Genomic DNA, 72,089 nt, shown 5'->3' on the forward strand with positions numbered 1-72,089 from the left:
GAATGGGAAACAAGAGACTCTAAGTTGTTGCCTTACAAACAACTCATAACAAAATTGTCACAAAAATTTGATGAAATCTCATTTGATTATTTGCTAAGAGAAAATAATCAAGTAGCAGATGCATTGGCCACATTAGTAGTGATGTTCAATTTAGAACTCAATGAGGATGTCCGTCCGATTAAAGTTGGGAGGAGAGATGTCCCAGCTTCTTGTATGAGTATTGAGGAAGAACCCGGTGGTAACCCCTGGTTTCATTACATCAAGCAATATATCAAGAGTAAAGAATATCCACCAAATGCTTCAGAAAATGATAAGCACGCCTTCCACAAATTGGCAATGATGTTTTTTCCAAAATGGAGAGATACTATACAAGAAGAAACATGACATGGTTCTCCTAAGGTGTGTCGAAAGAAGATATGCCAATAGAATTATGGAAGAAATTCATGAAGGAGTTTGTGGCACTCATGCAAATGGGCACAGGATGGCTAGACAAATTTTAAGAGCTAGCTATTACTAGCTGACTATAGAGACTGATTGTATTAAATATGCAATAAAATGTCACAAATATCAAATTTACTTTAACAAGACTCATGCTCCAGCTTCTCATTTGCATACTTTGACAGCTCATTGGCTTTTCTCTATGTGGGGCATGGATGTGATAGGACCTATCGAACCTAAAGCATCAAATGGGCACCGATCCATTTTGGTAGCCATAGATTATTTTACTAAGTGGAAAGAAGCAGCTTCTTACTGAGATGTGACAAAAGGAGTTGTAGTTAAATTCATCAAGAAATAAATTATTTTTCGTTACGGTCTTCCTGAAAGCATATTTTCCGATAATGCAAGGAATTTTAACAATAAATTGATGAGTGAGCTCTATGAGCAGTTTAAGATCAAACATCTCAACTCAACCCCTTATCGACCTAAGATGAATGGTGCAGTGGAAGCCGCCAACAAAAACATAAAAAAATAATTGAAAAGATGACTGTAACTTACAGAGACTGGCATGAAATGCTTCTGTTTGCCTTACATGGTTACCGCACCTCAGTCCGTACTTCAACTGGGGCAACGCCATTTTCATTAGTTTATGGTATGGAAGCTGTTCTCCCTGTTGAAGTAGAAATTTCATCATTAAGAGTTATCATGGAAGCTAAGTTACAAGAGGCTGAGTAGGTCTAAAGGCGTTATGAGCAGCTAAATTTTGTAAAAGAAAAGAGGTTGACGACATTATGTAGAGGACAACTTTATCAAAGAAGAATGATGAAAGTCTATGACAAAAAGGTGCGCCCAAGAAGGTTTAGAGAGGGAGATTTAGTTCTAAAAAGAATTCTCCCATTACAGAAACATCATCGAGGCAAATGGACCCCGAATTATGAATGACCTTTTGTGGTGAAAAAGGCTTTATCTGGAGGAGCATTAGTTATGGCCAACATGGATGGCAGTGAATTTTTAAATCCAGTCAACTCAGATCATGTTTGAAAATATTATGCATAGTTTCTGATGTATTTCGAAAAATTTCACTTTGATCTCAGTATTATGCTTGAAAGGCAGTTTTGTGTATCCATTCTCTATTATAGCTTACAAATTTGAACCACATCTTTTAGACGTGTGTCCCTTGTCATAATTGGAAATCTCATTTATAAAGTCTGGTCTTCATTCGTCTCTTTCTATATACGAAGGACGGTAGCTTTTATATTCACCTCTCCAAGGCTATGTGTTACTCGAAATCAAACATAAGGGCACATGAAGCCTAAACATAGGGACATTTGTTCTCTGAAACATTGGTTCAAATATGACATTACAATGTTATCAGGGGCAAAGTCGTCGTCTCATTTGTTCTGGGTACTCTCGATCCAGTTAAAAGGATTTTTGAAGGAAAGCAAAATGCGGTGATTGGGCTATCTGAACAATCCCAAGTTTTTATAAAAGCAAGTGATTTCACTTTATTTTGGCATCCAAGAAAAATTTTCTTGTTATCATCATGCGTCAAACTCACATTTCATGCATCGTTTCATGCAACATTTCATGCATTTTCATTGAAAAAGTCTCAAAGCCCTATAGTAGAGAATTTCACGACGGTTCACTCTTGCTCAAGCAAGCTTGTTTAGTTTTCTGTTGGTTAAATCGAACCCGATCAAAGATCGTGGTCGAAGCCTGTCTAAAGCTAGGTCTGTTGCCTTTTAGTTTTCTATTGGTTAAATCAAACTCGATCAAAGATCATGGTCGAAGCTTGTGTCAAGCCAGGTCCGTTGCCTTTTAGTTTTCTGTTGGTTAAACGAACCCGATCAAAGATCGTGGTCGAAGCCTGTGTCAAGCAAGGTCCGTTGCCTTTTAGTTTTCTGTTGGTTAAATCGAACTCGATCAAAGATCGTGGTCGAAGCCTGTGTCAAGCTAGGTCTGTTGCCTTTTAGTTTTCTGATGGTTAAATCGAACCCGATAGATCGTGGTCAAAGCTTGTGTCAAGCCAGGTCCATTGCCTTTTAGTTTTCAATTGGTTAAATCGAACCCGATAGATCGTGGTCGAAGTCTGTGTCAGTCCAGGTCCATTGCCTTTTAGTTTTTTGTTGGTTAAATCAAACCCGATAGATTGTGGTCGAAGCCTGTGTCAAGCCAGGTCCGTTGCCTTTTAGTTTTCTGTTGGTTAAATAGAACCTGATAGATCGTGGTCGAAGCCTATGTCAAGTCAGGTCCGTTGTCTTTTAGTTTTCTGTTGGTTAAATCGATCCCGATCAAAGATCATGGTCGAAGTCGGTGTCAAGCCACGTCTGCTACCGTTTCTTTGTTTGGTTAAATCAAACCCGATCAAGGATCATGGTCAAGTCTGTCAAGTAAGGTTTGTCATTCTAGCCTTCTTAAAATCTCGCCTTCCCAATACTCTGTCTTTTACCTTTGTCTACCCTTTTAGTTCTGCAAGGATACACAAAGTGGGGCAAGCTGTAGACACCGTATTTGGTCCGGCTCTCTTTTATTATTATTTATTTTTTTATTATTCAGTGTTATTTAATTGTTTCGTTAAAATTAACATAAGGTTTTAAAGTAATTGTTTTGGTTAAAAAAAGTAACATTAGTTTTAAGGTAAAGTTTTAATCTAATCAAATCATAAATTTTGTTTTAAAAGAATTTGGTTAATTAAAAACAAATATATATAAAAAAGAAAAAGGATTTGATGTCCAACGATTTTGTTTTAAATATTTGATTTTATTATTAAAAAGATAAAAGATAAAAATTGATTTGATTTTTTAATTAAAAGGATTGATTCTGTTCTTTCTCGTTAAAGCCATAAAAGCCACATATAACGTGGCATCAGTGGGGTTTTCTCCTTCCCCTCTTTTCTCAACCCTCCTTCGTGGCATCAGTGGGTTCCTCTCCTTCCCCTCTTTTCTCAACCCTCCCTTGTGTTACTGTTGGAGCTCTGTGCATTTAACAGAGGGGGCAAACAGGCAAAGGGGGAAGACTTTTTTTTTCATGTTTCATTCTCTCTCTTCATTCTCAAACTCTTATACTCCTTTTTCTTTTACTTTTATTTTTCTTTCCTTTTTCTATGTACCATTCATCTTCTTCTCCTTCTTCATTTTCACTTCCAACCCCCACTCACAACCCCACATTCCTGGCGGCACACTCAGGTCTCCCGGTGTTAGCAGAAGGGAGAAAGTCAACGAGGTAAAGTTTTTTTTATTTGAAGAAAGCTTTTTTTTTTAAATAAAAAATAACGTTTTGATTGAAAAAAAAAACCAATCTTTTCCTTTACTTTTTAAAAATGGAAAATCTTAAATGTGGTTATTTAAGTTTTGGTAAATGATATGAAGTTTAAATTAATCTTAAATGCTTGTTTAAAAAAGGGAAATCATTTAATGAGAGTTTTTAATCATACTTGGAAAATCTGTTTGAGTTTTAAAAGTTTTTTTTTTAGGTAAAAAGAAACCTAGGCTTTTAGAAAAAGGGGAATCAATATGAAAGTTTATTTATTTTAGAGATAAATAAAAAATGTCTTAAAAGGAAAGACAAAGTTTGGAAGCTCCAATGACGGAAATTTGGACTTTCCAATATCCTCGATGTGATAATTTGTTTTTCTAATGGTCTTTGCACCACTCATGCTTGTTGGTTCATATTTGATCGTAAAATATGAACCAATAAATTTGGGACATTAAAAATCAAAACACAAAAATATTTTTTTTTTGCACCAAATATAATAGGATAACTTTCGACAAAATATGGTACCGTTTTCAAACGAGTGTCGTAGGGTACTAACACCTTCCTTACGCTCAACCGACTCCCGAACAAAAATTATGTTTTCGTAGACCAAGTTTTTTTATATAGGTGACCAATCACATCTTGCAGATGATTGGTGGCGACTCTAAACCCTAATCTCGAAAGAGACCTGTTAGGGGATGACGTCGGCCGCTTCGCTTCGCGATGACGTTGTGACAACAACCATTATCAAAGTCCCTTTAATCTTTGAATTCAATTCATCTTTAAGTGGAGATATTTGATTCATTTGAAAGTCTATGGGAATGACATGTTTTCTTTTGAATTTGATAGGAAAAACACCCAAAAAACACTTTGAGAGATTTGGGTGAAACTCCATGAGGGTTCCAACTCTTTTGCATTAGATTTCAATTACTTAATTAGATGCTTGAGCTTTTATAAATTATATTCAGTTAATGTTTATATAACGTTGTGGCGTTTTGAACTTCTCTTGCTGTCGCTTTTTTCCTGTGTAGCGTCATGGTGCTGTCGTGACCGTTTTCTTATAAAATTAGGTTTTTCAGCCGCCTTGGAGGAACTTTTATAGACTTTTGGGAGAGACACATGAGATAACTCGAAAGTAGAAAGAAAGTCAGCATCAATGAGCTGAGAGAAGGAATTCAAGGCTCGTAATCATGGAAAATTGCTCCGGGACAATCAATCGACACATGAACATTAGTTTTTCTCCTTTCTCTAGATTTTTCTTGTTTTGTAATGGATATTTCTTCAGTATTTTATTGTTTTAACATTGAATATGAGTAGTTAACTTCCTTTGTCTTAGGGATTCATGTGGTCATTGAATTCTATGCTTCATGGCTTTAATCTACTGGCTATAGATTGATTGATATTATACTTGAAATCCTACGCTTGGGAAAGGTTGTTTAGAAGTATAATTGAGATGCATAATTAAAGGGGTTGTAAAATCGAGAAAGTTAGAAGTCCTTTAGACGTCATTAAAATACTTGTTCAATAAAGTTTTTACTTGTTATAGAAACAAGATAGGGATATTGGTTTCTTCATTAGTTAGGAGAATTAACTTGCATTCGGAGAAGGCAATTGAGATTTGAAAGTTCTTTGCCTATAGAATTAATAGTGATGTACTCATTCTTAGGTAATTAAATTTTTGGTTCATAGATTAAATGGGTGAAATAAATTTCCTAGGAGCTTTCTTCCCATCGATTTTATCATTAGTTTAGTGCATGTTTATATGCTTTGATTCTATTCTCCCTTTTGATTTTGGTTCTCTAAGTAAAATTCAGTGATTGTATCTGTGGTACTTGAGTGAGCTAGAAACCGAATCCAGAGTACAATATCAATATTCACTAACTAACTATATAACTATATTAAAACTTCACTCATACACTTGCAGTAAGCAATTTTGCTAAATATGATAGAGGTCTTTTTGCTATCCAACAATTATCACAAATATGACTTGAGTTGCTGACCATTTACTTTTAACACATCGCCCTTTGTATCCTCTAATTCAATAACACCAAAGGAAAGAACTTTTGAAATTTTAAAAGGCTCGTACTACCGGAATTTTAATTTTTCTAGGAAACAACCTAAGTCTAAAATTAAATAGTAAAGCCAAATCTCCTTCCTTAAAACACTTAGGCCGAATACATCTGTCATGCCATTGTTTAGTTTTCTCTTTAAAAATGTTGGTGTTTTCGTATGAAAAATCTTGATGTTCCTCCAATTCAACTAATTGGAGGAGTTTCCTCGCTTCACCTGTAGATAATATAATTAATTTGTTTAGCAAAAACAATGACTATAGTTCCTATTAAATAAGACCTAAATTTATCAAATGCAAACAAAATAGTTAAGATTTCTTTTTCACTTGTAATATAATTAATTTGTGCTAAAGACAAGGTCTCACTAGCATAGCACATTGAGTGCAAAAATTTATCTCTTCTTTGACCGAGCATTACTCCTAGTACATAATCACTAACATCACACATAAGTACAAATACTAAATCCCAGTTACGTTAAAAAATTTATCTCTCATAATAGACATATTAGGGAATATCTTAGGACTTTGAACTTGCTTAGACATAAGTCAAGTGAAAAGCGTAGTCGTTGGTTCCTAAAGTAAAATGCATATCGTCCTTAGCATATCCTTGATTCTTTGTTGGCTAACTTGAAGTAATTCGGGCTAGGTTTTATCATTATAAGTCCAAATTCCAAATCCAATACCATTATTTGTGACCACTTCCCATTTTACAAAAATCACTCATTTCAACATTCACTATTCTTTAAAACTTTAGAGTTTGGAAATTATTTAGAAGTCCTTGAGGATCGATACTTGGATACTCCATCCATTTTATATTACTCTGACAGGTGTGCGCTTGCATCTATATAATTGTTACCACGCTTAGTGCGTGCGTTCAGCAAAACGCCAGTCAATACCATCAGTTGAGAATTAAGGACGCCGACATACCGATGACAACCTTCAGGACCAGGTATGGGCATTTTGAGTTTACTATAATGTCTTTTGGACTCACTAATGCCTCTGCAAATTCCTGGACCTCATGAATCGGGTTTTTTAAGGAATTTTTAGACCTGTTTGTGATTGTGTTTATCGACGACATTTTGATTTACTCCAAGATAGTAGAGCAGCACAAAGGGCATCTATGAAAGGTCCGACCGCCTTGAAGGGAAACAGTCTGTATGCAAAGTTCTTGAAATGCGAGTTTTGGTTGGATAAGGTGGCCTTCCTTGACCACATAGTCAGTAGGGAGGGTATTGTCGTGGACCCAGCCAAAGTAGAGGCAGTCAGTAGTTGGCCAAAGCCTAGCACAGTGATCGAAATCCGTAGTTTTCTCGTATTAGCTGGCTATTATAGAAGGTTCGTCCAAGATTTTTCCCGTTTAGTGGTGCCTTTGACGCAGTTGACCTATAAGAATGCCACTTCGCTTGGAGTGACGGGTGTGAGAAAAGTTTCCAATAACTAAAGGAACGGTTGGTCATGCCCCCGGTGCTAATGATACCTGATGGGACAGGAGGTTTAGTGGTGTACAGTGACGCTTCACGGAGAGGGTTGTGTTGCATTCTGATGCAGCATGGGAAAGTCATTGTCTATACCTCACGACAGTTAAAGGTGCACGAGTTTAACTACCCCACCCATGATTTGGTGCTTGCTGCGGTGGTGTTTGCCATGATGATATGGAGGCATTACCTTTATGGAGAAAGAATCCAGATCTTCACTGACCACCAAAGTTTGAAATATTTCTTCACTAAAAAAGAACTTAACCTAAGGTAGAGAAGATGGTTAGAATTGGTAAAGGATTATGACTGTGAGATCAATTACCATCCGGGTAAGGCGAACATGGTGGCCGATGCACTTAGCAGAAGAGTAACGAGCGTAGCACCCCCGCCAGTGCTTCTGTAATGCCCCGCATTCTCTGACTCGTTTATTTTAAGAGATAAATAGTGTCTTTGGATTTTTCCCTAGGTTGATAACTTTAATTCTTGGATTTTATAATTTTGAAATTCTAATTTTTGGCTAAATTAGAATTAAGTTTAATTTAATTGGATTAAGATAATTTAAGTTCTCGACCTGTGTAGGAGATTTTTAGTTAAATCTTAAATTCACGGTTTTTAGGATTTTTTTTCCTAAATTCTACTTTTTCTTTGGATTATTATTCTTGGGTTTAGAGTTTGAGTTAACTACTTTATTTCGGGTTGTTGTGGGTTTCATTTGATTTCTAAGATATGATTATTGGGCTTATTGTTTTGGGCGATTGTGTTTTTTAGTTGGGCCTCCTTTAATAATAAGGGTTTGGGCTTTTAGTTTTAAAACAAAATGAAGAAAAATGGATTAAAACAAAAAGGTTGTAAAGAAAAAAAAAATAATAGAAAACCCTAAGAACACCTTTTTCTCCTTCCCTTCCTCCCTTTCTTTGTGCTGCAGCCGACCCCTCCCCCCTTCCCCTCTTCTTGTTCAGATCTGGCAGCCACCACACCACACCTCTCCTCCCTCCGCCGACTCCACGATCAGCAACGAGACGACAATTCCAGCATCCGGCGATTTCGTGGCGGCGCGGTATCTCAAGAAGCAGCAGCGGCGTCAGGCGTCCATTTGTAGTAGGACTACCTGCTTTTTGGTGAGGATTTTGGGCAGCAACGGCGGCGGTTTGGGTGCGACATGAGCGGCGATTCGTGGTGAGATTTCCAGAGGTCTTGTGGCCTTTCGTGACAAACTTCCACAGACTCGTGGCGTTCTCCCTTCCAGTGCGACTGTGCGACATCCAACAGCGACGATGTTTTCGTGTTTCAATGTCCCACGGTGCCGTTCCTCCCTCCAAAACCAGATCCACGGCAGCCTGCAGCGAACAGCTCTGATATGTAGCGTTTGCTCTTTTCCGGCGACGTTGGACAGTTACCCACACATGATCGGAGCTTGATCCAGGATACCCACTCTTTTCGGCATTGGTTCGGCGTTGACCCACCTCTAATTGAACTCAAATCAATGTTACCCATAACTGTTTAACATCGGTTCAGCAAACCTAAGGCCATTCGAAGTCGAATTTTGGATCCAGAACATCCTCGACGTCGACCCACTCCTTACCGAAGAGGTTTTATGGAACCCTTCGACGAGCTTAGTAGCGCTTTGGGACTTTGGTTGTAAGTAGTACCAGGGCTGTGTGTGTACGTTGTGCTGTGTTATTGGAATGGTTTATTGTTACATTCTAATATGAATCATGTGTCATTTATATTTATAATTGTGGATCATAGTTGGAGAAATTCTGATAGATACGGTTGGCTTTGCATCTTGCTGTGTTCCAATATATTATGTAAATGTGTTGAGTCATGATCGTTGGATGTAGTTCGTGGTTTGTGATTAAAAATGGTTGGAAGTGGTTATGTTGAGTGCTCGAATGCATGTTCTGAATCTAGATGTATGTGCTAGCTTTATGATTACTGGAACATGGCAATTGTTGAGTTAGGAGACATTTACTTTCTAGTTTGAGAACTCTGAATTTATTTCTCTCCTTGTACGAATGAAAAGCATATTAAAAATGGTGTTGCGAATAGAAGTGTAAATAACTTGTCAATGCGCTGTAGAGATTAGTTGTGGTTTATCTGAAGTAATAGGACAGACTGGTTCTTTTGTTTGTTGTGAGTTGTCTGAAGTGGTAGACATGACTAATGATTTCGTTACTAGGAGACCTTATGGAATGTGGATTGAAAGTCACGGGATAGAATCTTAGCAGGAGGTTGAGAGCTGAATGTGTGGTTATCCTGAAACAGAAAGTGAATGGAGAAATACATAGCCTTGGTGGCAAATGGCCGGGGGGTACGTCACTACTGGGTGTCGAGGCTCCGAATGCAAAAGGTCGAGGGTCGATAGGCCAATCATGGTAGAGATGAGTGTTGAGGCTCTAGGTACAAAAGGTCGGGGGTCAGCATGATGAGTCTATTTGATGATGAGTATTGGGTCTTGACGTGGTGGCGGTCAAGGACCAATACGCTAAGTAGTCATCGAGACCTTAGGGATAAATGTCAAGGATCGATGCATAGTTCGAAACCTTGGGATAAATGTCAAGGTTGAACACCAAGCTTCTGTTTAGGAGTGTCGGGACCTTGGGGATAAATAGCAAGGGTCGATACAATTCGAAGAGTTAGATTTGGAGCACTAACATGGTGTGATGTATTAAAAGTCATAGTTGAAGGCCTTGGGGATAAATGACAAGGTCGAAAGCCAAGCTTCTGTAAGGACTAACATAGTGGGATGGGTAGAAGTAGCTTGAAGGAGCTAGAGACCGGTGGGTCTTGAGGACGAAGTTACGAGAGTCTTTATATTTTGGATGCTTCTAATTGTTATGACCTAGCGATGCATGATTCCCAGTTATCGCATTTTGATGATTGCTGTGATTACGAGCATGTTGATTTGTGTATAGTTAGAGAGGGCTACTAGCGGGCATTTGTGGTTGGGGTTACGTGGATTGTAATGTGTGAATTAAAAAGTGTTATGATGTATTGATGCATGGATGCCAGGGTAATGTTTCGTAATGAATATCGTGTGCTGAGCATGTTGCTTATCTGTGGTTAGAGAGGACTACTTACGGAGTATTCTTAATACTCACACCCCCCCCCCCTAAAATTATTGTTTTCAAGTGAAGATCAGGTTCATGGTGATGGTGCGGTGGAGACTCGAAAAGAAAGACCATAACTAGGTTACATTTAGTTTTAACTTGTCTAAAATAGGTCTTTAGGAGTCTTGATGGTTTCATTTATTTATTATGTTTTGAGTATCGATTTGTGTAAAGTTCAGGGGTTGGTATAATGTTTTAGATGTCTTTTCTTTCAAGTATGGACTCCTGTAAAGATTTTGTCATTGGTTTCATTAGAAGCTTAGGGAGTATGTTTAATGTTGTTGGATTCACTAACTTTTTAAGATTGAAGCATGGATTAATTGTTTTGGTTTTGGTGTTATTATTAGAGTGGCGTGGTGGAAGAGATAGTCAACCCTATTCCAGCCCACGCAATGCGAGAATAGTCAACAGAGACGTGGCAATGCGAGAATATGCCGCCACGGCTTTTCAGAACTTTGATTCAGGGATAGTCAACCCTATTCCAGCCCACGCAAACTTTGAGCTTAAACCAATGATGTTCCAAATGTTGCTGACAATTGGACATTTTGGAGGGCAGGAACATGAGGATCCACATGATCATCTGAAATCATTCATTCAAATTGCAAATGCATTTCGATTACCTGGTATAACAGACGATGCTCTTAGACTAACACTTTTTCCATTTTCTTTGAAGGACCAAGCTAGAGCATGGCTCAATGCATTTCCACCGGGATCCATCACCACATGGGGGTCGTTAGTGGAGAAGTTCTTAACAAAATTCTTCCCACCTACTCGCCACGCTGATATCAGAGAGGAGATCATCTTCTTTAGACAGTATGATCGTGAACCTGTTCACGAGGCGTGGGAGAGATTTAAAGAACTAATCAGGAAATGTCCGAACCATGGCTTGCCGGCATGCATCCAGATAGAACATTTCATTAGAGGTTTAGATCATCCTACTAAGATGATGCTAAACAATGCTGCCAACAGAGCCTTTACAAAGAAGACATTCAACGAGATCGTCGACATCCTGAATGACTTAGCTTCACACAACGAACTGTGGTGTTCGCAAAGATCTAGGGCAGCACCAAAGAAGCAAGATCCAGCTGGAGTTTTGGCTCTGGACATTGCGACCTCGATGCAAAAAGAGATGGTTACAATGAACCAGAGGCTAAAAGAGATGGCATTGGGAATAAAAAATCCATTAGCCACGCCGATACAACCTGTGCAGTCGGATTATTGCACTTCTGCCCCTGTTTGCCAAGTCAACGATCTCATTTGTTCATTTTGCAGTGAAAACCATATTTATGATAATTGTCCACATAACCCTGCTTCCGTTTTTTATGTAGGACATGGGAACAATAGGAACTTTAACCCATATTCGAACACCTACAACCCAGGTTGGAGGCACCACCCTAATTTCTCATGGGGACGTCAAGGAGGTTCGAGCGGTTTTAATCAAAGGCAGAGCCAGCAGAACAAGCAGCCCTATGTTCCACCTACACAGCAATACATCCCGCCACCGCAACAGCAGTACAATCAGAGAACACAGACTCCACCAGTTCCAAATAACAACTCAAATCTTGAGAGTATGATGAAGGAGTACATGGCCCGAACCGACGCAGTGATACAATCCCAAGCGGCATCAATGAGGAATTTCGAGACCCAATTGGGACAGCTCGCCAATGAATTGAAGAATAGACCACGAGGTTCTTTTCCAGGCCATACTGAATTACCAAGACGAGAAGGGAAAGAACAGTGCAAAGCTGTCACCCTTAGGAGTGGACTGGCATATGATGGACCAACAATGCCAACAACAGATGTACAGATTCCGTCCACTGAACCAACTGTAAAGATACCAGAAAATCCAACAACACTAGGAAAAGAAAATATTAGAAAAGGTAATGAGGACACCCCGAGTGTTCCTCCACAGGTACAACCTTCTTTTACCCCTGCTCCCCCGTTTCCACAAAGATTAATTAAGAAAAATAATGATTCCCAGTTTAGAAAATTTTTAGATATTTTAAAACAATTGCATATAAATATACCATTAGTGGATGCTCTAGATATAGTTTGAAAGATAGGAGAGCATGAACTGGTAGCCATGACAAAATGTAGTAGTGAAGCTGTAGGCAGCCCGCTACCCATGAAATGTAACGATCCTGGCAGTTTTACCATTCCATGTTCCATAGGAGGAAAAAACTTAGGTAGGGCATTATGTGATCTAGGCGCTAGCATTAATCTTATGCCATTATCAATTTTCAAATCTTTAGGCATAGGAGAAGCTAGACCTACTACGGTTACCCTCCAACTAGCAGATAGATCTATCATAAGACTTGAGGGAAAGATAGAAGATGTTTTAGTCGAGGTGGACAAATTCATTTTCCCTGCAGACTTTATCATTCTAGATTGCGAGGCAGACTTAGACGTTCCCATTATTTTGGGAAGACCATTTCTAGCCACTGGGGATATAGTTTTTAATGTGAGGAAGGGAGAAATTACAATGAGGGTAAATAATGAAGAAGTTAAATTTAACGTTCTAGACGCCATGAAATTACCAGGAGACTTTGAAGAGTGCTCTGCTATAACTAGCTTGAATCCTGTTATGTTTGATGAGTTTTATGACTTATTAGTTACAGAGATTGAAGAAGAGCTTGATAAGATAGCAGAAGGATCGGAAGATGTGACCAATCCTGTTGAAAAAATACAAAAAGAAGAATGCAAGTCGTTACTTCAGTCTATAGTGGAACCACCCACGTTGGAGCAGAAGCCATTGCCGTCGCATTTGAAATATGCGTATCTAGGGGATAACGACACTTTACCAGTTATTATAGCCTCCAATTTATCACCTACTAATGAATATTCTTTATTACAGATTTTGGAGAAACACAAAAAGGCCATTGGATGGACGATAGCAGATATCCGAGGGATAAGCCCGGCCTTTTGCATGCACAAAATTTTATTGGAAGAAGATGCTAAGAACTCTATTGAGAGTCAAAGGCGGTTGAACCCGAAGATGAAAGAGGTTGTAAGGAAATAAATTCTTAAATGGCTTGACGCCGGTGTTATATACCCAATATCCGACAGCAGCTGGGTAAGCCCAGTACAGTGTGTACCAAAGAAAGGGGGTATAACCGTGGTGGCCAACGAGGAGAATGAGCTCATCTCAACCCGAACTGTGAGCGGGTGGAGAGTTTGCATTGACTATCGCAAACTCAACAAGGTAACAAAGAAAGACCATTTTTCTCTCCCGTTTATTGACCAGATGCTTGACCGTCTGGTAGGTAAGGATTTTTATTGTTTTTTAGATGGATATTCGGGTTATAATCAAATTAATATTGCTCCAGAAGACTAGGAGAAGACAACATTTACGTGTCCGTATGGTACGTTCGCTTTCAGGCGAATGCCCTTTGGACTATGCAATGCACCCGCGACTTTTCAGAGGTGTATGATGGCCATCTTCTCTGACATGGTAGAAAATATTCTAGAAGTTTTTATGGATGACTTTTCTGTTTTTGGAAATTCTTTTGACGCATGTTTATTTAATTTGAAGAGAGTCTTGGAAAGATGTGAACAAACAAACCTAGTCCTAAATTGGGAGAAGTGCCATTTCATGCTGCAAGAGGGTATTGTTTTAGGTCACAAAATTTCCAAGCAAGGAATAGAGGTAGACCACGCTAAGATAGACATCATTTCAAAGCTACCTCCTCCTACAAATGTCAAAGGGATTAGAAGTTTTTTAGGGCATGGGGGATTTTACCGCCGCTTATAAAAGACTTTGCTAAAATTTCTAAACCCTTGTGTCAATTGTTAGAACATGATAGATCATTTGTTATTTATGATGACTGTTTAAAATCATTTGAAATGTTGAAAGTTGCTTTAAGTTCAGCCCCTATAATTATCGAACCTAATTGGGATTTACCTTTCGAGCTCATGTGTGATGCCAGTGATTATGCAATAGGAGCTATGTTAGGACAACGTAAAAACAAGATCTTGCATCCTGTGTATTATGCTAGTAAGACTCTGACCGGTGCACAACTCAATTACACTACTACTGAAAAGGAACTGTTAGCAGTTGTGTTCGCCTTTGATAAGTTTAGGTCTTACTTGATAGGCACAAAAGTCATTGTTTTTACTGACCATTCTGCTTCAGAATATTTATTTGCTAAAAAAGATGCGAAACCACGTTTGATACGGTGGATTTTGTTACTTCAAGAGTTTGATATTGAAGTTAGGGACAGGAAGGGTACTGAAAACCAAGTTGCTGATCACCTGTCTAGATTGGAATCCCCGCTCTATGATGATGAAACTGTTATACGTGAACAGTTTATTGACAAGCAACTCTTGCGAGTTGATTCAGTTCTGTGGTATGCCGATATAGCAAATTATTTGGTAAGTCGAATAGTTCCTTATGAGTTCAACAAGCAACAGGTAAAGAAATTTCTAAATGAAGTTCGATTTTATCGTTGGGATGAGCCTTTTTTATATAAGCTAGGACCTGATAATATCTTACGCAGGTGTGTAGCAGAAGAAGAGCACGAGGCGATATTAGACGCTTGTCATATGTCTCCATATGGAGGACATTTTGCAGGACACAAAACCGCAGCCAAAGTTTTGCAAAGTGGGTTCTTTTGGCCCACTCTGTTCAAAGATGCACATAAGTTTGCCCAGGTTTGTGATAAATGCCAACGGACAGGTAAGATATCTAAACGCCACGAAATGCCTCAAACTCCGATCCTGGAGATTGAAATATTTGATGTGTGGGGTATAGATTTGATGGGTCCATTTCCATCTTCTAATGGTAAGCTTTATATATTGTTAGCAGTAGATTATGTTTCGAAATGGATAGAAGCCATTGCAACTGCTACTAATGATTCTAAAGTTGTCATTCGTTGTCTGCAAAAGCACATTTTTACGCGTTATGGAACCCCGCGTTGTCTGATAAGTGATGGGGGGGCTCATTTTGTGAATAGGTCTATGCAAATGTTGCTGGCTAAATACAATGTGCGTCATAGGGTTACAACAGCATATCATCCTCAGTCGAATGGGTTAGCCGAAATATCTAATAGGGAGATAAAAAACATTTTAGAAAAAACTGTAAATCTTAACCGTAGGGATTGGTCTTTTAAGCTTGATGATTCACTTTGGGCATAAAGGACATCATTTAAGACTCCCCTCGGCATGTCCCCCTATAGGCTAGTTTTTGGAAAAGCGTGTCATTTGCCTCTTGAGCTAGAATATAAAGCATTTTGGGCTACTAAGAAATTAAATTTTGATTTGTCGGCTGCAGGTGAAGCGAGGAAGTTACAATTGTTGGAATTAGAAGAACACAGGCACTTTTCTTATGAGAATGCTAAGTTGTTTAAGGAAAAAACTAAACAGTGGCATGATAGGCGTCTTCGGCCGAACAATCTTCAAGAAGGTGATCTGGTTCTCTTATTCAATTCTAGGTTGAAACTTTTTCCTGGGAAACTTAAGTCTAGATGGTCTGGTCCCTTTAAAGTTTTTAAAGTCTACCCATATGGGGCAGTGGATCTAGTTGACTCTAAGCGAAGTATTTTTAAAGTAAATGGGCAGAGACTTAAGCCGTATTTTGGAGAACCAGTGGATAGAGGAAAAACCTCTATTCAACTTTCAGGTCAATAAATGTTCGCGAAAAATGTTTTTCCTTCTTATCCGTTTTTGAAAGAACAAAAGTAAAGGAAGGAAGTCTTTGTATCTTGTATTTTCTTTTTGTTTAATTATAAAAAGTTTTTCTTATTAAGAGAATGTTTTTGAAAACATTGAAAAACAAAAAGAAAAAAAAAACGTTGAAAAAACTTTTTTTTTTTTACGCAGGCGCCTGGCGCCTGCCCTTTGCGAAAATAAATCACGCAGGCGCCTGGCGCCTGCCCTGTTTTTCCAGCAGTTCGAATTTCGTTTTCCTTCGTGATTTGGGTTTCATTTTTCGACTTTTATGGGTTTTATTTCAGGTCAAACATTAATCCTTTGTGATTTAAGTTTCAAATCTCTCCTTAAACTCAAAAATACTTCAATTCGTGTTTCCCTAATCCTATTTGGAATTCAATCTTATTTTTTCCTTTTAGGTTTAGGAAACCTAGTTGAATTTAAATCTCAATCCCTTTCCATTTAGGATTTAGTTTGGGGAAAGCTTTAAATAGACCCATTGCCTAAGCTTTACAATTCCACGAAAACCCACACAACTCTCTTCTTCCCCTTGTTTTTTCGGCAAAACTCACTCCCTTCATCACCCTTGTTTTCGATTTTCAGCCACCACCAAAAAGAAGAAGAAATTTCCAGCATTTGCTTACATCTATGGCTTCTTCTTCTCAACATACTTCACTTCCTACCTCTTCTACTCAAGCTCCAAATGCCACAAGCATTCATTTTCCACCATTGGAGAACTTCCAACACCACATGGTTTCAGATTCTAGGCTAGCTGCTGTTAGGGGAGGAAACCCGCTTCAAACATTTGAATGTCCTCCATCCCAAGCTCCTACACAACATCCTATAATGAGCCCACATGGTTATGTTAATTTTCAGCAACTACCCACCTTTAATATACCTCAAAACAGTGAGTTTAGGGCTGAAAATCCTCAACAACTTCCTCCAATGATCAATCCGGGTATGTACCAACCGTTTATGTTTAACCCGGTTCCTTCTTATCATTTTCCCTTGTCCCAAATGCAAATTCCAGCTAGTGTTCATCCTTATGGAATGCCAAACCCATCTACTCTATTTCCTAGCCTTCCACCTTATTATGGAATGGGTCATTGGGTACCTCCAACCAATTATGGGATGATTTCACCTAGGGTTCCCCCACCACCTCAACTTCCATTCCTAAAAAGAGGACCTCAAGCACCACAATTGAACCCTAACATATTGAGTACCTTCAACATGGGACAACTAAAACCCTTAGAGCCTCCTAGGATGCCAACCTCAACCAATATGCCAATGGATGCAGGAGATGAGCATGGAGGAGAGCAAGAGAAGAGCCATAGCCATAGGCTAAAGCCCGGGGTTTCGATAGGGCAAAAGAGGAAGGGCAAGGAGGTGATGACAGACCCATAAATTGAGGAAGATGGGAGTAGTAGGCGTCTGACGCCTAAGGATTCGTCTATGGAGAACAGGGACGAGGAGCAGTTTTATTCATCTCCATTGATTATTACACCGGAAGATGGTAATGATGATTTTCTACTGGTTTCACGAGGCCATTGTTCAAATATGCCAGAAACAGAGGATACCGAGAACGACGTGGTGAGAACAGATACTCATGAACCTTCCCCATTGGATACACCTACAGAATGAGCGTTTTGTAGTCACCAAGAGTTGCCTACTGGGGCAACTGGATCTATTCCGTTGGCAACGGATGAGTATGTCACACCGATGGCCACTCTACCAGGGGTAAGGGATGCTCACACTATTCCTTCTAATACAGTTAACCCGCTTGGGTGTGATACAGGTAGATCCAAGGTTGGGGAGAATAGTACTCAAGAACCTACCAGCGAAGAAGATCCTGAGGACACGCAGACGATAAGGGAAATGTTTCAATACAAGAGGCGGGAGAAAAAGAGTTCAAAACGTCGTGCAGTTCAGGCTAAGAAGCCGACAATGCCCATGAATGAACCTAAAACGAGAGCTGCGGAAGCTAAAGCAGCTGAAGCTAAGAAGAAGGTAGTGGCACCTGGGCCAGTTGATACAATTGAACTGGACTTGTCTGAGGGAGAGGAGGTCGAGACGAAATGGAACGCGGCAAATTTAGCCACTCGAACTTCATTAATGAAATCCCGTAAGATTATGACAGAATTGGGATTCGACCTCAATCTAGGAGATGTGCCTGATGATTGGAGGGAGACCGCTAGAGACAAAGAATGGAGATCACTCATTCAGCCCATACAATGTGAGGCTTTGGAGTTAGTCAGAGAGTTCTATGCTGCTATCCATCCCCAGTCACATATATCCATAGTGCGCGGGAAGGAAATACGGTTTGATGCCACTCAGATCAATTACACCTTCAACATTAAGAATATCAGAGATGCTGTGGGCAATAAGATTTTAGTGACTCCGACTCTGGAACAGCTTGATGAGGCTCCGGAATGTGTTGGGAAGCCCTCTGCCACTTAGGATTTTACTACTCATGCCAAGGTACGACTAAAACCCGAGGATGTTTCCCTAGCTGCTGCAGGATGGTTATACATAGTCAAAAACAGAATTCTGCCAACGGAGCATGATGAGCATGTCACTCAGGATAGGGCACTGCTGGTTTATGCCATGCTAAAGGGCATAGATGTGAATTATGGAGAATTGATCAATACCAGTATCCATGGGTGTGCCCACCAGACACGTGGTAAGCTTTATCACCCACGTTTGGTCACTTCTTTATGCTTGCGACAAGGTGTACAGCTCCCTGAGGATCAAATTAAGAGAGATGCCCCAATTGTGGAAGAGAAGAATATTCAGCGTATTATCGCCCATGCGTTACAAAGAAGGGAATGTACTGGGATGTCTCCTACATCGGAGATCCGTCGTCTTCGAGAGGAGAACCAACAGCTGCGAGATCAGGTTCGAGAAGTCGTGCAACATATCTACAACTTGAGGGCTTTATTGGATTTTGCGGTTTTACCTTCATGGCCTCCAGTGCTAGCTGCTATCCTTGGTCATCCATCTTCCAGTACCGACACTGATCCTAGTCCACAACCTCCGACTTCATGAAGGGGAGGTTCCTTCTTTGCTATTTTTTGTGTATTACTCTTTTGGTTAATGACGTAGTTTGCATATTCTAGCATTACTACGCATGTTTTTTTATGTTTCGAGCTCAGTTGAAGCATGTATAAATTAGTATCGTTTATCTTCTGATCACTTAAAGTATGCCTTCACTTAGCCTTAGTTTAGCTTTTCACATGCCAACTTTGAAGCATTTGTGTTGTGCATGTGATTTCATGTCGATGATGATTATAAGAGATTGTTGAGTTTTTTTGTTCTATGTCTGACTAAGCTTTGAGCTATTTCCTTCGTTTATGTGATAAACTCATTTTCCTTTATGTCTTTTTGATCTTTACAGACTTTAAGCTTTTTCTTTGCCCCTATATAGGAAGTCCTTGTCCTTTTTACTGTTAAGCCTTTTTCATCCGATGCAAAAGTCTTTTCCCAGTGAGGACACTGTCTCTCTTATGTTTGGGGGGGACAGTCGTTATTTCAGAAAGATAAGGTGTTATTTATATTTGAAAAATCATGCTATTTTCTTTTGAAAAAGAGTCAGTTGGAAAAACAAATGCTATTACAAAAAGAAAGTGTTGAAAAGAAAAAAAAAAACACAAAACAAAAAAAAAACAAAAAAAAACTGCAAAAGAGTAAAAAGAGTCTTGTTGAGAGAAAATAAGAGTGAGGAAAAGACTTGTGTTAGAAAGAAAAGAGTGGTAAAAACAATGAGAGTTAAAGAAAATGTATTTATGATTTCCGAGTCCTACTGTAGACACCCATTTAGTTTTAGGTTGGGTGTTGACTTTGAAAATAGCAGTAAGGATGGTGATAAGTGACTTCGTGTTTTTCATTGTCGTCGTCTTATGACCTAGCTGTTAGTTTCAAAGTCTTTCTACGAGTAGCTGTGGTTGAAACCGATGTTAGTGTGTGGAAACCTCAGGGGCTAGTAGCCGGTCTTTCAGATGTAAAAGTCTTAATGTAAGAAGGGAGTGTGCAGATTCCTTAGGGGTATTTGAAAACGTTTTCTGTTTTTGAAAGGAAAAAAGGATTTTGAAAGAGAAGGTTTTTATCATTTCAAACTTGGTTTATAGTGACTAAGTTTACAAAGGCAATAGAATGGTACGCTCTGACATCTTTTCCTTGAGACAATTTATGATTGAACATCTCGGTTGCTTTTGCTTTTCCTTGTCCATGTGTTAGAAAGCTGATTAAAGTTGCTAAGTTTTGCTTGAGGACAAGCAAAAAGTTAAGTTTGGGGGTGTGATTACGCTTGTTTACATGCGTAAAAAGAAGGTTTTAGATGCTGTTTTTACAATGTTTCAGCTTTGTTTCGGATTTTTCTCGGTCGTTTGAGTTCCAATTCATGCAAAATTCATATATTATGGTTTGTGGTTGGCTTATATTGTATTTATGACATTTTAGGACCATTTGGGAGTGCAAATTAATCAAAAGAAGCAAAAAGACGAAAAAAGCTTCATGGGAGGCGCCAGGCGCCTGCGTGCCTGCAGAAAAACAGTTTTTCTTCCAACTTTGCCCTTAATGAAACACGTATTCCAATGCGTTTTGGTGGTTCCAACCGATGCAGATGTGTAGAAGAAGTGTTCCACTATCAGTTTGAGCACGATTTGGTCAGTCAAAAGAGTTGGAAATGGGTGATTCACCATCGTTTTAGGACCTACCTAACCAATTCTGCACAGCTATAAATTCCAGCAACTTCTCCACCAAAATCATCAAGCCTTGCTTCCTTCTCTTGATCATTTTTAGTGTTTCTTTGTTGCTTTCTAAGTACTTTTGAGTTGCTTTCATTAGTTGCTTTTGGTTTTTAAATCCCGAGTACTTTACATTCTTTTATTGAGCTCTGTTTTGTTTCCATTTGTACTTAGTTATTTACTACTTATTCAAATATATAAAAATGTAGCACTTTGCTTATCTTCCCTTTGCCTTTACTTTATTTTTAGTTAAGAGAGTTGTGTTTTTGGAAGAAAGAGCACGTGACACTCTCCCTTGCTTGAAAGAGAAGGGCGAAGCTCTCAATCCAGATAAAAACTCTCCGTTAGTTAACTTTTGTTTTTCACACATGCATTCCACATTCAACCATTTTACTTGCTGTATTTTCTTCAATATGTCTTTCTAAATTCCCGTCTCTAGCCCGGTTATGGATAGTTAGCCTTTTATTTCTAATAAGGGTTGCTAAGAAGTAGTGTTTTTGCTTTCCATTCATTGCTCAACATGTTTTCCCAAAAAGTTAGGGTTTAGAGAAGGCCACTGTACGTCTTAACAAGTCAATACTGAAAAGGTTGCTTATTTGCATTGTTGAGTGGTTAAACCGAGGAGAGGAGCGCCTTAGACATAAGGGTTCCGCTTAAGTAGCCTAGACATAGGACCTTAACCCGAGGTTGCGACTATTTCCATCCTAAAACTAAGATATCTCTCATAATAGACATATTAGGGAATATCTTAGGACTTTGAACTTGCTTAGACATAAGTCAAGTGAAAAGCGTAGTCGTTGGTTCCTAAAGTAAAATGCATATCGTCCTTAGCATATCCTTGATTCTTTGTTGGCTAACTTGAAGTAATTCGGGCTAGGTTTTATCATTATAAGTCCAAATTCCAAATCCAAAACCATTATTTGTGACCACTTCCCATTTTACAAGAATCACTCATTTCAACATTCACTATTCTTTAAAACTTTAGAGTTTGGAAATTATTTAGAAGTCCTTGAGGATCGATACTTGGATACTCCATCCATTTTATATTACTCTGACAGGTGTGCGCTTGCATCTATATAATTGTTACCACGCTTAGTGCGTGCGTTCAGCAAAACGCCAGTCAATACCATCAGTTGAGAATTAAGGACGCCGACATACCGATGACAACCTTCAGGACCAGGTATGGGCATTTTGAGTTTACTATAATGTCTTTTGGACTCACTAATGCCTCTGCAAATTCCTGGACCTCATGAATCGGGTTTTTTAAGGAATTTTTAGACCTGTTTGTGATTGTGTTTATCGACGACATTTTGATTTACTCCAAGATAGTAGAGCAGCACAAAGGGCATCTATGAAAGGTCCGACCGCCTTGAAGGGAAACAGTCTGTATGCAAAGTTCTTGAAATGCGAGTTTTGGTTGGATAAGGTGGCCTTCCTTGACCACATAGTCAGTAGGGAGGGTATTGTCGTGGACCCAGCCAAAGTAGAGGCAGTCAGTAGTTGGCCAAAGCCTAGCACAATGATCGAAATCCGTAGTTTTCTCGTATTAGCTGGCTATTATAGAAGGTTCGTCCAAGATTTTTCCCGTTTAGTGGTGCCTTTGACGCAGTTGACCTATAAGAATGCCACTTCGCTTGGAGTGACGGGTGTGAGAAAAGTTTCCAATAACTGAAGGAACGGTTGGTCACGCCCCCGGTGCTAATGATACCTGATGGGACAGGAGGTTTAGTGGTGTACAGTGACGCTTCACGGAGAGGGTTGTGTTGCATTCTGATGCAGCATGGGAAAGTCATTGTCTATACCTCACGACAGTTAAAGGTGCACGAGTTTAACTACCCCACCCATGATTTGGTGCTTGCTGCGGTGGTGTTTGCCATGATGATATGGAGGCATTACCTTTATGGAGAAAGAATCCAGATCTTCACTGACCACCAAAGTTTGAAATATTTATTCACTCAAAAAGAACTTAACCTAAGGTAGAGAAGATGGTTAGAATTGGTAAAGGATTATGACTGTGAGATCAATTACCATCCGGGTAAGGCGAACATGGTGGCCGATGCACTTAGCAGAAGAGTAACGAGCGTAGCACCCCCGCCAGTGCTTCTGTAATGCCCCGCATTCTCTGACTCGTTTATTTTAAGAGATAAATAGTGTCTTTGGATTTTTCCCTAGGCTGATAACTTTAATTCTTGGATTTTATATTTTGAAATTCTAATTTTTGGCTAAATTAGAATTAAGTTTAATTTAATTGGATTAAGATAATTTAAGTTCTCGACCTGTGTAGGAGATTTTTAGTTAAATCTTAAATTCACGGTTTTTAGGATTTTTTTTCCTAAATTCTACTTTTTCTTTGGATTATTATTCTTGGGTTTAGAGTTTGAGTTAACTACTTTATTTCGGGTTGTTGTGGGTTTCATTTGATTTCTAAGATATGATTATTGGGCTTATTGTTTTGGGTGATTGTGTTTTTAGTTGGGACTCCTTTAATAATAAGGGTTTGGGCTTTTAGTTTTAAAACAAAATGAAGAAAAATGGATTAAAACAAAAAGGTTGTAAAGAAAAAAAAAAATAATAAAACCCTAAGAACACCTTTTTCTCCTTCCCTTCCTCCCTTTCTTTGTGCTGCAGCCGACCCCTCCCCCCTTCCCCTCTTCTTGTTCAGATCTGGCAGCCACCACACCACACCTCTCCTCCCTCCGCCGACTCCACGATCAGCAACGAGACGACAATTCCAGCATCCGGCGATTTCGTGGCGGCGCGGTATCTCAAGAAGCAGCAGCGGCGTCAGGCGTCCATTTGTAGTAGGACTACCTGCTTTTTGGTGAGGATTTTGGGCAGCAACGGCGGCGGTTTGGGTGCGACATGAGCGGCGATTCGTGGTGAGATTTCCAGAGGTCTTGTGGCCTTTCGTGACAAACTTCCACAGACTCGTGGCGTTCTCCCTTCCAGTGCGACTGTGCGACATCCAACAGCGACGATGTTTTCGTGTTTCAATGTCCCACGGTGCCGTTCCTCCCTCCAAAACCAGATCCACGGCAGCCTGCAGCGAACAGCTCTGATATGTAGCGTTTGCTCTTTTCCGGCGACGTTGGACAGTTACCCACACATGATCGGAGCTTGATCCAGGATACCCACTCTTTTCGGCATTGGTTCGGCGTTGACCCACCTCTAATTGAACTCAAATCAATGTTACCCATAACTGTTTAACATCGGTTCAGCAAACCTAAGGCCATTCGAAGTCGAATTTTGGATCCAGAACATCCTCGACGTCGACCCACTCCTTACCGAAGAGGTTTTATGGAACCCTTCGACGAGCTTAGTAGCGCTTTGGGACTTTGGTTGTAAGTAGTACCAGGGCTGTGTGTGTACGTTGTGCTGTGTTATTGGAATGGTTTATTGTTACATTCTAATATGAATCATGTGTCATTTATATTTATAATTGTGGATCATAGTTGGAGAAATTCTGATAGATACGGTTGGCTTTGCATCTTGCTGTGTTCCAATATATTATGTAAATGTGTTGAGTCATGATCGTTGGATGTAGTTCGTGGTTTGTGATTAAAAATGGTTGGAAGTGGTTATGTTGAGTGCTCGAATGCATGTTCTGAATCTAGATGTATGTGCTAGCTTTATGATTACTGGAACATGGCAATTGTTGAGTTAGGAGACATTTACTTTCTAGTTTGAGAACTCTGAATTTATTTCTCTCCTTGTACGAATGAAAAGCATATTAAAAATGGTGTTGCGAATAGAAGTGTAAATAACTTGTCAATGCGCTGTAGAGATTAGTTGTGGTTTATCTGAAGTAATAGGACAGACTGGTTCTTTTGTTTGTTGTGAGTTGTCTGAAGTGGTAGACATGACTAATGATTTCGTTACTAGGAGACCTTATGGAATGTGGATTGAAAGTCACGGGATAGAATCTTAGCAGGAGGTTGAGAGCTGAATGTGTGGTTATCCTGAAACAGAAAGTGAATGGAGAAATACATAGCCTTGGTGGCAAATGGCCGGGGGTGGTACGTCACTACTGGGTGTCGAGGCTCCGAATGCAAAAGGTCGAGGGTCGATAGGCCAATCATGGTAGAGATGAGTGTTGAGGCTCTAGGTACAAAAGGTCGGGGGTCAGCATGATGAGTCTATTTGATGATGAGTATTGGGTCTTGACGTGGTGGCGGTCAAGGACCAATACGCTAAGTAGTCATCGAGACCTTAGGGATAAATGTCAAGGATCGATGCATAGTTCGAAACCTTGGGATAAATGTCAAGGTTGAACACCAAGCTTCTGTTTAGGAGTGTCGGGACCTTGGGGATAAATAGCAAGGGTCGATACAATTCGAAGAGTTAGATTTGGAGCACTAACATGGTGTGATGTATTAAAAGTCATAGTTGAAGGCCTTGGGGATAAATGACAAGGTCGAAAGCCAAGCTTCTGTAAGGACTAACATAGTGGGATGGGTAGAAGTAGCTTGAAGGAGCTAGAGACCGGTGGGTCTTGAGGACGAAGTTACGAGAGTCTTTATATTTTGGATGCTTCTAATTGTTATGACCTAGCGATGCATGATTCCCAGTTATCGCATTTTGATGATTGCTGTGATTACGAGCATGTTGATTTGTGTATAGTTAGAGAGGGCTACTAGCGGGCATTTGTGGTTGGGGTTACGTGGATTGTAATGTGTGAATTAAAAAGTGTTATGATGTATTGATGCATGGATGCCAGGGTAATGTTTCGTAATGAATATCGTGTGCTGAGCATGTTGCTTATGTGTGGTTAGAGAGGACTACTTACGGAGTATTCTTAATACTCACACCCCCCCCCCCCCTAAAATTATTGTTTTCAGGTGAAGATCAGGTTCATGGTGATGGTGCGGTGGAGACTCGAAAAGAAAGACCATAACTAGGTTACATTTAGTTTTAACTTGTCTAAAATAGGTCTTTAGGAGTCTTGATGGTTTCATTTATTTATTATGTTTTGAGTATCGATTTGTGTAAAGTTCAGGGGTTGGTATAATGTTTTAGATGTCTTTTCTTTCAAGTATGGACTCTTGTAAAGATTATGTCATTGGTTTCATTTAGAAGCTTAGGGAGTATGTTTAATGTTGTTGGATTCACTAACTTTTTAAGATTGAAGCATGGATTAATTGTTTTGGTTTTGGTGTTATTATTAGAGTGGCGTGGTGGAAGAGTGGTGGTTTTTTTTTTATTTACTTGGTTGATTTGTTATTATCTTGTAGGGTTATGCTTCTGTTGGATAGGTTGTTTGTCTATCGTTATTTACTTGTTTTGGCTCTACTTGACTTAAACGAAAAAGTTAGGTATCGTTTGTCCATGAAGGACAAGTTGTTTAGTCCATTTGAAAAGTATAGTGTTCACATGTCTAACTTGAGCAAATGAAAAGCTGAAATTTCTAGGTTCGTTTAGTTGCCTTTATGCTTTGGGAGGAAGTTTGGAGCACATAGGTTTAGTAATGTTCTCATGTAAGTTATCAAAATTCGGGGGCGTTACAGCTTCATAGACTTATATTAGATGAGTTGGACCGTTCTGAGGTGGAGTTAGCAGTGGAAGATGTTTCGACAGTGTTAGCTCGACTCTCGGTTGAACCCACCTTGAGACAGTGGATCACCACTGCATAGAGGGGAGATCCCAGCTTAATCAAAGGTTTCGGTATGGTGGGTCAAAGAGATTACTCTCTTTTAGAAGATACGGCTTTGCTCTATCAGGGAAGACTGTGCGTACCAAGAGACTTCCCTTTAAGGAAGGATTTACTAACCGAGGCTCATAATACCCCATTCTCAATGCATCCTAGGAGCACCAAGATGTCTAGGGATCAAGAAACACTATTGGTGGCACAACATGAAGAGAGAAATTGCTCAGTTTGTTAGTAAGTGTTTGACGTGTCAGCAGGTGAAGGCCTCAAGACAGAAACCCACCGGGTTGCTGCAACCTTTAAGAATACATGTTTGGAAATGGGACGACATGGCCATGGACTTCATCACAGGTTTGCCGAGGACGGTTAAAGGATACACAGTGATTTGGGTGATTGTGGATCGCTTAACAAAGTCTGCTCATTTCATACCAGGCAAGGCCACTTATTCAGTAGAAAGGTGGGCGGAGCTTTATTTGCAGGAGATAGTTAGACTTCATGGCATACCAGTGTCCATAGTGTAAGGCCGGGACCCTCGCTTCACGTCAACTTTTTGGCGAAGTTTGCATAAAGCACTTGGGACTCAGCTCGATTTTAGTACAGCGTTCCATCCCTAGACCAATGGTCAGACTGAGCGTCGGAATCAGATTTTGGAAGACATGTTGAGAGCCTGCATATTGCACTTTGGTGGTTCTTAGGACAAACACTTGTTCTTGATAGAGTTTGCCTACAACAACAGTTACCAGGCAACAATTGCAATGGCTCCATATGAAGCTTTGTATGGGAAAAAGTGCAGGTAGCCAGTGCATTGGGATGAGGTCGGTGAGAGAGTCCTGTTGGGACCAGAGTTGGTGCAGGAGACTAATGGTGCCATCCAAAGGATTAGGGCTAGAATGCAGATGGCTCAGAGCAGACAAAAGAGTTACGCTTATGTTAGGCGAAGGGCGTTGGACTTTGGCGTCGGCGACCACGTTTTTCTTTGTGTGGCACCAGTTAAGGGAGACCTACGTTTTGGTAAGAAAGGAAAACTTAGTCCGAGGTATATTGGTTCTTTTGAGATCGTGAAGCGCATTGGCCCAGTCGCTTACAAGTTGGTCTTGCCCCCGTCGTTGGATGCAGTGCATAACTTGTCCTATGTGTCCATGCTGAGGAAGTATGTCCATGACCCTTCTCATGTCTTTGATCACGTACCACTGCAGTTAGATGAAACCTTGTGCTATAGGGAGGTACCTATTGAGATCTTAGCAAAAGAGACCAAGGTGCTGAGGAATCGAGCGATTGACTTGGTGAAGGTCCTGTGGAGGAATCACCAAGTGGAGGAAGCTACCTGGGAAAGGGAAGATGAGATCAGAGCCCGCTATCCTAAGTTGTTTGATCAATGAACTTTCAAGGGCGAAAGTTTTTTAATGGGGGAAGTCTGTAATGCCCCGCGTTACTCAGGTTAGACTACCCTCGAGTCTCAGGGTTCTTTTCTTAGAAATTATTTTAGTTTACTTTAATTGTTCTATTTCATTTTATTTTGAGCTGCTACAGTGTTTGTTGTGGGCTTATTGGCTTTTATGTATTTATTAATTTATTGTTTAACAAAGAGTTTGTTTTCTTCAGCAATTGTGTTGGGTCGTTGGGCCGATTGTTTACTCCTATTATTGGAGATAATTAAGTTTAGTGATGTTGAGAACTAGAATTCTAATCTTTTAGTCCATGGGCCTTGTTTGGTTTTAACAAAAAAAAAAATAATTGGGTAAGTTTGCGTTCAAGTTTAAAACAAAGGAGAAAACAAGGAAACCCTAACCCCCCTACTTCTTTTTTTTCGTGAACCACCAGCCCCCTCCCCTTTTGTTTTTTTTTTCTCTTTTCTTCTCGTATCTCCCTCCTTCCCGTCGAAACCAGCCGCCCACATCTCCCCGACGCATGCCCAACGATCGGTGACCCTCGACGCAGCGGCGTACCACCTCCGACGAACGACAGTAGGCGGCACGGCTTCGAACGGCAGTAGACGGTGCAGCTTCGGGCTGCAGCAAGCTGCGGCGCGGCACGTGTGCGAGATTCCGAGGCATTTTTCCGGTGGTGCAGCCCCCTCGCGATTGGGTTCGATCTCCCATGGTGGTCGGCAATCTCGGACGTGAATCCTCTCTGCACACAGCGTTGTGGGTATCGATTGGTGAGTTTTTATTGATGCAAAAGCACTAACAGCAGCAGTTTGTGGCTTTAGGCATCTACCTATAACCGTTAGAAGCTAGATATACGCAACCCAAATCCATTCGAGTTAGGCCTAAGTTACCCGCACCTAAACGAGGTCGATGTTGCAGTAATGGACGTTACAAAATGCCTCATAATGGATTTCGATGGTTGGAATTTTTGTTTTAATTATTTTTGTTTGTTTATTGATGCTTAGGTGTTGAATCAACGCAAGATTTAGGAGCGTAGTAGTGTGTAAGTAGCACCAAGGGGTGGGTGCGTGCGTTATGGAGTGTTAATGGAATTGTTGCGTGCCGATTTTTATTATGTTAATTTTTCACATGTATAAAGTAATTGTTAGGCTTGGTGGGTGAACCTACTAGTGGATATTGTTGGGTTGCATGTTGCTACTTTTTTTATATACATTATGAAAACATCTCGCTTTTGATTGTTGGGTATCACTTGAACGTTTTTTATTAGTATGGTTGGGAGTGGTTAGTCTCTGACGTTCGAAAACATGTTGGAGATGAAATGCATGTGTAAATTTTATATTATTTAGTTGTATGGTTGCTTAGTTGGAAGCTGTTGGGTTATTGCTTTTGCTTTGTACGATGAAAACCATGCTGGAAAAATTGTATTGTGACTAGAAGGGTGAATGACTTATAGATGTCTTGGAAGGATTAGTTGGAGTTGTCTATAGTGGTGGAACGGACTAGTTGCTTGTTATTTTTTTATATGCCTGAAGTGAAAATGCAGATTTGTCGTTTGGTTATTCAAAGCCCTTACAGTGGGAAACTTGGGGTTTATGTGATAGAATCCTAGTGGAGGATTATGATTCAAATGTGTGGTCTATCATGTGATGAAAAAAGCATATACAAGTTTCATGGCTGAGGCGGTTACGTCACTATTGGGTGTCGAGGCTCCAGGAGCAAAAGGCCGGGGGTTGACAAACCAGTCTTGGTAGAGATGAGTGTCGAGGCTCCAGGTACAAAAGGTCGGGGGTCGGCATGATGAGTCTAATTGATGATGAGTATTGGGTCTTGACATGGTGGCAGTCAAGGACCAATACGCTGAGTAGTCGTCGAGACCTTCGGGATAAATATCAAGGGCCGATGCACAGTTCAAGGCCTTGGGGATAAATGGCAAGGTCGAACGCCAAGTTTCTGTAGTGAAGTGTCGGGGTCTTGGGGATAAATGTCAAGGGCCGACACGACTCGAAGAGTTAGACTTGGAGGACTAACATAGTGTAATGGTTATGAGCAACAGTTCAAGGTCTTGGGGATAAATGGCAAGGTCGAACGCCAAGCTTCTGTAGAAGGATGTCGGTACCTTGGGGATAAATGTCAAGGGCCGATACGCCTCGAAGAGTTAGACTTGGAGCACTAACTCAGGGTGTTGGGCAAGATGCAACTCGAGGGAGTTAGAGACTAGTGGGTCGTGTGACCAAAGCCACCAGAGTTTTGGCGTTTTGATGTTTGTGTGGAAATGTTCATTTACTGTTCTTATTCCTTGATGTTTTATTCTCTAGTTATTGTGTTGGATGTTGTTGTGATTACGAGCATGCTGTTTTATGAATAGTTAGTGAGGGCTAGTTACGAAGTATTTTATATACTTACCCCCTCTACCTTAATTGTTTCAGGTGTAAACAGGACTTTTCACCAAGTTGATGACGTAGAGGAAGTTTGACCGAGGGAGGACCACTAGCTGCATTTTTGTCTAGGATAGCTGAATTGTAGTTTCATTGCTAGGGGCGTTAGGGACTTATTCAAGTGGTGTACTAGATATTGGTTTTGACTCACGGAACGTTTTCTTCATTTTGGCGAATCGTTGTTTTTTTCCATTATTTGAGTCTCTGGTGTATTTTGGGTTTGTTGGACAAATTGATTATTTCTTTTCTCTTATTGGATTACTAGCCACTGAAGCAGACATGCGTTCTTTAGGAATTGGTTCGGTGTGAACCCCACGGTTGTTCTTAAAATAATTGCTTTATGTCTTTTGGTTGGGGAGGGGCTGAACAGGGAAGGTGATGGTATTACCTCGAAATTTCATGTCGAAAATTTCGGGGACATTATACTTTATGTTCCCTTAATGGAAAAGGATGAATAGGTAATATGTTAACGTTGCCTCGTTTTTCGTAGTGAAATTCAGGGGCGTTACATTGGGTTTTGTGGAACAACTGGGATATTATCTTGTTGTTCCTCAACAGTTGTAGTCCTATGATTATTACCCTTCGTGGTGGCATTGTTCTACAAAGCATGTGTCAACCAATCCTTAGTGGTATAAAAAAAACAACATAAAATAAAATAACTATATCATAACGATATAGTGAGTAACAATTACATACAACACAAACACTCTCGAAACCCAAAATTCTAAAACTATCAAACCTAATGTTCTGGCATGAACTTTAGCACTAACACAACACTCAAGAATCCTATAGTCTACCGGACCTCAAACCATCACTCTGATACCAACTGTAACAACCCGTATTTTCTAATACGGTTATTCTGACAAAATGCGGATGCGTAAACAAATAAACACTATATTGACGGAAAAACTTCTTTATTTAATATGATGTTATGACAAAAGATAAGGACAAGTCCAATTTTGAAACAAAAACTGACACTTTAATAAAGCCAAAGAATAACAGCAGCAGTAACTAAGTTCTCACAAGCTAAAAAAAACAATGGAAAACACTAAAGATTTCAATTTCTCATCAGAACGCTATTCCTCAATCACTATCTGAGCAGTCACTTGAACCTTCATCTGAAAACATTTAGAAAACAGAAAAATGAGTACAAAAATTCTTAATAAGCAATTTCCATATCAAACATTGAAATTCTTTTATTTTTTTTATTTTTGGTTTCGAAACATTTGTAGCAAAAATATCAATCGATCAAAACTTTCAAAATTCCTTCTAAAACATTTGTTATAACTTTCAAACTTTTGAATAAACTAAATCATTCAAACATTCAAAACAATGTTAGAATCATTCATACTTTCGAAATCAGAGTAGGAGGTTGCATTATTTGGGTAGCCTACAGAACATATGTGATTACCCGTCGGTAACACCAATCAATCAGAAGCTTCTATCAAAGTTGTCGAATTAATATCGACCAGAACAGAGTTGTCGAAATAATATCAACCAGAACAATCATAACGGTTATTTAAGTGTGAGGCCATATGAGTGAATAACACACACATGAATCTTCATTCCCAATAAATGCTAAACCACAAAAGTGTCTTCCCACAAATAAGCCAGAACAGAAATCCATCAATTCCAAATCAGGCAACTATCCCAAACAAGCAAAACGTTCCTCAAAACAAAATCATGGCATAGCCGTATCAAATCAATCAAAATGTCTTTCAAATAAAATGCAAAACAAATACTTACTTTCAATATTAAATTAATTCAAAACATTGAACTAATTTAAAACAAACTTTATCAATCCTCCAAAACATGATTTCAAATATTTCACAAATAAACAAAATATCAATTTCAAACCTTTAAATAAATCTAAACAAAACTTTATCAAATCATATAAGAATACTTCAAATACTTTGCAAATAAACATAATATCAATTGTCAAATTAGTTTTCAAATCCATAATAAAACTTCAATTTCATATCCAATATATTAATTTCAAATCTTCATATCAAATCAAAAATACATTTTAGTTTTGGATGGGATATGGCAAATCACTTACAATACTTTTCGAAAGGATATAGCAAATTACTTCCAATACTTTTCGAAAGGATACGGTAAATCACTTACAACGTTTTTCAAAGGAATATGACAAATTACTTACAATACTTTTCGAAGGGATATGGCAAACTACTTACAATACTTTGAAGGGATATGGCAAATTACTTACCTCTCTCGGAAATCCTACAAATCTAACTTAACTTCTTCCTTGGGTAGTTGTCAACTTAAAGGCCTAGAAAAAACCAATATCCAAAATCAATCCTTAAATCCTATTCAAGGATTTAAAATTCAACCAATTACCAACCCAAATCTTATCTACCTAATTTTTCCATTCAAAACACTTTTTTATGCAAAATAATTAGGAAAGTATGGATTTGGGGCTACAAAACCAGATCTGAAAACTAGGTTAAAAAATCTCTATATTCAACAATAACAAACTTTAAATTACAAGAATCGATATAAATCAATACGAACTAAATTTACAAAAAGTTTCTCAATAAAACAGCTTACAAACCTTTCTATACAATTGAAAATTTGGGGATTTTAAATCTGGAAAATTTTCTGTTTTATAAAATAAAACTTTCAACAGTTTTCCATAAAACAATTAACAATTTACTGATTTTTATAGAAAAATCAGATCTGAAAACTGTATAGAAAAATCTTTAATACTTGGTAAGAACATATAACTTTTTATGTAAAAAGATCATAACAATAAACTATAGTTTATGGGATATAAATAGGTAAACTTTTTATGCAAAAAGAGTATCAAAATAGCCTAAAACAGTATCAGAAACAACATGATTCAAACCAAAAATTCTGAAAAGTTTTTAGGGCAAAAAGTCCTTAAAATCTTTTATTACAAAAACAAAGACCTCAAAAAAAATTTCTCAATAAACTAGATTAAAGAACTACAGATCAAGAAAAATAAAACTAAAACAATGAGGAAGAAAAACTTACCAAACTTTGAGAGAAAATACCAAAACTCTTTTTCTTTTCTTTTTCTCATGCAGAGAAAACTAGGTCTAAACAAAAAATAAAACTAGGGTTTAAGGGCTTTTATAACAAACCCTAATGAATCCTTTTTTTAAAACGGATAACATAAAAAGATAAAGATTTAATAAAACTCTTTCTTTTTATTTTTTTAAATTTTAAGAACAAATTATCTTTTAAAAATAATTTTTAAAACAAAAAGGTTTATCTTTGAGAAAATAAAAGAAAACAACTAAAAAAATCATAATTTAAATATATATATTTTCATATATATATATTTTTTCGGTTGTTACAACTTCCTTCATCTTTGGATTCAACCTTCGCTAATTATTGATCCAATTACTACCATTTTACTCAAAAAGAATCTTGTGTGCAATGGAGGCTCGAATTATCCCTTGGATATCAACAATCGTCCAAGCAATAGTCTTCTTATATCATGTTAGAATCGACAATAATACATGTTAAATGGATACACTAGATGAAATAATTCAGGGCAAAATGTCTTTAAGCCCTAAATAAGCATATTTCAAATGTGTTGGCAAAGGTTTTTGCTCCATTTTGGGTGGTTCCACTATGGAAGGTTGCATCACCTTATAATCCTCTTCCTTCAAATCTGCCTCAAACTTTTCCATTGGCCACTGCAGTGCTCCAATTAATATTTATAGGTGGTCATCATCTACAGCTTCTAATTCTTCTTCAATTCATGTAACTAACAAATCATAAATCTATTCAAAAGAAACAAGGTTAGAAGTAGTAATAGATGAGCACTCTTCCAAATCTCCTGGCAACTTCATATTATCGATAACATTAAACTTTAATTTATCATTATCAATTTTCATATATATATCTCTCATTTCTTCACGTTGAATATTGTATCTCCAATGGCTAAAAAAGCTGCCTCCTTAGAATAATAGTAATTTAAGACGATAAAATTTGCAGGAAAGATGAACTTATTTATTTAGGCTAACACATCTTCAATTTGACCCCCGAGCTTTTTCATAGATTTATCAACAAGTTGGAGAGTCATACTAGTAGATCTAGCTTCACCTAGTCCTATTTCTCGAAAAACATATTAATAGCATAAGGTTAATGCTAGCACCTAGATCACACAAGACTGTCCATAGGTTTTTCCCTCAAGTTTAACGGTGTGTGGTGAAACTTTCAGGGTCCTTACATTTAATGGGTAATGGATCCCTATAGCACCAACACTGCATTTAGTCCTAGTCACCAACTCATGCTTGCATAATCTCTTTTTCTTAGACACTATATCCTTTTGAAACGTAGCGTAGTTTCACATTTGTTTCAAAGTATCTACTAAATGTATATTAATGTGCAATTATTTTAAGATATCTAAGAACTTTCTAAATTGATTTTCCTAGTTTTTCTTTGCTAGTCTTTGAGGAAAAGGGGAATCGGGTTTAAAAATATTGCTTACCTTGTGAGGTACACTAGGCATACTCACCTTGCCTAAAGACGTTTTCTCATTTTCTGGCTTCTTGGCATTTGTTGAATTATTTTAAGTTGATGTGGATGTTTCCTTGTCTTCTTGCATTGTTGGGCCATCGTATGCTAATTCACTTCTCAGTGTTGCAGCCTTACATTATTCTTTTCACTCTCTTGTTGGTACCTTAGTGTGTTCTGATAGTGCTTCTTGTGATTTAGTTTCAAGATTATTTGCAAGCTACTTCATTTGGACTTCCAAGTTTTGTAGAGATGCAACCTTGCTTTGAATGATTGTTGCTTGTGATTGGACCAATCATCGTTTCACACTATATATTCCTTCAAAAGAGGCTTAAGATTATAGAAACTGCCTTGCACAGATGGTTCCTTTGCTGATTGAATTGTTGAGTAGGATTTATAGGTTGTTTCGGAATCCAGGTGGATGTATATGATTGCTTATGATTGTTTATACTGCTGAGCTGGTACTAAATGTGAATTATTTGAGCTCCCTTGTCTACCCCATGACAATTCGTATGGTGCCTCCATTCAGGATTGTAGGTGTTGGAATATTAGTTTACAACTTTCACGATTATACAAATCAGCGCAATAAAAACAAGTTTTAGAAAATTGATAAATGGGAGCGGAAATAACGTTTGTTGTCATAGGGGCACCAGACACACCCATGTCTTCTCTACATTCATATTTTTCAGCATATGTGCTATTGTGTCCATCTGAGCCCTCATATGCATTATGTTATCTAAAACATAAATTCTGCTTGATCTTTTTTCTTTAATTGAGTAGATGATCTTTCCGAGCACAATTGATTGTTATGTTCAGGCAACTAATCTAGAATTTCAATTATCTCATTTAATATTTCAGAGGTATTGGCAGATGTGTTCAACATAATTTGTGTGGGTCTATCACATCCTCTAAAGAAATGCATGATATGTATGCACAATCTGAGATTTGGTCGTTTTCTCACTACTTCCTTGAAATGCTCCCATGCTTCATTCACTTATTTTCCCTCGACCTGAATGTTGTGATTCATCTCTTATCTATGCATTTTGTGGTAGTGGGAAGTATTTCGCAAGGAAATCATCCAACAAAACTTCACAATTATTATGGTGTCAAGAGAAAAAGTATCTAACCATGCTTTTGCTTAACCTGAAAGAGAAAAATAAAACAATTTAATATTATTGAATCACTTGGGATCCGAGGTAGTCTAAAAGAGTTCTATCAATCTCAATACCAAATGCCCACAGAAAAAGTTCTATGCTCACACGCCAAACACAAACTTGTGATGTTATGAATAAGTATGAATTTTCTTTTTCTTCTTTTTTTTTTAATTTTTGGCTGTAATAGATACAACAATTAATAAATCAACAAAACTCACAAATTTGAAGAGGACTAAATAGTCGTAGTCAATGGCGCCAAAAACTATATCGCAGCTCTGCTTCATACCAAAAATATTAGAGTGCAAGTACACACCCGTCAGAAGTAATAAATGGAAGAGTATTCTAATATCGATCCTCAGGGACAAAAGGTGTCTATTTAACGTAACGGTGATAAGTAAAGTGTAATTCATTTTAGGATAAAACAAGTTGGAATGTTTTTCGCTTTGATTTAGAAACACTTAAAGAGTGAAAATCTGGCTCTTTTATTTCGAGATTAACTAAAACAGGACAATGGACGGCAGCTAGGCTCCAGGCGCTTCCCTTTGATATTTCAAGATTTTGCTTCTTGATTTTACTCATGTCTAAGTGATCTCAAAGTCTTAGGTCCTTTACTAATGTACCTATTAATAAAAAGATTTAAATTGAAGAAAAAACCAATCGTAACCGAGAGTTACAGTCCTATGTCTTTAGGCTACATAAACAGAACCGTTATGTCTACAGTCTTCCTTTCCTTAGTTTAATCACGTAAATTGCAAACAGATCATCCAACCTTTTCAGTATTAAATGACGAATTAACTCCTTATTTGACCGAAATAATTTGTTAACCTTTTAGGGAAAAAATCAAGTTGACAAAAATAACGGAAATCTTTAACCTTTGCTGTCCACTTTTTAAAGGATTAGTAAACTCTCAATAAAAGCGTTAGAAAGAGTGTATTTAGCTCATATTTAAAATACTAAAGCTAATTGAATAAATAATGAAGTTAAAAGTGATTTTAAAAGAATGAATAGTAAAAAAACAATGCTAGAAATTTTAGAATTGCAATCGAAATGAACTATACCATTCTCTTTTGGGAGTAGAACTAGTTCGATTCCACAAAAAATTGTGATTATAAGACCCTTGCACAGTAAAGAATTCACAAGAGATGAAAAGAAATAAAGAAAAATTTAAATCTCATGTTGCGGTTACAAGAAATAATATTATGGTACATGAATAAAAACTTAAACGGAACCTGATAAAAAGAATCCTTAAGAGCTTGGACAAAGTAACGACAAGTATTATGAAGTAAAAGATACTAAAACTAAGCTAAATTGTGATGTATTGAGTGAAGAGGATGCTGGAATTTATAGGCTGCAGAAGTTTGTTGAAAAAGTTTAGAAGATTGAGGCACTCTATTGCTTTATAACCCCTGTGAGTGACTAATTCTAATTGAAAATCGTCATCCCTTGCTGGTATGACACGTGGGCAGAAAGGAATTCATCAAAACGAGCTAAAATGTGTGTTTCATTAAAGTGCATTTTTAGCAAATGGCAAAGGCACTTGGTGCCTCCCTTTGGTAATTTTTGCATCAAAATTGAAAATTTCATTATATTTTCCCTCCAATTGCCACCAAAACTTTATATATACATGTTTAAGAATATGATAAAGCACTATGAATGAATTTGACACAAAAATACGCTTTTAAACATGATTTCTAAGTAAACAAAATATAATAGTACACAATCGAACTCCTAGAGACTTTTACGTTGAAGTTTCCATGTCTGTGGCTTTTAAACATTCGCATTTGACTTTCCCAAAAGGTGAAAGAGGATGTATCTGATGCTGTAACCCACGAGGGTTCTTTGTTTGTTTTAATGAAGTACTGGTTTTCATAAAAATAATCAGAATAATAATAAATAAGATGGAACGTTCGAGCCATACTATCAATTCATTTTTGTTTTTAATTTTAAATTCAAATTAATTTAAATTTATTTCTTGGCCTAAAATTTTTGGTTTTGGGACAACTCTAAAGTCTCTTGTCGCCTAAAACTCCGCCAAGAAAGCGAGCTAGAAGGATATTTTGAGAAATACCTGATCAAGGGTTAGCGAATATGTTTTCATATTGGGTTTCGAACCTTATTCATTTAAGGGCACAAGGAAAACTAAAATAAATACACCAATTTTTTGGAAGGGACATCATGAAGAAAAACTCGTACTCTATTTCAGTTTGATATTTTTAATTTGCTTAAGTATTTGCATAAAATTTCACATAAATATATTTCAATGCTAAGTGTAGAAAATTTCTTCTCTTTTCCATATAGGTAGCTTTTATGCCTAAGGACTTTTCTTCTTTTTCTAATATTGCTAAAATTATAACTAAATTATTAAGGGTTTGCAATCCGGATCCTGTTTCTTATTATCATAATCACTAAATCAAATGGACCCTAAAATTATAACTAAAATTACAACTAATATTTTAAAGTAATTTTCTTTAATATTAATAAACTTATAACTAATTATGAATATGAACCCTCAAATTCTATTCCACTCTCCCTTCACATATCTCTCTCTACCTCATACCCTTTAAAAATTTGAAGGGTTGAAATTAATAAAGAAATTGAAAAAATGAGAGGATTTTAGAGGATAGAAAAATATACAATTTGAGGGTTCAAATGCTCCTCAAATCCTAAATCTTGTTTGAAATCACAAATCTCTAGCACTCGAAATCTTTCCAAATTGGCCCACATAATTAAAAGTAAAAGAAAAGAAACAACATATGGTCTCTTAGCTACGTTTTTATAAATGTGGAGGTGGCATACGTAGTCTATCTAGGGCATCAAATTTAAAAATGTATTATTTTTAAAAATAGTTTACCAATTAGAATATTTTAATAATTAGTTACAATTTTAGTAATATAAAAAAAAGTTATTGAAATGAATAGTGTTGGTGCCGATTTATATGTGAGATTCATGTAGGTGCCACATGTCCACGAAATGGATGAGTGGTGGTGACATGCATGTGTCGCATGTCGAGAGAGAAGTGTCGTGATGGACCGAGGAGGATGTTGCATCACCTAACACACCATTATGACGTGCACAAGAAAGCATAGCTAAGATGCAAGCAAGATTGTAAGCAATGGCAATATCAATGGTGTCAATGACAAGCTTAGTGGCGTAGTTGGGGCTTGGGTCATGACCTCGAAAGTCGGGGGTTCCATCGAGAGTTTGGACAAGCGTCTTTGGAGTTAGATGCATATTAGTGGGATATGCAATTACGTCATATTCCATGTCAATCGGAATTCAGACGTGCACTTTACCCTGGCTAGCGTAGTTACTCCTGCCAGAGAAAAAAATGCAATAGAATGTATTATAAGAGGAGTCATATTGTCAGCTGTCCACCACTCCTAAGTCACCCCATGGCACAAGCATATGTCATAACGTGGATGAGTGTTGCAAAACTAAGGTCTTGGGTGTCTTCCTTTGGGAATGGGAAACCCAATGATAGTGTCGAGCGGCATGGGTATGTTGTTGGGTTTTGTAAGGAGTGCAAACAAAGTCCCACATTGGCTAGGGAAGTGAATGATCATGGATATATAAGAGAGGACAATTATCTCTATCAGTATAAGGCCTTTTGGGTGGAACCAAGAGCAAAGCTATGCGGGCTATGCCCAAAGCGGACAATATCATACCATTGTGGAGATACGTGGGGTACTTAGGGTACCGTTTTCCTTAACAAGTGGTATCAGAGACATGAAAACCTAGCTATGTGGGGGAGAAATCCTCGAGGGGGGGTGGCAAGCAAAGAAGTGCTTTGTGCTCGAGTGACGCACGGCACTTTGTTCAAAGGGAGGATTGTTGGGTTGGAAGTGAATGATCATGGATATATAAAAGAGGACAATTATCTCTATTGGTATGAAGCCTTTTGGGTGGAACCAAAAGCAAAGTTGTGCGAGTTATGCCCAAAGCAGACTGGTTCAGAGGGTCAATGGAAGATGTAGATTAAGGATTTCTTGTTAATAAAGCTTTAAAGGAATGACTAGCAGGGTGAAAGATGAAGATTGAGTAGAGACAAATGAATAGGCAGTTGACTTTATCGGATTGTGTTTGTCGATGATTGTGGCAACTCTGTAGCAAACGAAACGACAGCAATAAATCATAAAGTATATCTCCTAAGGAGATTCTTTAACATTCAAATGGAAGAGAATATTTCTGTCAATTCCCACATAAATAAAGTCGAATGCTATTCAGTTGCTAACATCTTTACCTGAAAGTTATGAAACGAACATCATTTAGAGAAGGCAACCACGGCCACGTGAGGATGGGGAATGGAATACTTTCGAAGACTAAAGGGATCGGAAATATACGATTGAAGACCGATAGTGGAACTGAGTTATTACTGCTAGATGTCAGGTATGTACCTAGTATCAGAATGATCCTTATCTCTACAGGTAAGTTGGACGATGATGGTTATCATAGTTAGTTTGGTGGGAACCAGTGGAAGCTCACTAAAGGATCCAAGTTGGTGGCAATTGGCCATAGAAGATCTACAGTTTACACGTCGGAATTGAATGTTGCCAGAGGATCATTGAAACAACGGATGCCAATTGCAAATGGTGTCCACAGAGGTAGGACTGAAAAGCAACAAAGATAACCTGAACAGATCAGGAGGATCTGCCATCAATTCAGAAACAACAATTGGGAAGTCAAGAAACGAGAACATGTTCTTTAGGTTGTCAGAGGTTTGAATTGATGAAGTCGCGTCAGCGAATAGTTACATCAGAGAAGATGAACCTAGTAGGTGCTGAGATAGAGAATGGAGTTTGAATTATGGCAGCAGGCTGAATAGAGTTGTCAAGTCATCAGTGGGGATTTCTTTCTTCAAGAATCAGTGTTTGAGAACGAAGAAGAAAGCTACAGATATCGCCACTTAGTTTGAGTAGGAGCACGTGGCTGTGTCTCTTGCATCTGAGAGACAAGACCACGTAGATTGTCCTACCTCAGGGCAAAGACAGATGAGACCAGTGATTTCTGATATTTTGTTTTACAAGTTTTTAAACTTGCAGGAGAAACCTTGACGATTTATTCAAGAAGATCAGAAGTTGTTGCAGTGGAAGCCTTGGAGTTTTCCAAGATTATTAGAGACTGATGTTGCAGTGGGAGGCAATATCGATGTTTTGTCTCCAAGTTGGAGATTGTTGGGATAATGGAGCCAAAATAGATGACTCATGTCCTATGAGGAAAAGGATGTTCAACACTACTACCAAATTCCTACAAGGAATACGATATTATTGTCTTATGAGGATTACAATATTGTTTTCATATAAGAATTGGGATATTTAACCTCTTATAAATAGAACATTTTTGTTAAGGTTTCATTGGTACAGAATCCAAATAAGAGAGACTTGAGTGGTTGTGGGTAGTGTGTGAAACAGGAGTTTGTATCTCGTAGGTTTAGTGAGGATATTTCCAATTGTGTAATCCTAGATAGCCATTGTTAGGGTACTTAGAAGCAAGATAGTAATATCTTGAGTGATATCTCCATTGTAATATTCTCAACTATAGTTGAACCTGTTTTTTCGCAGAAGGCTGTACGTACTCCCAAGATAGGGGCGAACCAGTATAATCTCTGTGGTATTAAGCTTTCCTATCTCTATCTCTTATTCCTATGTTATTGTTACTTATCTGCTTTTAACCTGTGGAATGGGAGAATCAAATAGTTCCTGTTTGAAGAACTTACAGGATGATTGATTTATCTATATTTTTTTCCCAACATGTGCTGACGTGCGCCTAGTACCATGGCTCAAAGGTTGCACTATATGGCCATCGTCTGAGACAACATGTTCAAGTGAGATGGCGCGGGTGCGGCATCATCATTCATCAATAGTGTCTAAATTGATGGATAACTTGAATGCCTCGATCAGAAGTACAAACCCATGGGTCAATTTTTGATAAGCATGCTTGAGTAAGCAGCAATGTCTGATTACACCTTGATGCTTAGGGTGGCATTCTAAAGTACCGGTAGGCATTCTAAAAGTGAGAAAAAGCTAGTGATGGCCTGGTAAGGTGCAAGACTCGTTCAGGTTCCCAAGTTTAGTCATTCTTTAACTGCATCTCAGCAGGAATCCTCCCAGTAGTACCCGATAAGCCCATTAAGCTCATTATGAACTACTTTTGTGGCAAGAATAGTCTTAGAAGCGTGTAATGGCTCCGATAAACTAGTTATTGCATAGATAAGTAGCAAAAATCACCTAATAGTACATAGTAAGCGTTTGAAGCTAGTTCTGATCCCATTAAAGGTTAGGATTCATCCCAATATGGTCTCGACTCAGTGTCGAATTGAGACAGCTAAATGGTGAAGGACGTAGATGATGGAATTAAGTTGTGACATCGAGTTTAGAAGACCTTGGCCTATTGTAGAGGCAAGGTTGAGTCATGGGACTTCTCCTAGAGTAGAGGAAAAGCTAGCTAGAGTTGTAAGAGTGTTTAAATGCACGTATGGGCGATGTGCATTGGCGAGACAAGTAAAGTTGCTCATATAGTGAAACTTGGTTGAGAAAGAAAGAACCTCGTCTAAAGTCCGATGAAGCCACAAAGGGCGCAAAATGTGTATTGGGGCTAGAGTTTTCCTTCAAGCTGGCCATGTCTGTGCTAAGATCATGGCGTCATGCATCAAAAAAAGTATTACCATGACGCCACGTAGCTGCCATGCACGCTTTCGTCTCAAAATTTCTTATGCCTGCATACAAAAATCTAACACTGATATGGTGATCTGCTAAATGCACTCTGGTGCTTAAGTTAAGACTCAAGTATGGAGCATAAAAATAAAAAGGTAGTACTCTCAAGGGTGAGAGTTTGCTTGAAAGTGTTTGTCGAATCCTCACATGGAGTTGTGTATGAAAAATGTTGCATATTTTCATTAGGGTTCCTCTTTTCCTTATATTTTGAGGGAGGGAATTAGATAGAGAGGGGGTCCCCACACAGGGATCTAGAGGGATCATCGACACCCACTGCTTCCCACTATCCGACGAACAAGGGGGCACAGTAGGGTAATAAGTGGTCCCTTAGGCGTATCGCAGTTTAAGTACAGGTGCTGCCTGGTGATTATTCTTTATACGTGGCGTTCAGGAGCGCGTGGACCCATTCCTGGTGTGCTCGGTCGTGTTGGGTTCGTTTGTCGACTCGGCCCATATGACTAAATTGGATTTTTTACGCCTGACACTTCATTTTTTTATCGATAACAAATAGAAAATATAATAGCATTATTAATTAATTAGCTGATAATTAATACTTATTCTTTTTAGTTAACTATCAATTGACAAATAAAGTAGTATTCTAAAAAATTATTATTAAATTTCCTTGTCCTATTTAGTTTGGGCTTTTTTATTTTCCCATTCCCTTCTAATTTTTGTCATACCATCTATTATAAATAGAGATATATAGGTCATTTGATTTGTGTGCACAAATAGAGAGTCGTGAGAAATTCTCCAAGAAGAGAGAATTTGAGAGCTAAATACTTGTGTATCCGTTCAAGATTTTGAAAGGCTTGTAGAGTGATTCGTGAGTGTTTTTTGTGTGAGGGAAAACTGAGAGAAATCATTGTAAGAGGCTTGTAAACACTTAGGAGATTCTTCCTGAGATTTTAGTAGAACTTGCAACGGTAGCAAAGAACTAGACGTAGCCCACATTGGGTGAACCAGTATAAATCCAGCATTTAATTTTCTTCTCCCTAATCTATTTATCGTTCTTGTTACTTAGAAGTTTTAGATTATTTTATCTAATCCTTTTAAGTGTAGGCTACATTTTTTTTCTCAACAATTGGTATCAGAGCAATGTTGAAGAACAATGATTGGAGAAGATAAATTGGTTATTTTTTATGGAACTGATTTTTCGTACTGGAAGGATCAGATAGTAGATTATCTACATTCCAATGAATTGAAATTGCCATTAGACAAGAAGCCGGATGACATGGAAGAAGCCAAATGGAAAAAGTTGGACAGGAAGGTGTTAGGTACGATTCGCCTAACATTAACAAAAAATGTACAGAGCAGCGTAGCTAAGGAGACTACCACAATAGGGCTGATGAGTGCATTGTCCAACATATATGAGAAGCCCTCGGTAAATAATAAGGTGTATCTCACAACTAAATTTTTTAATTTGAAAATGGATGAAGATACATCTATGGCTACCCATGTAAATGAATTTGATACGTTGATTAACAAACTAGTTGCTGTGGATTTAACATTTACGGATGAATTAAATGCTATCTTGTTGTTGAGATCCTTACCTGACAGTTGGGAGCCTATGAAGGCAGCTATTTCAAATTCTTGTGGAAAAGAAAAATTGAAATTCGCAAATGTCAGAGATGCAGCACTTGGAGAGGAGATTCGTAGAAAGGATTCTGGTATTGCGTTTACTCCTGGTATAGCATTGAATGTGAATAGAGGAAGAAATAATAACAGAGACCATGGAAAACGTGGAAAGTCAAGAAACAACAGAAGCAAGTCTAGAAACAACAGACTAGAATGTTAGAATTGTGGTAAGATAAGACATCTGAAGAGGAACTGCAAAGCTTCAAATAAAGCTGAGGGGAAAGAAGCTGGTGCAAATGTTGTTGCTGAAGAAATACATGATGCTCTAATTCTTGCAGCTGAGGGCGCTCATAACACATTGGTGGTAGATTCAGGTGTGTCTTTTCATACAACAAGACAACGGACATTCTTGAGAATTATGTTGCACGAAATCATGGAAAGGTGTATCTTGCTGATGGAGAGCCTTTGGACATCATTGGGATTGGTGATGTTAATTTAAAAATGGCCAACGGTTCAGTCTGGAACACTCGCAAGGTACGTCACGTTCAAAATAGGACGAAGAACCTGATTTCCGTGGGGCAGCTGGATAATGAAGGATGTGAAATATCCTTCGGTCAAGGAAACTGGAAAGTTACAAAGGGTTCAATGGTGATCGCTCGAGGAAGAAAGTTAGGAACTTTGTATGTCAACGACAACGACAAAGATATGATAGCTGTTGTAGATCATTCGAGTCAGGCCCAATTATGACATAGTAGGCTGGGACATATGAGTGAAAAAGGTATGAAAATTCTTCACTCTACAGGGAAGCTAGAAAGACTTAATGCAGTGCAACACAAGTTATGCTAAAGATGCATATTTGGGAAACAGAGTCGTGTCAGTTTCTCAAAGACAGGTTCAATGCCAAAGTCTACAAAATTGGAGTTGGTTCACACCGATGTGTGGGGGCCTTCTGAAGTTTCTTCCATTGGAGGTTCTAGATACTATGTAACTTTCATAGAAGACTCAAGTAGAAAGGTATGGACTTATTTAATTAAACATAAGTCTAATAATGTGTTTTCTGTTTTCAAAACATGGAAGGCTATGGTAGAGAATGAGACAGGCCTGAAAATCAAAAGCTTGAGGTCAGATAATGGTGGTGAGTATGTTGGTAGGGAATTCAAGAAATATTGTGAAGACAGTGGAATTGTGATGATAAAGACTCCAGGGACACCACAGCAGAACAGTGTGGCAAAGAGAATGAACAGGACGTTGAATGAGCGTGCTATGAGCATAAGAATACATGCAGAATTGCGTAAGATGTTTTGGGCAGAGGTAATCAATTGTGCGACCTATCTGATCAATAGGAGCCCGACCACATCACTAGACTTCAAATTGCCTGAAGAAGTCTAAACTGGTAAACCGGCAAACCTTTCCCATCTAAATGTTTTTTACTGTGTATCTTACCTTCACATTGATGCTGCAAACAGGAGTAAATTGGATATCAAATCTAAGAAATGTTTCTTTATTGGGTATGGTGGAGCTAAGATAGGTTACAGATTTTGGGATGACCAAAACAACAAGATTATCAGAAGCAAGAACGTGATCTTCAATGAGAAAGTCTTATACAAAGACAAAAATAAAGTTGATTAAGGAAAGACAGAGTTAGATGGAAGCACATAGAATACTCAATATATAAGTCCTCCTGAGGTTAAGACTAAAACAACAGTGATTGAAGATCAGAATACAATTACTCCTGAAGAAACATCTGTGGGATCTGATGAACAAGTTGAGGAATCTGATGAACCAATTGTGGAAACTGATCAGGTTCAGAGAACACCACTACCAACAGTTAGAAGATCTAGTAGAACAATCAGACCACCACAGAGGTATTCCCCTACATTGAATTACATTTTCCTGACTGACAGAGGTGAACCTAAATGTTATGAAGAGGCGATTCAGCCGGAAGACTCTGTTAAGTGGGAGTTAGCCATGAAAGATGAAATGAATTTTCTAATGATCAATCAGACATGGCAACTTGCTGAGTTACTGTTGCGCCTCTGCTTAATAGTTAGAGGGTAAGTGCAAGTGCACACTGTCACAAGTAATAATCTGGAAATATTCCAAGTTCGTCTCCACAGGGACTAGTTTTTCTTTTGAAACTGAATTTGAAAACTGTTAGAATGAGCAATCAGGTTTGTGAGAAAAATTGGTGAGATTGGTTGAAAACGAAAAACACACGGAAATTATAGAATTTAAAAGGCCAACCCCCTACTTCTGTTTAGTTTTAAAATGATGAATTACACCTACCAAATGTGCCCGTAATTACGCTCAATTTATGCAAACTGGTTCAACTCCTATTCCATACCGCTTTTGGTTTGTGTTTAGAAGTTTAGGCTAGTGTTTACATATGTCTATGTAACTCTAGAATCCTAAATAATGTAAATGCCAACTTACGTTTAAGGGGTAAGAGAGCCTATGTCTAGGATCTTGTTTTAGTTCTTATTTCTAAGTAACTTCCCGTTTTATCTTGATGAACTCCGTTGACTCTAACCTTTTCAGAATTAAACTCAACTGTTGTGATTTAAACAAGTGGCCAACAAGTAAAATCAACTAGATTAATTAACTCAATCAAGATAAGCAATTTGAGCGTAAACGTCGTGCTATCTGATAGATGTAATTAAAATGATGGGAACTAAACCATTCGTAGGAGGGTTGAAAAATTAATTTAGCTACTCATGGAATTAAAATAAATGCAATAGCAAAAGAAGATAACAAAAGAATTCATTTTCATTGAATCGGGAAAGAAGAACATAAATTAGAATAACTAGAGTTGCAATAAAATAAGTAAGAAAAAATTGTAAAAAAAACAAAGGAAGAACAAAACTTAAAGCTGAAATTAAAACTTAAAAGCTAAAGTTGACAAGAATTTAGAAAGCAAAAGCAAAAGCATGGAAATGAGGTGTCTAGAAGTGATGCTTGGAGGCTCCTTTTATAGGCCATGGAAGTAACAAGTATTTGAAAAATTTAAGGGAAGTTGGCAACCACTCTTTGTAGAGATTTTAGGAGTAACACTGAATCTTGGACCAATAATTTGGTCAAAAGTTGTTATTCCCATTTTGACAATCTATGCATCGAATGTGGCTGGCGCATTGCGGAGCTAGAACTTTCGAAGCAATCTGGCTGGTGCATTCCTCTAGTAAGCTGGAAATTCTGGGCATGCGATGTGCTTGACGCATTGTGATCATAAATCTTCACTTTTCCTTACAAAATAAGCATATTTACACAAATTAGCCTTCATTTACCTATAACTGAATTCCAATGTTCCTAATCACAAATTATGCACATTTTCCCTAAATTATATGCATGAACATACATTTTTCATCCCAAATATAAGTTACTTAAGCATGCAAACATACACTTTTTAGCATTAAATCAAGTCTTATCAGTTACCAAGAGGTAAGAAAGCTTTGCAGAATAAATGGGTATATAGAATCAAACAAGAGCCCGACGACAGCAAAAGGTACAAAGCAAGGCTTGTAGTCAAAGGCTTTCAACAAAAGGAAGGTATTGACTTTAATGAGGTTTTCTCTCCTGTAGTTAAACTAACTACTATTAGGACGTTCTATCAATAGTGGAAGAAGAAGATTTGTTGATGGAACAAATGAATGGGTGATTTGGAGGAAGAAATTTACATGGTGCAGCCATAGGGATTTACAGTACAGGGCAAGAGAAAATGGTATGCAAACTTCAGAGAAGCTTGTATGGTCTCAAACAAGCTCCCAGACAATGGTATAATAAGTTTGACAGTTTTATGTGTAGCAGTGGATTTCAGAGGTGTCAGGCAGATCATTGCTGTTACATAAGAACTCAGGGTAACTCATTCATCATTTTATTGCTATATGTTGATGACATGTTGGTAGTAGGACCAAACAAAAAGGAAATTTTGAAGATAAAGGTTGAATTATCTAAAGAATTTGACATGAAAGATTTGGGAGCTGCCAAACAAATCCTAGGGACGGGGATAGAGAGAAAAAATGGTATTTTGACACTGTCACAGAAAGAGTATGTTAATAAAGTATTGAACAAGTTTAACATGGGAAATGCAAAACCTGTTAGTACTCCTTTAGCTAGCCTTTTTAAATTATCTAAAGAGCACTCACCAACTACTGAGCAGGAAAAAGATCATATGGCTAGAGTGTCATATGCTTCAGCTATAAGAAGCTTGATGTATGTCATGGTTTGTATAAGACCCGATATTGCACATGCAGTGGGAGTTGTCAGTAGGTATATGAGTAACCCAGGAAAGCAACATTGGGAGGCTGTGAAGTGGATATTCAGATACTTGAGAAAGACGACTGATTATGCTCTGCACTTTAAAAGATCAGATTTTAAACTGCAGGGATATGTAGATGTAGATATGGTAGGGGATACAGATGGCAGAAAGAGTACTATCGGGTATGTTTTTACGTTCGGTAATACTGGGATTAGGTGGGTCTCAAAACTGCAGAAGATAGTAGCACTTTCTACTACAGAAGCTGAGTACATTGCAGTTACTGAAGCAAGCAAAGAAATGATATGGCTTGAGTCTTTCTTGGAAGAACTTGGCTTGAGATTGGGAAAAGGGACTTTGCATTGTGACAGTCAGAGCGTGATTCATTTAGTAAAGAATCCAGTGTTTCATTCGAGAACGAAACACATACAAATAAGATACCATTTTATCAGATCAGCTTTGAAAGATGGAATGTTGTTACTTGAAAAGATTCTGAGTTGTCAGAATCCAGCGGATATGTTTACCAAGGTCATTCCTATTGATAAATTGAAGTTGTGTGCAACTTCAGTTGGACTTCTCCACAAATAGAGATGAGTCACTACCGTTGCAGAGGAGACATACTGCTTGTTTTGTCTCCAAGTGGGAGATTGCTGGGATTATGGAACCAAACCAAGGAGAAAATCTTTTTCTTATAAGGAAAAGGTCCATTTAAATTTTTCCTTGTCCTATTTATTTGGGCTTTTTTATTTTCCCATTCCCTTTTAGTTTTTGTCATACCATCTATTATAAATAGAGATAGATAGGTCATTTGATTGAGGTGCACAAATAGAGAGTCGTGAGAAATTCTCTCAAATTCTCTAAGAAGAGAGAATTTGAGAGCTAAATACTTGTGTATCCGTTCGAGAGTTTGAAAGGCTTGTAGAGTGATTCGTCAGCGTTTTCTGTGTGAGGGAAACTGAGAGAAATCATTGTAAGAGGCTTGTAAACTCTTGGAAGATTCTTCCTGACATTTTAGTAGAACATGCAACGGTAGCAGAGAACTGGACGTAGCCCACATTGGGTGAACCAGTATAAATCCAGCGTTTAATTTTCTTCTCCCTAATCTATTTATCGTTCTTGTTACTTAGAAGTTTTAGATTATTTTATCTAATCCTTTTAAGTGTAGGCTGCATTTTTTTTTCTCAACAATTAGGATGTTACCTTCTATAAATAGAAGGTAAATATGAAAGTATGCTACAAATCTCTACTATTTGCTACGTTGAAATACCCTACTCTCCATACTCGACTTCTCTGATTCGAACTTAAGCATCAGAACCTGTGTGGCGAGAGCCACACCGGTCTTTAGTGCTCTTTTGTTTTGCAAGTCTTGTCGATCCCTTTTACTCTAGAAGATTGGTGCGGATTTGACGGAATCCTAAGAGATTAAATTTCTGCATCAACACCATGTGTCTAATTGAGGGCAACAAAACTAGACCTGATTAAGTTAAGTTAAATTGACATGAACTATTATTGAAATTTAACATAATTTGAGAAGTTTATTAGTTTCACAGGAAATTTTCATGTTAAGTAGATGCCCATGATTTGGGCATAAAATTTTATAGTGTGAAATATTGGGAAAGATTCCAATAATAGCACTCGAAAAGAAAATCAAATTTTGTTTGCATCAATGAGATAAAATACTTATTATCTTCCTTAATAATTTCATCTACATTGTCGAACTAAAAAAAAATATTTTTTTTATTCAAATTAAAAATTATACAAATACTAAAAGATTTTAACAAAAAAGTTGAATTCAATACTATAATCATTAAAAAAGGGGTTAAATCTCATTATCAACTTAAAAAGAATTACGTTTTTCCAATCCATTCTAGTACCTAAGTTTTTAAGATATCTATTTTAGTCGTCTATGATATTTTAAAAAAATAACTATTTTAGTTATTGTCTACTCTTAATTGTTTATTGGATATGTACATCAATGTGTAGACATGAGAATATATTAAAATTACGTCGATTCCAGGATATTTGAGGTAGAAAAATGTTAGGTACAATTGATTTTACATTTCAAATGTAATGGAATTGTTGCTCAAAATTTTGAGAGTAATACATAAATACACATGTTTAAAGTCATAACAAATGGTTTTTTTTTTTTTAAATTATAAGAACTAAAATGTTGACATTGTAGACATTTTAAGAAGTTCAAATAAAAATAGATAAATTTTGAAGTTGAAGGATAAAATGAAAACTAAGCCTTAATGGAAAAAAAAAATGTGTCTACTATGTCATTCTCCAAATACAACCCCGAATAATTATTAAATCTATTCCACAAATGATTGAATAACAACTCCAATAATTATTGAATCATATTCCATAAAAATTTTAAATAATAAAAATAAGATACTATTATAATTTTTTAATTAAATAAATGTCCACTAACCCTTGGTTAGTGTCCAATTTTGAGGTGTCTCAAAATCCATACTCCATATGTCTTCTATGTGTCTTTTATTCATAAACCCCATATGTTCCATTATCCATGCACCATGTGTTGAAACCCTAATGCCCTATGTGTCTCAATTTTAGACATTATTAGTGTCATGTAAATCACACCACATGTTTATCCATGGCCTATAAATAAGGTCAATGTGGTGCTCATTGAGAGTGAGAATTTGTGAGAAATTAGTGGTGAGAAATTAATGAGAAATTTGGTGGGAAATCAAGTTTGAAAATTGGTGGGAAATGCCATTTTGAATTTTGAATTTTCTTTATTATTTGAATTGTTTTGTTTATTTTATTTCCCCGACGTTGCCTCGTTACGTTCCTCAATTTTACAACGGATACAACATTAAGTCTCTTATTTTAATGAGGTATCACAAACTAGTAACACCCACTTTTTTATGTCAAAATAAATAATTTAACAAATTTAACTATTAGACATATTAATATATATATATATATATTTTTGTCATTTCAACTTGTATTATTAATATTTTACATAGAATCTAATAATTATTGAAATTATGAAGTTCGTTGACCATTTTCACCTATTTTTTATAAAAAAGATCTCTATTAATCTGGTTATTTTCAAAATTGAGGCAAAAGTACACGTTGAGAGTATTTTTTTTAAAGTACAACACGTTCCGAGTTTTTAATAATGCAAAAAAAGTTATTTGTCGTCTACGTAAGCATAACTTAACGATAATTGGTACTATTCCTTCTCATGTGATCGGAGATTCGAATTCCCATGCCCAAAATTTTTATATTAAAAGAAAAAAGAGTAACTTGTTATTTTATTATTTTTACACTTCCAACAGAATTTATTTTTCACATATTTTACTTTGAAATAATAGATTTTTTCCTTACCTAAGAAAACGAAAGTTACGATAGATTAGGTCAATATAAGGTTAGCTCTAAATGACATCTTTTCCTTTTCGAGGTTCGAATCAAATATACCCTCAACTTATTATGCTAAAAGAATAAAATAAAATAAGATAGACCACATTTGATGTATTTTTGTTCTTAAAAAAATTATTTCTATAAACTCTTAATTAGAACATATAATAAAAATATTTAACATTTAATAAAATTATTTTCTAAATACGTATATTCAAATGTTAATCTACTTTGCTTTCATTTACTAATATCATACTATTTAAAAATTGGATAAGCTTAAGATAAACTAAAATAACTAATTCAAATATTAATAAATTTAAGTTAAAGTAGAATTTTAGGTCCTGTTTGATAACGATTTTGTTTTTTAGTTTTACCTTTTTAAAAATTATGCTTGTTTTCTCCCCCTTTATTTAGTATGTTTTTCACCTTTCTTCAAAACAAGTCTTAATTTTTAGTCAAATTTTGAAAACAAAAACAAGTTACTGGCAACTAATATTTGTTGTTCTCAAATTAAACAAAGACAAAGAAATACATAGGTGAGTAGTAGTTGTAAACTTGATTTTCAAAAATAAAAAACTAAAAACAAAATGGTTATCGAAGAGATGTTAAGTTACTTGGAATTATTGAATTTTTTATTCTTTTTAAATTGTAATATGTCTGGTCAAATATTTGCAACTGATGATTTAATACAATTTGGTATGGTTGAACAAAATGATTTTTTTTCTTGCCTTTTTTTTTTAATTATTTTAATTATTTTTCTGCTCAACGGCCTTTATTTTATCCACGGCCCAAATTCTCTTGGCAAACCATCACTCTAATTTAGTCTAACTAGAGACAAAACCATCACTCAATTTAAAGACATAATTGAAAATTTTTAAAGATTAGAAACTAAATTAATACAACTAAGATTAGAGACTAACTATATTCTCCAAGGTTGATTAGAATCCCACCTATTGTCTTTATTATAATTCTAAAAAAAAAAAAAATCTATATTTTAAAAAATTATCAAGTATACAAAAATCTCTAATAAAAATCATTTTCTTTTTAATAAAACATTGAATCTACACCATAGTTGTCTACACGTCTGCTCAGCAAAAACTTTTGTCTTGTTCTTTTTTCCTCTTATTATTAATTATCGACAAATCATTGGGTATTTATCGAAATCCCACTTATGTGTTTTCGATGTTACATTTGCAAAATAATAATAATAATAATAATAATAAATAAATAAATATATAATGATAAAATGATAAAATGATAAGATAATACAAATAAAAAATAAAAAAGTCTAAAACAATATATTATTAAATATCAAATCACTCCAAAACATATTAACTAGAGAGAGAAAATACAAACAAAACAATTTTTTTTAGTAAAAAAAAACAAATTGAGTTGTCATAAACTAAATAATATATGTCAACTACAAAAATTATATATAAAAAATGACGAAATTAATAAAAATTTTGTTGGGACCATTATTAAAGGGAAAAATTAATACTTAGAACTATTAGGTCTCAAGTAATGAGTAGCCACTGCAAAATGCATTGAAAAATAAATAATAACAAATATAGGCTCACTTAATAACTATTTTATTAAAATATTACTTCCACCTGTGTTTGCTTTTGTTTTGTTTTTTATTTTTTCTCTTAAAAAGTTTTCAAATTATTAGCCACGATTACAAAAATAAAAAACATGTTTTTAATTTTGAAATTTGTTTAAGAAATTAAGTGTGATTTTAAAAATGTTGAAAATCGTACTTGAGAAAAATAATATAACTACCATTTTAAAAATGAAAAATGAAAAATGAAATGTTATTATCAAAAGGGAGCACATAGATATTCGTCCCAAACTACATACTTATGTCAAGAATTTTGATGTGACAACCAAAATAATCATAAAATTTTCTCAAGAAACCATATAATATTATAACCAGGTCTAAACAAAGTTGAATAATTGAATAAAAACAATAATTAATTCGAGTAAAAAAGTATAGCATATACTCAAACGAAAAAGAAATATATATTCTTTAACAAATTTTCTATAAGAAAAATTAAAATAATAAAGAAAAACCTTGCAATCAACTGACATATGAAGGAAAAAAAATGACTATTAAAAATTTGAGTCTTCCAATTTTATAAATAATAAGTCGACGTCATGGAAATGGACATTTAAACTTAAGAATGCTGAGAGAACATCATCTTTTGGAATTAAGTAATCATTTATCCAAACTTAGGATTTTAGTATATTTTGATTGATGAAATCCAACGTTTAAATTATTAATATTTAGATTAAATAAATAATTTCATCTCTATAATTTGGGTTTAATTTGATTGGGTACTTTATAATTTGAAATTAATTTTATTAATTTATTTGTACAAAAAATGTGAGTATATGAAGTTGGACAAGGGACCTCAAATAAAAGAATAGATATTTTAACGGTTCAACTATGCTAATCACATTTACTAGTTTCCATTGGTTTCAAATTTTAATTTGATTTGGCTAAAGTTAGTACAATTACCTTTAAACTAATTTTTAGTACCCATTAAAGAACCCTACCTGTTTCCCTTATTTTGTTTTTACATTGTTGTAAATCTAAATTAATTTAGTCACTTAGCATAGTTAGCCAAATAGAAAAGACGGCTGGCTCGTAATAAATCAAAAATATGCCACATTTCTTAATATGGTAATGACTTGTAATAATAAAGACGTTTAATTATGAAGTTTGATCAGACCATCTAAACCATAAAACGTTTTAACTTTTAAAGTATAAAAATGTTAAGAGTCTAACTATAGAAGCCAAATAAATAACTAACTAGTCTAATATTACTTAATTTAAAAGAAACTTACACTGGCAAAAATTCAAACTTATCTCAGCGTGTTTTCATAACATGATAAATTATATATGAACTATTCAGGAGACATCAAGAGTTTTTGGCATTAAACTCGTCAGAAGTTGATTCAAACATTAGATTTTATGGTAGTGATACAATAAGGCTCCGTTTCGCCAAAGCGAGTCTAGCTCAGCGGTAATTAACATATATCTCAAACTAGAAATTTTGAGTTCAATCCCCTCACCCCACATGTATTCAAAAGGAAAAAAAAGGTCCCGCTTCTTTATCAATGAGGCTGAATGGGACAACATGATAAACTATTAATTAAGCAAAATATTTAAATCGTTAAATTATGATATATTTAATCTTTTATACATATTCTTAATCGGTTTCTCTTTCACTGTCGGGACGACGGTTGCCCGGGGTCTAAGGGAAGCCACACAAAGATCAAAGACTTTAATTTGTTTTTAATTAATATTTATTTTAAATGGGTATGATTAAATTAGAGGCATTCTCATCGTTTCAAAAGGGTGGTGGAGAGTCATTGTCTAGAATCATCAAGATTTCCCTTGACATCATTTTCCTTTATTGTATACTTAGTTTATCATCTTCAATACACCAAGCAAATGGGTGACAACTACTTCACAATATTTATTTGCTTGGCCTCATTGGCTATCACCATTATCTAAATCTTTCTTTCATATCTTATCAATAGTGATTGCTTCAATTTGTGATGCATTCTATTTTTCAGTCTCAGAATGAAACGTTCCTACAACTAAAGAGTCGATTAGAGTACTACTTAACAAGATTTTTATAAGATATTAGAATGAGTCTCCGATCAAAAAACGAGACCTGACAAAAATTGGTGAGCTCAAAAGAACCACATCCCTGATCTTATATTAAAAATTCTTATATATTAAGTCATTTGTAAAAAACTTCTTTAAGAAAAAATTGATCAACCATCAAATTAATTTTTGATTCCAACGTGCCTATTTTATGATATTTGACATATGAAATTCAATTTGATCGTCTATATGTAAAATCTATTTTTTCAAGTGACATATCCACGTGTCTAAATATTTTCACGATAGTAATTTAATAGAATAAAAATTTTGTCCAAAAAAAAAAGAAAAAAGAATGACCTCATTGAAAAGCCTTTGAGTAGATAATTGGGAAAAATGAAAGACATAAATGGCCCTACAAATTACAAATGTCATGTCACCACAACATCCGTTAGTTTATGAATGATTCTTGAGGTTTTTAACAAAGCTTTCTTGAGGAACAACTTGGCTTGATGGTAACTTAATCTCGATCCAAGGATTTCAATTGAAAAAAAACGACTACAAAATATCTCAATCTAAAAATTGGTTTTAAATACTATTTTGGTCATCGTGTGTGCTTCTAAAACGTCTATTTTGATTCCTACTTTCACCTTTTGTTCATTTGAATTTTGTACTTTCAAATTTTCATTTCTGTCCGTGATTAATTTGGGTCATTTTATTTCTTTTTTTCTTTCATATTTTTGGATCACAATTTCAATATGACACTGCTAAATAAATTTCTTGAAAATATGGTTATAACTTTGCATTAAAGGGTTGCATTATTTATAGAATTTGCATTGAAGTTTTTTAAATAGGGAGTAAATTAATCATTTTTCTAAAGTACCATGATCAAAACAGACATTTTGAAAGTACACAGACTAAAATGAATAGAAATGGAAAGTAGGATAAAAAATTAGCCGAAAATATATAAAGTGAAATAGTATATAAACACAATTGAATTGGTAAAATTTTTCAAATTGAATTAAGTTTTCACTCCTATTTTTAGAGTCATTTTCACATTTTTATGGTTCCACTAAATATATTTTATTTTTCGTGGGCATTTCAACCATCAAGGCTTTTTGAGAGTTAATAATACAATATCTTAATCAATTGAACTATGTTGTCACGGCAAGAAGTTGGTTTCTTCCGACGTTCTTTTTCTCGATGCAAAAAATGTTAGAAAAATCACTTCTTCCGACCCATCTAAAAACGTCGAAAAAACTAAATTTTTTCCCATATTTAAATGAGGGAAAAGTTTAATTTTTCCGGATTTTTTTAATGAAAAATTAAGGTAAACTTAATTTAATGACGACTAAATAAGTAACAAAGGAAAATTTCTTCCGAAAAAAAAAAGTAACAAAGGAAAATCATAGAGTTTGAAACAGGCAACTCTCTCTTGTACTAAAAGTGAAGAAAACTTTTGACAATTTCTTGAATTTTGTTGTATTCCCTCCGGACAATTTAAAGAGATAAAAAAGGACCTCATTAAGCAAAAGCAAAATTTCATAAGAACTTCTATTTGTGGGTGGGATTGATTATTCATCTTTATCACACAACAACAAATAATTCTTCCTCTTTAATTTTCATTTTCCTTTTTCTTTTTCCTTTTGGGTTTTATTTATTTTTATTTATAATTATTGAAGATCTTATGATGCTGCATCTTAGTATATCCCTTGGCAATCATGCACCAAAACAAGGGAGAAAACCAAGTGTGTGGAATGATGATAATATGATGACATGTGCACTTTTATGAGCAATTCTTTTCATTAAAAAAAATATTTTGGTGGAGGAATATTCTCTATTTAGTAGAATAAATAAATCTGGAGATGAAAGGTTAAGGCATAAAGAAATAACATGTCTTAACCGCTGAGTTATATTGACTATAGAAGACTATAAGAATCGCAATTAAATTCTAAAAAAAAAAAAATCAAAGATGAGATGAGTATGCCAACCTGAACATAGCTCTAATGGTAACGGACAAAAGGTCGTGAGTTTGAATTCTAATCCTTACATGTCGTAAAAAAGATAATAATAATAGAAAGAATTTAAAGATGAGAGGGGTATGAGACCATTTTTTTTTTCAATTAAAAGGAAATTGATTTCACTTTTAAATCTTATTTTCTTCTATAAACTCTCAAAATATCTATTTTAATATTTAAATTAAAAAATAATCATTTTTGGTTATTATCATTATTTTACTACCCGTCTGCTAACATACCGAGAATATGTGTAACATGGTACGTATTCGAGTAACGTAGGTTAGTTGAAGCAAGTATTGGGCCGAGGAATATTAAGTGATAAAAAAAATATAACCAAATATGAAAATAGTAATTTAAATTGAAAGATTACAGATTAAAATAGACAGGTTTAAACTTAACCAAAATGATTATTTTTCTTTCTTAAAACTTAGAGACTAAAATAAATATCATAAAAACTAAAGAATTAAAATGGAATAAACCTAAAAACTGTGAGACAAAAATTAGGTTTAAATTATTAATATTCACAATGTTAATCTCAAAACTAATTGACAATAAGAGGACTAGCTATGTCTATTATAAATCTTTGTTAGGTCCTGATCGGATCTCATTTTGGACCAGATGCTTGTTTGAGCTTTCTTAGCTCTGATACCATATTAATATTGATGAGGTTTCAACTCAAAACCAATTGACAATGAGAAAAATATCTCATATTATAATAAACCCTTGCTAGGGACACGTGGGATCCTTACCATTAACCTAAATTATATTTATGGAAGATTGTTTGTGTCCACTTTATATCAACATTTTCAATAGAGATTTTTAAACAATATTATTGATATTGATAGTGACAATTTTGGTCCATTCTCCACGAATTAGGATAGGAGCATATAATTATTAAATTTAGTACTGAATTAATTAATTCATACATTATGAATAAATTTATTTCAAGGTCATGTATTATGTCATGTTCACACAATATTTCTAATAATTGTGGTATTTCTTATCCACTAAGTTTTCCCGGGAAGTTAATAATAATAACATAAGTAAAACATGTAAAATGAAGGATTCGCTTAAAATTTAATTATGAGGAATATTGACGTACGCTGCTGATCTAAGAAAATTGGGATGCAATATTAAAAAATTATAACTAAAAAATTATTATAAATATACAGCAAAATGACAAAATTTGAGCTATATTTTCAAAATATAGCAACAAGATGACTATATAACTTAGAGATCGTTATAGACATCTATTATTATTAGACTATATCAGTGATATATACTATCATTTATGCAAGCCATCGCGTATTATCCGTCTATATCACAGACAATCTCAATAATGACATAATCTAACATTGGTAGAATCTATTAGCAACATGCTATAATATTATAAACGTCATTAATAGATTAATAGACGTTTCCAAACTATTTTAGCCTTGGGTTTGGTTTTTTTATTTTTATTTTTTTCAAAAAAAAAGTGGCGTGAAAGAATTTGAACTAATACTTTAAACAGTGGCTTAGAGTTGGGATGATTTTTTTTTGTTCTTTTTTCCACTCCTATATTTACAAATCCATGATGTTATTATTGAACTTATGGAATGTTGTTATTGAACTTTTTTTTTGCCATATATAAGCGTTCCTAAAAAAAATAAAATAAACGTTATCAATTGATTTTATAAACAAATAATTATTCGATAAGATAACTCATTTGGTATTTAATGAATTTATCTAAAATATAATATTGTGATTTTTGTTTCAAAATTCTATATTTATAATTTTTAAATAAAAATATATTTATAAATGTTGCAAAAATATAAAACTACCTGCTCAAGTTTCCTAAGTGAATGTATTTTTTATTTTGATATCTATATTTATATATAATTAGGATGAGAATTTAAGTATATGGTTTATTATTATTGTTTTGACCAATTAAATTATATTGAATTTTGGCTTTACATGATTAGTTAAAAAGTATATTGAGGTATGAATTTTTTTTTTTTACTAGTTTAATGGGTTAAAACAGTGATATACGAATCCTCTTAAGTTGGAATTTTCTTCCAAGTCCTATAAAAAATAAAGGAAAAAAAAAATACTCGTCAGTCCTGTTTTTTAGTCCCAATATCAATTTTTGTTTAAGGAAAAAAACAAGTTTATTGAACGAGTTGATGAGATATAGATTTCCTTTAATATTAGTCGTGATTGAGTCAGCAATGATATCATTCTTTTTTTTTTTTTTAATATTTGAGTCGTAGAGTAAACACAATTAACACTGGTATAGGGTAAGATTTTAAACATAGACATGTCGATGGAAATGCCGACGTGTCGATGGATGTTAAAAACGATGAAGTATAGCAACAAATATTTTGAATTTATAAATATGGTAAAAAAAAAAGAAAAGAAATCTAGTTCAACTCCACTCGTAAAAAAGGCTACACTATTATTTTAACGTGTATCAGTCTATAGACTATGTAGATCACTATATCATAAATAGATATCTATCACTTACAGGTCTATGCTTATTTATATTAATCACTCATTTAATCTATTAGTTAACGTCCTCCATCAATGACATAGCCTATTTATAGACGTAAATGAATGATGATATACGAGAGTAAAAATGACAAAATAGACCGTACAAATTTTTTTTTAAATTGCTATTTAAAAATCTATGACTTCTATTCATATCTCGCAAATATGACCATGTGAATGACCCCTTATTAAAATTTCTCTATTTTTAATCACAATATAAAAAGGGTTTTTGATATCGTAGAAAAATTAAATTAAAGAAAGGCTAATGTTGTTTGATCAAAATAATTTTTTAAAAATAAGATGAAGATCAAATGATGTAGTAATCTTATTCCAATAACTCTTGAGATGAAGATCATAGCATATTGATCCCAAAAGGACATATTATTAGTACAAAACAATGTGGTTTAGATTGAAGAATGTTGTCATATCTTAATCTTCTAGAGCCATTAATAGTTATTTTATAGTATGTTATGTGATCCATCTATAAAAGACAAAGTTTCATCCAAAATAGGAATTAATCATTTTGGATATCCAACGTCAACATGATGTGAGTTTGTCTATTTAACAACCTCAACTTATATATATATATATTATAATATATGTAATTGAGTTTGATTTATTTTAGGCCTCAATTCCTATTTGGTAAATTTCACAACTTATAAAGTATGTACTATTTAATATTTATTCTCGATTAATTGAAAATTAGGTTTCACTTTTCATTAATTTTCTAGGAGATAAATCTTGATCATAATTGTAGGAAAAAAGTAAACTCCTATTCTTTACCTCCTTTAGGGCCGTTTGTTTCGTGGGAATCCAATATTTCCGTGAGACGGACATCTGGATTATTCTCATGTTTGTTTTGCAGTAATGTAAGGTACCCTGGTATCTCAAGATACCGGGTATCCTAGGATGTCCATACGCAATGCATCGATGTCATTTTGAAACATAGGTTTCCATGATTGAGGGCATCCTATATTGACATTTCTACCCCCTTCATGACTTTTTCATATATTTTTTTTATCAAATTTCTTTAGTTTTATTTATAATTTTATAATTTAAATAAATTAAACTATTGACTAATAAGCAATTAAGTATATTTATGTATTACACGTACATATAAAATAAACTTCAATTCAATTATATAATATCTCCATTTACTTTTAATATTTGGAATGACTTATTATGAAAAATATGTATTATCTTAAATACATAATTTTAAAACAACATTTTTTTAACATTCAACCTACCTTTGATATTCTTCTTCTTTAAAAGAATATAATTTGATAATATAATAAATAAATTTCACTAAATATAAAATTAATTATATAATTGTATTTTTTTTAAATATTAAAGTTGAAAATGAAATTTATATTCAATATTAATTACTTTTGAAAAAGTCTTATATTAATATGAATTCTACCACCATAGAAAACTTAATACATATATGCAATTAATATAAAAAAATCTAAAATATTAAATTAATTTTAAGAAAGTCTATTATATAAATGCAAATTATATTAGATTAATGTTTAAATTATATACATATTCGTAAGGGCATTTTTGGAACATTATATAAATTTAGAACATTCCCATCAATAAATCGTGCAAATCAAACGTGGCTCTCCAAATATTCCCGAATATCTCTATATATTTTCCTGCTAAACAAACGTGACCATCTGAAGATTTCGGACATCTAAAATTCCAGACATATGAAATTCCAGGCATCTGAAGACGCAAGACATCTTCATTCCCAAAAAACAAACAGCCCCTTAGTGATAGTTATTAAAGCTAAGAACAAGCATATGGATGGTGAAAAATTGGATTAAGGGAGCTTAAATCCTTCACCTGTATTTACAGTTGTTCAAATTCGTAAATGTACGAATTGTCACAAGTAATATAGAAGTAAATAGGATATCGTCTCCGATTACTAATTTTCAAATTCTCTACTTTAATTTTATTTGAATGTCGACTGATTAAATAGAGAGTAAATAGAGAAATACTTCGAAGACTACTTCAATAGAAATAAGAAAACAACGCAAGTACTAAGATATACGATTAAACTAAAGAGGATTAAACTATAGAGCATGAGTTCACCGATATCGCTCTTTAACTCTTCCTACAACTTTAATCGACACTTTTCAAAATCAAGGTTGTTGGTGGATTCTACCCAATTGACTCTATATTATTTATAAGCAATAACGATTTTCTTCCAAAAACAGAGTATCTATATCTCTATGACTACTCCCATGATTAAAATAATTAATCATATTAAAACCAAAAGATGCCACAAAATTTACAAGAATATCTCTATCTCTTGCTTTAATTATGAAGTGTTGGAAAATTAACGGTTCTATATAATTTCTCATTCCATAGAAAATATCCAAACACAACCCCAATATACAAATAGAAAGAAAAACTGTAAACCACAAGATAAATGACACAGCAAATTATGGTGGTTCACCACTAAGAGCTACGTCCAGTCTTCCACTCAGATGTGGGTAATTCACTAATAATATTAGGATTGGAATACAACAATACTCTCCCCAAAATATCCCCCTAGAGGGTCCCAACAAAAGCCCCTAGCTTCTAAGTATTTTAACACAATTAATACGTAGGTACATGAATGAAAAACTAACAAGAATCAAGATCTAATTACCCCGAATACGTTGATCTTGATTAGCCCCAATGCATCTGCCTAATACCTCGAGCCTCTCCCTTGAAACTGCCACTAAAACCCTCTGAAAATCGGTTGAAACGCTCCAATTTCAGTTTGGAAAAACTGCAAACCCAAAAACACGAATATATAGGTATTGACAAAATGCAATGGCACTATGGACGAACAGACGCCCGCACGCCCACCAAGACAGCGCCGCGGTGCTGTCCCCTAGTGCTGATGAGATCATAATAGGCCCCAAGCTCCAAGACTCCACCTACACCAACAAGGAGTAAAGGCTCGAAGAGAGACCCACAAAATGAAGAATACTTCATTGGACCCACAACAAATTTTGACCAGTTTGAAGGCCAATGAAGAACTTACAAGAGTCAAGAGGAAACGAGGAGCAGACGAGAAGCTGAACAAATGACCACACCCCAAGGATAAGCCCCATCGCATGGCCACCCACAAGCACGACCAACCAGACGTACTCTAACTGTCGCGCGCATATTCGTGCAGCGCTAACCTCACAGCACACACCGCCTTCCCCTGCATGCACGAGTGCCCTCGCCTGTCACTAGCGCCCATGCCTGCGTTGCATGTCGTCCATGCTTGCACGGCCACATCGCCAGCGCCTCTGCGCGCGCGCACGCCAGTGCCTTGCTAGCCTCGCAAGCGCGCCCTGCCACTGCTAACACCCATGCGCATTATCCTTGTTGCGCGCCCCACTCCCAGCCACCAGCACCCTTACGCCATGCCATTGCCTACACTAGTGCACCCCACCAGCCGCCGCAGGTCCTGCGCTTGCCTTACTAAATGCCAGAAATCGCCCCCTACGCCCGCATCCGCCTGTGCTCTCATACACCGCCAAACCATGTGTGCGCGCCGGCCCTTGCATGCGCTCCAGCCCCCATGGGTGCCCGACAAGCTTGATTCTGCACCACCATCGTGCACCACCCCCCCTTCGCGCCACCCTTTTGGCGGCAACCTTAGTTCCTTTCGCCCACTCTTGGAACAATCCTGGCGCCCCCTGTTGGTGCGAACCTTAGTTCCTTGCCGCCCACTCTTGGAACAATTTAGGAATATATTTTTCTATTTTTTTCCAAAAGCAATTGAAGAATAGTTTTGATTTTGATTTTATTTGTTTTCAATTTTAGGCATGGTTTTCAATCTTATTGAATTTATGAATTTTTAATTTTTGTTATTTTCCTTGTAAAAGTCATGGACCTTAGCCTATAAATAGGCCTGTTCCCCTTCATTCGAAAGCATCTTGGAATTATCAATAAAATTGTGAGAGGCAAAGGTAATCCATCTAACCTTTACCCTTTCGGGTTGAACCAGTTATACGATTGGATTCAAGTGGCTTGTGGCTCGAGTAGTCCAATACGATTGGGTTATCGCGTATCATTTGATAGCAAGAGTTGAGGATCTAGATCAGGATATATATTATTTTCTTGCAATTAGATTGTTGTCTTGTTTTTACTTTTCCCTTATTCAAAAATCATACACAAAAAAAATCATTCCAGTGTTCTTTAACTTTCGCATGCATTTTTGAACCATCTCATTGCATAAGAATTTTTTATTTTGAAAATTTCTTGAAAGTGTATAAAACTTATTTGCTTGTGTTCAGCACCTCAAAAGCTTTGCAACAAACTAAGTTTCACTTTAATCCGAGTCCCGAAGCCAAAGTTACCAATTTTTCTTCGAACCCCAGAATTTGAGAGAAACTTATAGAGAGCCAATCTGAGAGCCGACTTTAAAATACCATAACGTTTTGCTCCAAAGTCCAAATTAAGTGAAACAGGTACCATTCAAAAGATCTCTAAGTTAGCTTTTCAGTGAGTCTAAAGTTGATAATTTTCAATGGTCTAGAAGTTATCCAGTTTTTAGTAAGCACTGTTTCTGGAAAAATCCTGCTGAAGCCGATAGTCCCCTATACCAACTTTGATTATTTATATCTCTCTGACTTTTTTGTCATATTAGATTAAAGGTTTTTGAAAGAGCTTTCCAAGCACATAAAGATCATATCTATCTGAGGTCTGCATCAAAATTTATTGGCAATTGAAGAGAAGGTGTTTAGACAGAAAACTTTCCCTATTTGTAGCTAGATGATTTTGGAAAAATACTTTGGACAATCAAATCTGACCTAAATCGATTTATTTTTTAGGAGTGATCCTAATATTATCTATTCTTTACTTTAACAATATTTTGGGATTATTTTTTCTACTGTGGATAGTCCTAAAGAAGGAGGGCAGCCGCAAAGCCCACTCGACCACCCGAGAGAGGCCCCTAATACAGTCTTTGATTTCTTTTTGAGAGAGTAGCCCCTAAAACGAATTCAAAAACCTTTTGGCAGTCCACACACGTCAAGTACAATCATTTACTTTAATTTGCCACTAGTTGCATTCCCATCTGAGCCTTACACAGCACCCCTCACCCAAAGTTACCCCTCTTGTCGCAAAGTCCACTGTTTTTGTTTGTAAGAAATTTTTTTTTGTGTGTTTGAACTATGAATTGGATTTTGTACATCTTATAGAGTAAATTATTGTTTTCATCGATTTTTATTGCATAGTTCTTTCTTTATTGTTCTTTGACTTCAAGTTGTACACTGTTGTCAAGTCTTTAGTTACCAAGAGTATTAGGCTCAAGGTTTGCATCTTGTCTTTCTTGTTTATATCATTTGGTTGTTTCATTCTTTCTTGTAGTATCATTCGGTGTCCTTTCATATCATTTGTTCTTGTCTTTGGTATCATCTACATCATCAACCCCCATGAAAAAAAGGTATTTTTGCATTAGTTACTTGTAGGCTTGTGTTTGTTTGTTCAAGTGTCGATTCGCCACGAGCAACCAAGTGAGCATCTCTAAGAGGGTATCCACATCGAGACCAATCCTACCAAAGGAGAGAGAAGCCGAGAGATCAAGTAAGGGAGTGAGTGAGAATTTTCTTTATTATTTATAATCTTTACTTGTCTAGTGATGGAAACAAGAGGAAAGTCTCAAGACTCTCAAGAAGAAAGAGACAAGACCAACATGAACGATGAAAGACTTAGAGAAGCTCAAATCCAAGAATTTGCGAGATTGACACAACGACTTGAAGATCTTACCGCATCTTTACAAACGATGAACACACATGTTCAAGGATTGGAGAGGCCACAAAAAGTGCCATACCAAAGGAGACCCATAAGTCCAAGAGAGCCATCCGAAGACTCCCAAGAAGAAGAGGTAAGGACGTTAGATGAGTTTCATGCTAATGAAGATCCTTTTAATGTAGATCCTTCAAGAAGAGCCTGAATTGGTCAAGGAAGAGGAATATTTCAACCTATCCGAGAGAGGCTAAGAAATGAGAACTACCTAGGGAGCATCAAGTTGAAAATCCCAACCTTCCATAGAAAATCTACACCCGAGGAGTTTGAATAATGGGAGGATGAGATTCAATTAGTGTTAGCATGTCATAACTATGATGATGGCAAGAAGGTAATTCTCGCAATCACTCACTTTAAAGATTATGCACTAACTTGGTGTGATAAAGTGATATCTCATAGAAGGAGGAACAATGAAGGATCCATAGATTATTGGATAGAATTGAAAGAGCTCATGAAGAGAAGGTTTATGCCAACACACTACCATAGAGCGAATTCAAGGAAACTTAATAAGATCTGTCAAGGCACTAAAGGAGTCGAAGACTACTAAAAAGAGATGGACATGTTGATGTGCCGTTTGCAATTAGAAGAAGATGAGGAGACCACCATGGCCCGATTCTTAGATGGTCTTAACCCAGACATAGTCGACAAGATTGATTTGCAACACTATGAAGACATGGAAGAACTACTACATCTCGCCGTCAAAATAGAGGAGCAAAACCAAAACGGGTTAGAGGTGTTGGGTGTGTTGCCCTAAACTCGTAGTTTGTATTTTGTAAAAACAAATGTCTATTTAATAAAGTTTTATTCAATAAATTTGTTGTTGAATCATAGCTTTGCATTGTCCAAAATCCAATAAACTAAACATCCAAGGTTATTTTTGATATAATCGGGACAGTATATATACTGGGTATATAGTTGATATACGGGGTATATATTTGATATACCCCTGATATATGAATGGATAATATCCCGTGAATAACCTAAAGGGTCTATAGTATATGGATAAGGCTGGGTACCTTATCCTGGCAACACTATGGATACGGCTCACTCTGTAAAGGTTACAGACGACTCGATCCAGGTCGTTCGTGTGGAGACATGCGAGTGGGGGTATCCTGTACAATGAGTTTGTATAAGACCGGACCGCGAAATAGGCAATCTTTAGGTGTAACACCGTTAACTAATAGATTGCTATTTCTTAGGATGACCAGGCAACTCATTCTGAATCCTGAGTGAGTTATGGACTCCTGCCCGTGAGGGCTCGTCCTTTGATCTGTATGGGTGAGAATGGCCCAAGTCGCCGACTCAATATTCCTACCATTTTGGGGACGAGACCGAGTGGGGAGCTGGAAACATAACTTCACAAGATGGAATTCACTCATCCCCGACTTTAGGGGAGTAGATGAGTGTTCCCTTAAATGCTGACTCTGAGACTTGAACAAGGGGCCCCACCCTCTCATTGGCCGAGAGGGACCGGTTATTGGTTGGACCATAACTGGGTTGTTGATTAGAGGAGCAGTGGTGTTTAAGGAGTAAGATGTAACTCAGGGGTAAAACGGTAATTTGACCCAACTTGAGTTACGAACACTCGTGAAGGATTGACTCGTCATTAATGGTCATATATCCATGGACACGAAAACATTCTGCAGTGAGAAGAGTGCAACTGCGGGTCTTTAGTGGAATGACCTGTAGTTAATGAATCTAGATTAACTCGGTCAATGAGTTTGACCGATTAATCTTGCATCGTTGGAGCTTCGGATCTGTAGGTCCATTAGGTCCCCTTGCTAGCTCATAACGGGTAAAACGAGGATCAAGTTTTCGGAAGAATTTGAATTGTTCAAATTACTTAAGGTATTATATGTATATTGATACATTATAATATATAGTTAATTGTGAATTAAAACTATATATTATGAGAGATATTATTTGAATGAGATTCAAATATAATTAATATGAATAAGATTCATATTAAAACTATAGGTTAAAAATAATGTGCATAAGATGTACATTAAAACTATAGCTTATACGAGAGTAATGTTTTAGAATATGATTCTAATTTTATAATAAATAATTAAGTGTTAATTATTTATGTGTATATATATTTATTAATTATTAATTGGATTAATAATTAATTATATTAATTAATTTGATTAATTATATATATATATTAATTATTATATATATATTTTTAATTATTATTATATATTATAAATATATATATATATATATATATATATATATATATTAATATTAATATTAATATTAATATTAACTCCCCTGCAAAATTGCAGGGGAGTGGGGGGTTGCTGTACCCCACGTCAGTGTTCTTCTTCTTCAATGGTTGAAGAAAACAGAACAGAAAAAAAAACCCCTAGATCTCTCTCAAGAAGCTCTATCTCTCCCTCTCGTTCCAAAGGATTGCTCCCACCAGCACGATCCCGAGACCCAAGAGGATAATGAGGAAGACACAGTGGTGGTGTTCGAGGGAAACTTGTTGAAGAAACGTTCTTCAAAGGTAAAGTTTCCTCTGTATTTTCCTACTTTGTAATTCGATTTTGTATCCCGAAATTCAGCAACGAAAATCCGTTTCCGCTCTGGGAATAACATCCCTTCAAGAGGTATGTCAATTCTACCCCAAGACCACTGTAGCGAATCCCTAGAGTCACAATCGAAGGCTAATTATGAAAAGGGAGAGTCATCCAAGTCCAAGTCCTAACCTGAAATTCCTAAGACTAGAGCTAGTGAGATTAAATGCTTTAAGTGTATGGAGTAGGCCACATAAGTCGAAATTGCCCTAACCAAAGAGCCACGATCCTTAGAGAGGGAGAGCTATTCACGGATGATGAGGAAGAAAAAAAAGAGGTTGAGGAGAGAAAAGAAGAAAGTAGTCAAAAAAGGAAGTAGAAGAGGATTCCAATGATATGACCTTAGTGGCACAAAGAGAGAACCTATTCCATACTAGGTACATAGTGAACTTCATCCAATGTAGTGTTATCATTGATAGTGGGAGTTGTACTAATGTTGCTAGTAAGGATATAGTAGAGAGATTAAAATTAGCCACCAAACCCCACCTACGGTCCTATAGCCTACAATGGTTAAATGATAGGGGGGATGTGAAGGTCCAACCGCAAGTTCAAGTTCCATTCAACATATCTAGGTACAAAGATGAGGTAACTTGTGATATAGTACCTATGCATACTAGTGATTTCTTGCTATGACGACCGTGGCAATTTGACAAGAAGGTGAGTTTTGATGATTTTCTTAATAAATATTCTTTTGAGCATCAAGGTAAGGAAATCACGCTTGTACCCCTTTCTCTAAAAGAAGTGCACATTGATGAATTAAAATTGGAAGAAAGAAGGATGGAGGCCGAAAAGAAAGAAGTTATCAAACTTTAAAACAAAAAGAAAGAAAAGGCCCCTAAAAATGATGAGAAAGTCGTGGCCCTCATGGCAAGGAGTGATGAAATAGAGAGCAAGCTCTATGTGCTACACAATTTCATTAAGGTAACGATCACCTCACTCAAGAAAGAATAAATATTTTGCCTAGTACATGTGTTGAGCTTTTACAGGATATTGAAGAGATACTATTTGAGGCCATGCCAAGGAGGTTACCACCCTTGGAGAGAAGAATTGAAGAAGAATAAGAGCAACAAGGAAGTTCGTTTCAGCCGCCCACTCAAGGATCCTAAGCAACTCAAGAGGCCGAGCCACATAAGGAGAACCAACATGAACACCAAGTGGAGATCTTTGAGAGGAATGAGGAAATGAAGTTTTTCAACTTCAACAAGGTAATATTCCAACTATAGATGTTTATCATAGGACTAACTTGCTTCATTTAGATGTAGGTAAACCACTTGATTCGAGGACAAATCGAAATCAAGAAGGAGGAGATGATGTGATCATAATAGGCCCCAAGCTCTAAGATTCCACCTACACCAACAAGGAGGAAAGGCTCGAAGAGAGACCCACAAAACAAACAAGACTTCCTTGGACCCAACAACAAATTTTGACCATTTTAAAGGCCAACGAAGAACCTACAAGGGTCAAGAGGAAGCGAGGAGCGGAGGAGAAGTCGAATGAGTGACCACACCCTAAGGACAAGCCCCATCCCATGGCCACCCGCACAAACATCTCTGTTGTGCTAACCTCACAGCGCACACCGCCTGCCCCCCACGCTTGCGCGCCCACGCCTGTCACCAGCGCCCATGTGCATGCTGCCTGCCACCCACGCCTACACACCCATACCGCCAGCGCCTCTAGGCGCGCCCACGCCCACGCTTTGCTAACCTCGCAAGCATGCCCTGCCATCGCCAGCACCCATGCACACCATCCCTGCCTCGTGCCCTACGCCGTGCCATCACCTACACCAGTACGCCCCACCAGCTGCTGCATGCCTTTCGCGTGCCCCACCAGCGCCACAACACGCCCCCTACACTCGCATCAATTAGCGCTCGCATCTGCCAGCGCCCTCGCACGTTGCCGGCCCTTGAGCGCGCAGTGATCCCTACATGTGACCCAGCCCCCATGGGCATCGCACAAGCTTGATGCCGCACCCCTTGGTGCCGACCTTAGTTCCTTGTTGCCTACTCTTGGAACATGTTAGGAATATATTATCCTAATTTGTTCTAAGAGCAATTGAGGAATAATTTTGATTTTGATTTTATTTGTTTTCAATTTTAAGCATGTTTTTCAATCTCTAGGAATTTATCACTTTTTAATTTTTGTTATTTTCCTTGTAAAGGTCATGGGCCTTAACCTATAAATAGGCGTGTTTCCATTTATTTGAAATTATCAATAAAATCTTGAGTGTTTCTCTTCTTTGCCATGTGCAACCCCCCCCCCCCCCCCCAATATCAAATTCCTTTGTGTGGTTGAACTTTGGTTTCATATTTCACCCCTCGGAGCATGCTTGTTTGATTGGTCATCAAACCGTGAAGTGTTTCCTACCTCGATCATAGTGAGTATTCTGTCTGATCAAGATAATAATTGCAATGGTAATCCATCCAACCGTTAGCCTTTCGAGTTGAACCATTTATACGATTGGATTCAAGTGGCTTGTGGCTCGAGTAGTCCAATACGCTTGGATTGTCACGTATCAAGCGCTGCAGCGCTGCACTTACGGCCACCTTAGCCTGCAACGTCCGCTTCCCTTGTTTTTCATTCCCGCTTCGATCCCAACGCGTCTCGGCTTGATCTCGACTCAACCCTAGCTCGTTCCGACGTTGTTTTGGCTTCACCAACCCCAACAGGGAGAAATATTCATATATAGTCACTAATCTTGTTTCTGAAACTTGATTTATGACAAATAATCAATGTTCAGAATGACAAAATCTATATGATGTATTAAGAATAGAAAAAGTTCTCACAACCAACAAGTTTAGAACAGAAATTAAATAATGAACATGGAAGAGTAAAGTTTGATAAAGGCTATATCAATGCCCTGTAAAAGACTATTTACCTCATGCTAGAATCTTGAAAGAAAACCTTAATCGACAACATTGAAGAAAGTTCAAGCAAAAAGAGAGAAAGAATAAGAGAAAGAAGACAAATCAGACGATCTCTCGAGTCTCTGTTCTTCACTTTTCTTCTGTTTCTCCCAAAATCTTAACATTTTCACTATAAAATGTCTTTTGGTAAAAAATCACCTCTTTCCTCCCTTTTATGGCTAGGGTTAAAATGAATCTTTTAAACAAATTATGTCCGCTTCCTAGCACATTTGTAAAGTCATCGTCTCCACTTCCTAGTGCCTAGGCGCTCATTTCGGTGCCTAGTCGATCGGCCACCGTTCTGTTTTACGATTCAAGATCATGGTGCCTAGACATCACCTGCATGCGTACAAAACAAGGAAATACTAAAAACCGTTAAGCTAGCAAAAGAAAATGCTCGTAAAAACTATCAAGTAACTCAAAACGACCCTAATCTTTTCAAAATACCCCCAAACTTATAATTTTACTAGACCCCAAATTGACTTATCAAAATACCCCCAAATTTATCATTTTACTCATCGTCAAGTAAAGACAAACAACACAAAGAAAAATTAAACCAACTGCCAAAATATCATTGAATAGAGATAAACTATAGCTTCAAAATAATATCATTGAATAGAATTTGCTCATATGTTGTCCAGGGAAGAAATTAGAACTTCGACATCTCTCATTCTTACAAGTCAAGTCACCATAGTCCAACAATATTTAAATGATGGTTGCTTTCTTTGAAAAAATAAGTGTTTGTTAAAAATTTGTACGAAAGGAAAATTAGTATGAAGAGAAGAATTTGTGAAAAAAAAAAGACACGAGTTTTGAGAGATGATAATTGTGGGGTAGAATGAGGATAAATAATTGTTAATTTTGGA

General features: G+C 36.4%; 1 protein-coding gene and 1 non-coding gene across 2 annotated transcripts; one reads left to right on the top strand and one right to left on the bottom strand.

Moving 5' to 3' along the window:
* Nucleotides 1-11,124: 11,124 nt before the first annotated feature.
* LOC148210394 (small nucleolar RNA R71) lies at nucleotides 11,125-11,231 on the bottom strand. Its single transcript, XR_015792475.1, has one exon. It is a non-coding gene; the product is annotated as a small nucleolar RNA R71 (small nucleolar RNA).
* Nucleotides 11,232-27,265: 16,034 nt separating this feature from the next.
* Nucleotides 27,266-27,754, top strand: LOC111025093 (uncharacterized). The gene has a single exon (XM_022302946.1). It carries the CDS (start codon nucleotides 27,266-27,268, stop codon nucleotides 27,752-27,754), a length of 489 nt encoding a protein of 162 aa, XP_022158638.1.
* Nucleotides 27,755-72,089: the final 44,335 nt, after the last annotated feature.

Source organism: Momordica charantia (assembly GCF_013281855.1).
Source record: "Momordica charantia cultivar OHB3-1 chromosome 7 unlocalized genomic scaffold, Mcharantia_2.0 BLBB01000007.1, whole genome shotgun sequence".
In the NCBI taxonomy this organism is placed as follows: domain Eukaryota; kingdom Viridiplantae; phylum Streptophyta; class Magnoliopsida; order Cucurbitales; family Cucurbitaceae; genus Momordica; species Momordica charantia.

What these genes read in the sequence shown, in the direction of transcription:
- LOC111025093 (XM_022302946.1), top strand. Translation starts at nt 27,266, where the DNA reads ATGCAGATGGCTCAGAGCAGACAAAAGAGTTACGCTTATGTTAGGCGA.